This window comes from Labeo rohita, chromosome 14, assembly GCF_022985175.1.
Source record: "Labeo rohita strain BAU-BD-2019 chromosome 14, IGBB_LRoh.1.0, whole genome shotgun sequence".
NCBI lineage: Eukaryota > Metazoa > Chordata > Actinopteri > Cypriniformes > Cyprinidae > Labeo > Labeo rohita.
The window spans coordinates 24,141,780-24,202,727 of NC_066882.1; the positions used below are offsets into that span (position 1 = coordinate 24,141,780).

A 60,948-nucleotide genomic window follows, 5' to 3' on the forward strand; every position below is an offset into this window, starting at 1 on the left:
TTTAACATAAATTCACAATTTTTCATAAAAGTGCTGCCTTATGATAATGTGTGTGTGTCTCTGTGTGGGTAAAAAGGAAAAAAGGAAAAAAGAACTAATTATCACAGCAGATTTCACAGTAATATCTTCTGAATATATCTGTATTTACATATATGTGACATTGGACCACAAAACCAGTCTTAAGTAGCATTCGTAGAAATAGCCAAAAATACACTGTATGGGTCAAAATTATCGATTTTTCTTTTATGCCAAAAATCCTTAGGATATTAAGTAAAAATCATGTTCCATTTTTGATTAGTAATATGCATTGCTAAGAACTTCATTTGGACAACTTTAAAGGTGATTTTCTCAATATTTAGATTTTTTTTGTTGCACCCTCAGATTTTCATATAGTTATATCTCAGCCAAATATTGTCCTATCCTAACAAACCATACATCAGTATTCAGATTTCAGGTGATATATAAATCTCAGTTTCAAAAAATTGACCCTTGTGACTGGTTTTGTGGTCCAGGGTCACATATATGTATATATATAGTACTGCCTATCATAGTAACTTTCACAATCATGTCTTTTCACAGTCATGTCTTCAATAAAAGATCCAATGAGTTATTTGACCAAACTTTTTTGTTCATGTAACATTTTTTTCCATTCGTTTTCCCCACAGGGATTTAATTTTTTTTTCCCGTGTAGAAAATAAACTGGATTTTTACTTCTACAGCTTCACTTGCTCTCAATTTTGCTGGTTAATGCAGACAAATTCTTCACCTCCAGTCCAGCTGGAGCCATTTCCACTGGCAAGATTTGCAGAGCTTGAGACGGACACACGTTACAGAAATACGGAAACACTTTCTCGCTGAAAGTGTGCTTGAAGGTGTGGAGATGCGTGTCGGTGAGAGGATTGAAGAATGACACTTGCCCTTCGTCCCAGTCCAACTGGACTCTGACACGCTGGACCTTCTGTTTCACAGGAAGTGATGTGAGAAGCTCCCCTGAACAGCTTTGTCCGTATGTGCCGTTGTGAAAGCCGAGGCGCCACAGACCAGAACTGGGCAGATTGTCTCGAGTCTGGATGGCAGACTCTGAAATCACTCCTAAGGCCCAGGTGGTGTTGTCACCGACCTCGACGTCCCAATAGTGAATCCCAGAGCTGAAGCCCTCAGAGCCCAGGACGCTTGTATATCCCTCATGTTTGTCTGTGTAACCCAAGGCCTGTCGACTCCACTGACCAAACCTCACATTGCTCAGATTGTCAGAGAGATGCAGGCATGGGTGAGCGGTGTTAGGGTCGAGGACAACAGGAACTAGAGATGAAAGAGAATGAAAGTTTATGATACATTTTAGACTACACTTTTAAAAATGTAGGTTCCACAAGGGGGTTTTCGTAGTGATGCAATAGAAGAACTATTTTTGGTTTCCCAAGAAACTTTTAGTGAACATTTCATGAAGGGAACTCCAGGTATTAAGACTTTTATAGCTTAATGGAGAAGTCCACTTCCAAAACAAAGATTTACATATAATGTACTCACCCCCTTGTCATCCAAGATGTTCATGTCTTTCTTTCTTCAGTCGTACAGAAATTATGTTATTTCAGGAAAACATTTCTGCATTTTTTCTCCATATAATAGACTGCCATGGTGCCCCGATTTTGAACTTCCAAAATGTTTAAATGCAGCTTCAAACGATCCCAGCAGAGGAAAAAGGTCTTATCAATTATCGGTTATTTTCATTTAAAAAAAAAACAAAAAAAACAATTTAAATACTTTTTATTCTCAAACACCCGTCTTGCCTTGCTTTCATTGAACTCTGTGTATTCTGGTTCAAGACAGTTAGGGTATGTCGAAAAACTCTAATCATATTTTCTCCCTCAACTTTGCAAAGTAAACAGGCAAAGAAGATCAAACACCCTTAACAAAAAAGGTAAAACAGCGATATAGGACGATTTTGAAGTTGAGGGAGAACATGAGATGGGAGTTTTTCGACATACCCTAACTCTCATGAACCGGAACAAAAACAGTTTAAGACGAGCGTTTGATATTAAAAAGTAGATAAGATAAGATAGATAAGACCCTTCTTCCTCGGCTGGGATCATTTAGAGCCCTTTGAAGCCGCGTTTAAACTACATTTTGGAATTTCAAACTTAGGGGGCATCATATCAGTCCATTATATGAAGAAAAATGCAGAAATATTTTCCTCAGAAAACATAATTTATTTACAACTGAAGAAAGAAAGACATGAACATCTTGGATGACAATGGGGTGAGTACATTGTATGTGAATCTTTGTTTTGGAAGTGGACTTCTCCTTTAATATAACATAAATGAAGTCTAGTACTGAAATATGTAGTAGAAAACCCATGAAAGATTTATGTTATTTAAAAAATCCACATCATTTTATACATATTTTGGAGTATGGGAGGTGCCATAAAATAGCAACAGGTAGCAGCAGTAGCTCACCAAATGCAACCATTTTACGTAATCGTAATAATACATAAAATTATTATTCATAAAACGATGTGTTTTTTTAGTGGATTTTATCTCAGAATCGTGAGATATAAACCCAGAAATGCAAGAAAAAAGTCCTAATTACCTTTTTATTGTTATTAGTTTTTATCCTATTCCTCAGTGTACATGACATTTTTAATCTAAAGAACCTTTTTCGACAGTAAAGAAACTATTGTTGAATAGAAAGATTACATGGATGTTAAATGTTCTTCCTGGAACTGTTCAATACATGAGACTCACTGTATTGAGCAGCAGCCTTCATTTTCTGCCATACTTTGAACTTTAGATTTCCCAGGTGCTTTGCCACATTAATTAGCACTTCGGGGAGCTTCTCTGGACAGGGACTGGTGCACTGAGAGCTGGAAGAACATCCTCAGTCAGTACTCAATGCGATTTTGGGTCACAATCAGTATAGATAGAGTTCATACAACAGAAATCGCACTTACCTTTCAGGAGGGCCTTTGTACGTCTTTAGATGGATTTACATGGAAATGACAAAGATACGTTTTATAATTAAAAACAATTCTCATAATCAAAATCATAATAAAAGTTTATAATTAAAAACGAGCAGAATGATTTCCGAAGGATCATGTGACACTGAAAACTGGAGTAATGATGCTGAAAATTCAGCTTTGCACACAAGAATAAATTCAGTTTTAAAATATATATAACAGTAGAAAACAGTTTATTTAAATTATAATAGTATTTCATAATGTTAATTTTTATTGTACTTTTAATCTAATAACTGAATGATGAAGTGAAATATATAATTAAATACATATTAAAAATTATTTTATCCTGGTTAGTAAGAATGATAAATAATTGACAATACCAGTAGGAACGAGATGTTGTCAGTCTCTATCTCTTCCTCAGTGATCCTCATTCTTTCTTCCAGAGATAAGAGTTCACTGTTAATTCTCATCATCTGCTCCTCTAACAGTTTCCGTTTCTGCTCCTCTTCCTCCTTCAGAGCAGTTATCCTGGCCGCCTCTTCATCATGCAAAAACTGTCGAAGCTGCTCAAACTCCTTCTTAATATGTGCCTCTGTTTGTTCAGCTTGATTCTGTAACACAGCGCAAAAAAGATAAAAGTTATGTAACTGTTACTCTTTTCATAGCATATGAAGGTTTTTCAACTGTTGATTTTACCTTGATGTGTTTCACTCGTTGATTACAGATGAACTTCTCTAATTTTAAAATTTTGTGGTTTTCCTGCAAAGGCTTCAGGCTTGTTTTGAGCACCTCCTGAAACATGGAAATATAATTCATTTACAGTATTCAGGGCTTATTTAAAATTCAAAACTTTTTCAAATAATTTGTACTTAAAGACTTAAAGGATTAGTTAACTTCCAAAAAAAAAAAAAAAAAAAAAAAAAAAAATCGAATAATTTACTCATTTGTTTTTCTTCAGTTGAAAAGAAATTAAGGTTTCTGAGAAAAACATTCCAGGATTTTTCTCCATATAGAGAACTTCAATGGGGATCAGCGGGTTGAAGGTCCAAACTGCAGTTTCAATCGATCGTTTCTCTAGATAAGACACTTATTCCATGGCTGGGATTGTGTAGAGCCCCTTGAAGCTGCATTGAAACTGAATTTAGAGCTTCAACTCACTGATCTCCATTGACTTCCACTATAAAAACAAATATCCTGGAATGTTTTTCTCAAAAACCTTCATTTCTTTTCAACTGAAAAAAGAAAGACACAAACATCTCGGATTATCAGACTAATTCTTTAATGACTAATTCTTTAAGTTTTGAACAAAATGCAGTAAAGTGGAATTATGTGCTCTTAAATGAAACCTATTAGAACTAAAAAGGAAATGTAACATTTCAAAATGTACCTTGAAAGCCACTGCAGCTTCATCCACTGGTCTGCATGTGTGTTCAACATGCATATCATCATTCGCACACACGCTGCACACTAGATGCTCATCTTCCACGCAAAAGAGCTGAAGTTTCTCTCCATGCACGCTGCAAAATAACTCAGCCTCGGCTGATGCCGTCTTGCTTCTCTCCTGCAGGAAGATCTCACACAGGTTCTTCAGAGCACGGTTGCATGGAGGACGGTCCATGCAGAAGTCTGTCCGGCATACAGGGCATATTTGTGAGCCACTGAGCTCCCAGTACTGATCCAGACAGGCCCAGCAAAAGCTATGAGAACACAGCAGGAGAACGGGATCTCTGTAGATGTCACGGCAAACCGGGCACAGAAGGTTCTCCTCAAACTGAGACGGCCGAGTTGCCATTTCGTAGTGTTTTAGCGGCTGAAAACGTGCTTTTCTGTTCGCTGAGGTGTGGAGGAAAGATTCAAATATAGCTGAGCTGTGATGTCACGTTGTAGAAAACGAGTTATGCCAGTGCTTGAGGTTTCCAAAGAATGGCTGAATGAATCGGTGTGATCACACGTTTGCAATGTTATTGCTCTTCCTTGGAAAGATTGACTTACATGATTCCAAAGAATTTTTTTTCTGTTTCTTTTTCGATCTTCTATTTGGGATTCACAGGAACAGCAGTATTTGACAGTAGGCCATACAGACGAATCAGAACCTTTTCTTTGTTACTTAATTGGTTTCATTCTGAATTACAAAATATATTTATAGGCTAAAAATTGCCAAACGATGGAAAGAATTTCCTAGTTCCTTGTTAGACTCCATCCGTGACTCATGAGTTGCCATGCTGTTAAATAGTGTAATTTGATGCCTGAGGGAAAACTGTTTTCAGGTAACAAAAAATGCAATACATCTTCAATAATATGAGCGTATATGACAGTAACGTGTAAGTGCGCGTGTTTATGTTGAGGGGGTGAAGTGACGGTACAGGAGCTTATATGCAAATTACTTTTAACATTAGGAAATTATTATTCACCGTGAAAGTTGTTCACCGTAGGTTGTATGCAGCATTAAATTTAATTGTGTTTGTATGTGTCTAGCCTCAGGTTGTTGTAAATCACTTTGGATAAACATCTGACAAATGGTTACTTGTCTGTTCTGTCTTACTGAATATAAATCAGAACATGCATATATTATGTATACTATTTATATATGACAATATATACATAGTATACTCTGACTCTGATCCAAGTGCTTTAAATATGAAAAAAAAGCAAACTAAGTATGAACTATACAAAGTGAAAACTTCAAGATTCTTCTTATTTTTAAGAAAATATTTCAAATATTATTTTAAATAATAATAATAATAATAAATTATAACTAATAATTATAATATATTTTTTTAAAGAATTGCAAAGTTTTGGCAAAGTCAAAAACTCTTGAAATTCATCTTAAGAAATTTCTTAATTTCTTTCTTAAGACTATTTTTGTGAATCTTGTCACAGCATTATTAAGAATAAAATTCATTTATAACTGCTATTTCTTCTTTTATTCTAACTTCCGAAAAGATTTTAAGAATACTTAATAGGAGCTTAATTTTTACTTTGATTCATTTTATGTTATTTTATCTGTGTGGCATTACTTTTAAAATGTAAACAAATACCTCAAGATTTTACTTAAGCTTTAAGGAAAATAATTGAGAACTTCTTAAGACATTTTCCAGAATTGCACAATTTTACAAACTCCTTGGAATTTATCTTAAGCAATGCTTAACTTCCTTCTCAAGACTTTTGTGAATCCAGCCCCAACATTCCTAAGAATAGAATAACCGCTATTTCTTTTTTATTTTCTAACTCAAAAAAAAAAAAAAAAGAACTAGTTGAGAACCTCTTAAGACATTTTCTAAAACTGCATAATTTTACAGACTCCTTGGATTTAATCTGAAGCAATACTTAACTTCATAAGATTTTTGGGAATCCAGACCCAGTATCATAAGGATAAAGTCCATTTATAACTGCTATTTAACTCCATTGTTCACTAGAGGGAGCCATTGCGTTGGATTTAGACTGACTTTGGTTTTAAAGCGTGTTCTCGTTTCGGCATTTGCCATCTGGATGGATGTCACTATCTCTATATGACAGTTGTGTATTGCAGTACCAAACGTCCAGAACGTCTTCATCAAATATAAAATATCAAGCATGCACCATGTTGCATACTTCAGGACCCTGTGAACCGCCCTTGTGAAATGGGTGTATTATCTACTGATGTGATGTAAAGGGAACCAATTATCAGTGACATTTAACCTCCGGGGGCGTGATGGCACTGGCAGAGGAAACAGATGTAATTAGTGGCGCTCCAGAGAGCCCTGTGACTGTGTTATTGCGGCCCGTTGTAAGAATGACAACAGTGATGCTTCCCTGAACTTGAAAGCTGTTTCCTATCGATTAACACGCCTGTCACTCTTGTGTTCAGGCTGATGAAAAGAAGTGTTGCTTTATTTGTGTCTGGGTGCTAGAAACACTTACAGATCATTGCTCTCCTGTAGCCAGAATGTTGAGTAACCTACGTAAAGTCTTGTTTTCACAACAAGCTTTTTCTGGTTAAGAGCTGCCTACTCAGAGTCCGTCTGAACGTCATGTAAAGTTACCAGTCACAGCTTTTGTTCTGCTGTTTTTAACTTAATTTTTAATTAGATTAATATTTTATTGTAGTTTAATCCATGTGGCAAAACTCCAAATAAAACCTAAAGATTGTTCTAAAAGCAATATTTACCTTATTGTGCAGCTCGGATGTAAGCTATTTTCTGTGAATGTGCAAGACTTCCGGTTTATTAACCACTGTAAGCAAATAACTCGAAGAATAACAAAGTGTAAACGCTAAAAATATATGTAATATGATAATTCCAAATATAACTAAAATGTAATTAGCATTTTTATTTAAAGTTACTACATAATTATTTGTGCTAAAATTATTTGGTCAGATGACTCAATTTGGAAAGTTGGGGCAACAAGTTTTGAACATGTACTTGAAGTACAAGTAAGTAATGTTAGAAACATATATATATATATATATATAGCATTGTATTGTTTTACATTATACTGTACTAAAGTAAAACAAGACTAAAACATTTCTGTTACATGTTAAACCGTACTTTTATTTTATTTTAGGTTGCTGGTTAGTTTAGTGTATACACACAATATTTTGTGTGTATACACTATGATATGATGCTAATTTGCTCAAATGAAACGGTAAAATTCACATTAAGTGACTCTTACAGCAGTTCTGGAGATTGTTCATGTGTTTGTCATCATATAATGACATAAACAAAGGCCGAAAACCACCACAAGCCTCAGGTGTGCTTCACTATTTGTGAAGTAAACAAAACGGCGTCTCCGCCATTCATTCATACAGAGCCAAGCGGAACATGAAGGATTCATATTTAAACCGTCTTTTTGCGTTGTAATACTTGATGAGTTTCTTTTACTGCACACATGTAACGCTCGTGGTGATTTCAGCGTCTGCCATAAAAAAAATGCATGAACAACATCTCCATAACTGCTCTGACAGTACTTCATGAGCATTTCACTTTTATTTGAGTAAAACCAAGGTCATATACTAACAGAAATTTAAAGGTATTTATGGCAACCCGTCAAAATAAACTTTAGCTTGTAAACATTGTGCCAGCAATATATTACTTTATACTTTATTATTACTTTTTTATATATTGCTTTTATCATTCAGTAGAATGTATGTACTATAATACTACTACTACTGCAACTGTTTAAAATGTAATAAAACTTTGTTACACAATATTTCTTCCATCTTTTAAATTTTAATAGTACATCCCCTTTATTTGCCAAAAATAAAATTTAATTTTCATTATTTGAAAATTTAAATACACAACACATCATTTCATAAGGATGTTGTAGAAATAATAAAAAAAAAAATATATATATATAGTTGTTTTATGCATTCAATAAATAGACATGCCAAAACTAATTTGGTAACAATTTCAAAGGGTCCTAAACATAACTTTTGATAAATTGATGTTAAAGTTTCATTGTTTTAATTAATTACATGTTTTTGTTGTTGTTCTTGATTAACATTGCATTTAACCATTAAAACAGAAAAAAAAAAAAAATGAATTTGGAAAAAATAAAATGGGGCCCTATTTTTGCATGCAAATATATATTTGTTACAGTTGTAAATACATTTTCAAATGTATTATTGTATTTGTGTAATGTATTTTTGTAAAGTTATAATTTTGTTATAATACTTTTGTTAGCTATTTGCAGTGATTTATTATTTACTATACTATTTTTCATAGTGTAACAACACTGTTTTGTGCCACTGCTTTGGCAAAGTATCTGTCAAATTAACTAAAATCGAAAACACAATATGACTTTGCTCACATGATCAGTTCATGATCCAGTGTTTTCAGAGTATCAGATAAGGGGTGAGTCAGGTCATTGACCTTTTTTCTTTGTTTAATTTGCACACTGAACATGGGTTAACTTGGAGCTCTTATTTTTGAACTCTTAAAGTACACCAGATGAATGAATTTAAAATTTAAAATATCTCAAATTTTGCATTGCCCTAGAAGGATCCACGTTTACCCACCTGTGTCTGACAAAATTTTACGCAAGTATGATGTTAGCTCCCATCCACCACCACTAGCCCCTGATGTTTTGGCACCAGCCCCGAATGTTTTCAAATCCTAGAAACGCCCCTGGGTTTAGGGGCAGGGGTTGGGCTAAATGTGTAAATAACATAATATAAATTAAACTGTTGTGACTATTTGCATTGAAAAAATTACACCCCAACATATATGCAATAATAGCAATATTATTACCCAATATATAATTTAATCATGGCGATAAAATTCCCAGTGCCTTTCGCGTCAGCACATTGACGCCAAGGGTTTCTTATTTAAAGCACTGGAGGACCCCTGCATGTCGAAAAATGATGTTAAAGGGGTACCCTAAACGTCAAGAAGTGATGCTAAAGGGTCCTGACCAAGCGTCAATATGTGACGAGTTGGGAGTGAGAACGTGTTGCTGCGCGCAGTATTGCTAGTACTTGAGTCAGTGACGTCAGTAACTTGAACAAATCCTTAAGTATTAAGCCTGAGCATTAAACTCTGACAGGTATTTTGTACCCTTTGTACTATGAACATGAGAAAATCTCACACACAGAGACCTGAGCCATATTTAGAGACCGGTGCGTGCAGTGGTGTTTCTTAAATATTTATTAAAACAGTATATTTCTCATAAAGCATGTTTCACCAAATTAGACAAAACATATAATGCAATATAAAAAATGAGAAATTAACAAATAAATCATTCTCAAAAGCCTGATGATCATATTTGAGTCTCATATTTGAACATGATTTTAGTTGCTTTAGTCCAGCAAATGTTCATATTGAAATATTATTAACAATATACAGTTGAGGTCAATTGTTTACATGCACCTTGCAGAATCTGCAAAATGTTAATTGTTTTACCAAAATAAGAGGGATCATACAAAATGCATGTTATTATTTATTTAGTACTGACCTGAATACAATATTTCACACAGAAGACATCTACATATTGTCCACAAGAGAAAATAATAGTTGAATTTATAAAAATGACCCTGTTCAAAAGTTTACATATGCTTGATTCTTAATACTGTGTTATTACCTGAATGATCCACATCTTTTTTTGTGTTTTTGTTTAGTGATAGTTGGTCATGAGTCCCTTGTTTGTCCTAAACAGTTAAAAAAAAAAAAACCTTCAGGTGCCAAAAATTATTTGTTTTTTCAGCTTTTTTGTGTATTTGAACCCTTTCCAGCGACTGTATGATTTTGAGGTCCACCTTTTTCACACTGAGGACAACTAAGATACTTGTATGCAACTATTACAGAAGGTTTAAACGCTCACTGATGCTCCAGAAGGAAAAAAAAACGATGCATTAAGAGCCAGGGTTGTAAACTTCTGAACAGAATGAAATGTGTGCATTTTCCTTAGTTTTGCCTAAATATCATATTTTTTTCATTTCGTACTGCCTTTCAGAAGCTACAGAATATAATTACATGTTTCCCAGAAGACAAAAGTTAAATTTACCCTGATCTTCAAAAGTGCTTTGGAGCATCAGAGAGCGTTTGAACCTTCTGTAATAGTTGCATAGGAGTCCCACAGTTGTCTTCAGTGTGAAAAGATGGATCTCAAAATCATACAGTCATTGCTGGAAAGGGTTCAAATACACAAAAATGCTGAAAAAACAAAGAATTAGTGGGACCTGAAGGATTTTTCTGAAGAACAACGGGCAGTTCAACTGTTCAGGTCAAACAAGGGACTCATGAACAACTATCACTAAAACACACACACAAACACACACACACACACGTTTGTTTTTGTGAATTGTGGGGACTTTCCATAGACTTCTATAGTTTTTATACTGAGATATTGTCTATCCCCTAACCCTAAACCTACCCCTTACAAGAAAAATGTTTGCATCGTTACATTTTCAAATAAACACCATTTACTATTTTTAATATTTTTTTTACATTGTGTGGACCGTAGGCCTGTCTCCACAATGTCAAAAATTTCAGGTTTTACTATCCTTGTGGGGACATTTGGTCAAGTCAGTCAGTACTAAATTAAAAAAAATAACGCATTTTGTATGATCCCTCTTATTTTGGTCAAATAATTAACATTTTGCAGATTCTGCAGGGTGTATGTAAACCTTTGACCTCAACTGTAAATGTTATTATGTTTTCTTTATAAAAATCAGTAAAGACTTCACAACAAAATTAACAGTATAAGTAACAAAGTATATTTTTTTATCAAACAAGTTTTAACAAATTGACTGCTCACTAAAAAAACCCACAGATCGTGATTTATTGGTGATTTATGCACTTTTTAATGTCATATTTTCCATTTGTCCCTTATTTTTTGTTCTCTTTCTTCTGGAGATGTCAAGCAACTGGAGCAACAGAACTTTTTTCAGTTTTTTTTAATGTGACTTTGAATCCATTTAAAATCACACAAAGTCTCAAATGAATCTTAAAGCCCATTCTGCAGTCACACTGTCCCATACATGGACAAAATATTCAGCCTGCGCCACACTAATCAGACTAAATGTAATTTATCATGGTCAAATACAAAATAATTTTTCTTGGCAATCACACTATTGAATATAAAAAGCATAACCTGTTCAATTGTGCATACTATTTTTTCAGGAGCCTGTGAGAGTTCATGTTATTTCTCTCTCTCTCTCCACTAAGGTATGGACTGTTTCCAAAGCCTTTCCAAGCGTTTGTTTCAGCTCACTCATCATGAGCACTGAACGTGACTCTGCTCACCAAGCACACATCATGATGCCATGCAAACAGTCATGAATCAAAGTGCTTTGATGTTTATAAAGACCAGTAGGGCTGATTTCACTTAGTTTTTTCACTGATCAGTCCAGATTCTGTGGTATTGAATGCACTCATTTTTAGGTGCATTGTGGGAATGGATTTTATGTATATGTGCATATATGTGAGTATGTTATGGTGAGAATATGGAGGAAAAACAGCTTAATCTTATTCAGAGTATAATTCTGATACTTGTAATGTAAGGGTTAGTTCACCCAAAAATGAAGTTCTGTCATTAATTACTCACCTTCACATCGTTCCAAACCCATAAGACCTTCGTTCATCTTCAGAACACAAGTTAAGGTATTTTTGATGAAATCCGAGAGCTTTCTGACCCTGCATAGACAGCAATGCAACTGATACGTTCAAGGCCCAGAAAGTTATTAAAGTAATCATTAAAATAGTTAATGTGACATCAGTAGTACAACTGTAATTTTATAAAGCTATGAAAAAACTGTATGCACACAAAAAACACAAAAATAGCGATTTTATTTAACAGTTTCTTCTCTTCCGTGTAAGTCTTCAGTGCATGTACATAAGAGTACCACCTTGTACAATTACACCAAAAGGCCTTTTACCTGCTAAAGTAGCAATCAGATGACAGAATGCATGTGGTAGATTGTGTGACAGGTTTATCAGCACAATTTTGATTATGTTGATCATTTAGAGACCATAGAAATTTGTTTATCAAATATAATACAGTACGGTCAGAGGGGTCATTATTACATTTCCCTGATGTTTTGAAACAAAAGAGTATTTTTAAATTTAGCCCAGAAATAATCACATCTGTGTGACCTCAACAGTTCGAGCGTCACAGTGTAATTTCAGGCTTTGCAAAGAGCTTGTTATTGAAGGATGGAGCAGTTAAACACTATATTGGATCCGACAGCAGAGCGCATGTGAAAAGGGCATCTGCATTGAAGCCTAAAAGGCACAAAAAATAAGCTAATTTAAGTGTGAGGGTCAAAGAAAGAGTGCAAAATGTTGATGGAAAACGAACTGCTGATCAACATGATAAGAGGCCTTCATTTTTAGAATTTTAAATGATTCCTAAAATTGCATTTTTTTTGTTGCGCTTCATATAATTCATACAAACATGTAATGTTCTGACTTTTTGAGGCCTGATTTTAAACATATAGTTCACCCAAAAATGAAAATTCTGTTGTTAATTACTCACCCTAATGTTGTTTCAGACATGTAAGACCTTCAGTCATCTTTGGAACACAAATTAAGATATTTTTGATGAAATACGAAAGCTGGTCTGCATAGAAAGCAACATTGTTAAAATAGTCCATGTGACATCAGCAGTTCAACCGTAATTAAACCATAAGAAATTGTTAAATATAGTTGTTATTTTTATTTTCTTTGCACACAAAAGGTATTCTCATAGCTTCATAACATTACGGTTGAACCACTGATGTCACATGGACTATTTTACCTTACTATTTGTCCTTTTCTGGGCCTTGAACGTGTCAGATGCATCACTGTCTATGCAGGTCAGAAAGCAGATTTCATCAAAAATATCTTAATTTGTATTCTGAAGATGAACAAAGGTCGCACCGGTTTGGAACGAAATAAGGGTGAGTAATTAACGACAGAATTTTCATTTTTGGGTGAACTATCCCTTTAATATTCAGAATCTGAATCAGAAAGTGACAAGAGAATTTTGATCAGATGAGTAAACAGACATGAGAAAGTGTATTCATCTGGCTGGAGAATCTGCGTAACACCTGCTGCCTCTCTGACAGTGACCCACAGCGAGAGTCAGAGCGCCTGTCATCCTCAATACAACACACACGCACAGGGAGCAGCACTTCACACACACTCCTCCAGATGGTTCAAGAGTGGGCCGTGGACACACATCAGTGCGGAGAGAAAGAGAGAAGGATGAAGGCGCGAGGCACTGGAAAAAAGAAAAATAGAAGATCACGAAAGATATGGAAGATTCAGTTGCAAAGACAACTATTTTTATATTTCCTGAAAAAAAAAAAAGTAGTGAGTGGTTCTTGTCTGTCACTATGTGTTGTGGGTGGTCAGGGTTGCCATGCACTTGCTACATTGTTGGTAGGGTGTTACTAAGGGCAACAGGCCATGTGACATCTTTCATAACCATAATACAAACAGTGCAAATTAGGAATCAAAGTTTAACATTTAGAGTTAAAGACCTCCTGTGTTGACTGTTTACATGTCTATCTCGTATTTTTAAGTCACTTAAAGGCAAACCATGTGCAAATTATCAGAACGCACCACTGCTGAGCATTTTCTCCTTAAAACTGCAGTGTACTGAAGTCTCAAAAATGCAGTTGGAAAAAACCCACTGTTTCCACTGTTCAAATCACTGAAAGCACCAGAAACAAATTAGTAAAAAATATGAAGAGAAAACCTCAGGAAGGCCAAGAAAATACACACACTGAGACGTGTTTAAAACACACACACACAACAACAAACTGGTAATGAGTAATTGACTGGATATTTTAAGAAAGTTGACCTGTATTGTGGTGTGACAGCCCCATCTAGAACAATTTCAAACCGCATTTTTCATTTTACAATTACAGTATTAATCATGCAGTTTCATGAGAATATTAACCATGAGAAACTACATGGAATTCTCTTTTATTCTAATTTATTTTTAGAACATTTTAAATGTTTTTTAACCCTTTAACTGTCACCCCCATTTTGGAACATAGACGTGAAAGTGCACTATCCAAACTTAAATTATTATAATTCGTGAACAAATACTTTTCGTAATATGATATTAAAGTACCATTTCCATGGTAATGCAATGTCTGATTTTAAAATGGCTTTCACAGGATGAATTTCGAGGTTTTAAGCTTTCAGTTGATATCATTTATTATGATCTCTAAAACATGATAGGTAAAAAGACTTTTTGTGACAAAGGTCAGAATTCCTGTTATGTTATAGATTTTTGAGGTGCACTCTTGTCATAAATTAATCTGTTACTTTTCCTACATAATTTATAGCAAATAACAGTGGTAAAATATTTATTCAGGACCTTTTTAAGGTCTATTTCTTAGACCTTCCCAATGATATATACTGCCCTCCAAAAGTTTGGAAACACCCTAGAAAAGTGGGGTTCCCTTTCGAGGAACTTGAACTGCGTCTAAGGGTCGCTATGGGGGAACGCCATCTCCGTGACCCGTCCCTGAGGGAACCTATGCAGAGCCCGCGGTAGCCCCCTGGGTGACAGGCCAAACCTAAGCAAACCCTAGGCACTTGGCCATATCCCCTTAAAGGAATACCTTCTGTTTCCAAGCTTCGAGCTCTACCCTGGGTCCAGTGTTTTGGCCGTAGGGGATAATGTCACTGACAGCCGTCACTACATTCCAGGGGCAACTCCGTTAAGCTTAAGGGAGTTGGTACTTAGTGCTTGCCTCTATGATGACAGGCACTCCCCTCAGCATTGCAGCGTGGGTACAACCGTTCCCCATAGCGACCCCTAGAGGATGCAGTTCGAGTTCCTACGTATGTAACCCTGTGAGACAACCCGTATGAGACACTGCGTCCTCTAGTCTCATCGCCATGCTTTGGATTTAAGCTTCAGACGAAGAAGCGAATGTTATGTTCTACCGGCGTCCTTTTATACTGTGGTCGCACCGGTAGTGACGCACCAGCAGTGACGAGTCGGAAGTGACGTCATAGGCTGTCGCCGGCCAACACTGTTGCAATTTTTGTATATAGGCTTATTTTTTGATTATTTTATTTCTTATGCGGATGTTTAAATATTTTTAAAATTATTTTAAAATCCTTTTTATGCAAAGCTTTTTGAATTACATTGTATATGAAATGTGTTATATAAATAAATGTGACTTGCCCATTTAAGATTCATTTGTTGCACTATAGGATTTACAATGAACTAGTAAAGACTGAAAAAATATATATTTTAAAAATAAAATAAAATAAAATATAAAATTAATGAATGAATGGCCAACTATAAATACATTTTAAAACATTTTAAATACATTATATATACATTTTTATGTTTCACTTGTTAGATGATAACTTCTAATGTCTTGTGCATTTGCAGGTTATTTTAAAATTATTTTAAAATCATTAAACAAACTTGATGCTAAAAAAAAAAAAAAAAGCCTATTGACATGTTATGTGTCTTCCCACATAGATGCACAGGTTTTGAAAGATTGTGTCATGATTAGCTCACTTTTGGGTACAATTTGTCCCTAAAATATGGTTAGTAGCTCCAAACTATCACACATACACATTTACATCTCATAATTTTCTTTAACTCCGAATCAGCATTCAAAATTCAAAATTAATTTTCCCTCATTTTCCCCATTAATCCTTTTGTACCTTCCCTCCATTTTCAGCATCAGTCTGGCTGGTCATGCTCCATACATCTCGTAATTGCAGTATGAGCGTATATCTCCAGTCTCTGGTCCCAGCAAGCGTGCCAGGAATCATTTCTCATGGGTGACTGGGACTCAGATGGTGGCAGGATTTCCTCCAGTGAAGCTCTCATTCCCTCGCAGGCCCTGCATGCACATCAATCAGCATTCAGAGGAGAAATATCATATGCAAGACGCAACAGAGGGAAAAACTCATCGAAATGGGTGGTTAAGGTGATAGCTCAACCAAAAATGACAATTCTGTCATCATTTGCTCACCCATTTACCCATGAAACTCACTGCACAATTAATCAAAATAAGATTGTGATTATGGCTGCTGTGATTAACATATCATAAAAAGTGACAACAATTATTACAGAATTGTTTTGCATTGGTTGAAGTTTGTAAACAGTGCAGCAGGGGCAAATCAGAGGAAGTTATTTTAGTCTACAATCAGACTGCTGATTTAGTTTGAGCATTTTTTATTTCATAAAAGCTTAGATAGTGTCTCAGAATTTTATTGGATGTCTGATGAGCTAAATAGGAGACGATTCTTGGCTAGTGCTTTTATTATGCAATATCTTCATGGGGTGCAACTAAATATTTATAAAATCTCCAAACTAAAACAGAACAATTTTATATAAGCTTTTGGCTTTGGGCTTAACACTGTAGTTGATTTATTTATTAGAAAGAACACGATTATGCTTTTCAATCGTTATTCAATCTGTTCTGAATTTACAGTTCCAGAAGGATGAGCATGAATCATACTTTAAACAAACAGAAATTAAACAAAGCTAATAAATGAATCCAAACAGCTAAGTGATTTCTTTCTTCTTTAAAAGATGCACTTCTATAAAAAGACTTTGAATGAAAGCCCAGCTAAATATACATACAGAGTAATTGTTCAGCGGTAACCAAAGCCAATATTAGATGCATTACTTAAGCTGGAAGAACAGGGAGTTCAGCCAATTTCCCAGCCTGGATGAAAGTCTTAAATTCATTGGGAGCCGGAGAGGAGGTTAGTAAACTCACACTGGCCTGGGTCTGAATCTGTAGGAAGCGTGGCCGGGCGTCCCACTGACCTGCTAACTGAAATGACCACAGGCTGCGGGATTTCAAACCCACATGAGAAACAATCACACAGTGAATTTACAGCTGCATGCAAGACTGGAGGTGATTTATTGCGTGAGACCACTTGGATCTCATGGGGTTTAAGTTGTGGGCGAAGAAATAACAGCAGGTCTTAAAGGAGAACTCCGCTTCCAGAGCAATAATTCACAAATAATTTACTCACCCCCTTGTCGTCCAAGATGTTCATGTCTTTCTGTCTTCAGTCGTAAAGAAATTATGGTTTTTGAGGAAAGCATTTCAGGATTTTTCTCAATATAATGGACTTGATTGGTGCCCCGATTTTGAACTTCCAAAATGTAGTTTAAATGCGGCTTTAAGGGGCTCTAAACGATCCCAGCAGAGGAAGAAGGGTCTTATTTAACGAAAAGATCGGTCATTTGTTTTCGGAAAATAAAAAATTTGTATACATTTTAAGGACAAAAACTCATGTAGCACAGGCTGTGGGATGCACATTCACGTACTATTGAATCACGTCGGAAGTTCGGATCATTTTACCGACTTGGACCTTTGAGTCTCGTTCAGCAAAATGAACAAATCTTTTTTTCAAGTCATTTCATTCATTTTAGCAAAATCACCATCATGTGAAAGCCCCATAAAATGAACAAACGACTTAAAAAACCCAAAGACTCGAAACAGGTGAACTAATTCCAGTACAGAACCAAATAGGATGTTGCGCATGCGCAACTGAACAAATCACTCCCCAAGACGACGCGTTCTTCCCGAGTCACTTGAAAGATTTGTTCAAAATAAACGAATCGTTCAAGAATGACCCGTGTGCTACACAAGCTTTTGTGCTTAAAAGTATACAAAGTATTCCAATTTTTTTTTTTTCGAAAACAATGACCAATCGTTTCGCTAGATAAGACCCTTCTTCCTCAGCTGGGATCATTTAGAGTCCTTTGAAGCCGCATTTAAACTACATTTTGGAAGTTCAAAATCGGGGCACCAATGAAGTCCATTATATGCAGAAAAATCCTGAAATGCTTTCCTCAAAAACTGTAATTTCTTTACCACTGAAGACAGAAAGACATGAACATCTTGGATGACAAGGGCGTCAGTAAATTATTTCTAAATTGTTGTTCTGGAAGTGGACTTCTCCTTTAAAGAAATAGCTCACCCAGAAATACAGATTTGCCGATACTCACCCACAGGTTATCCAAGATGTAGATGAGTTTGTTTCTTCATGGGAACGGATTTGAAGAAACATAGCTCACCAATGGATCCTCTGCAGTGAATGGGTGCTGTCAGAATGAGAGTCCGAACAGCTGATAAAAACTTCACAATAATCCACACAGTCCATCAATTAACGTCCTGTGAAGTGAACAGCTGTGTGTTTGTAATACGGTCGCTTTTGTCAGTAAAAGGAAAGTTGTTTCAGAGGTGGAGCAAGTTACTGCAGACTGTTGTTGAGTTGAGTGACTCGTCTTACCCTCAAATCTAGCAGACCGGTCTATGTGTTTAGTAAGCTAATGATCCCTGAGATTGTTTCCTTCTGAGATGCAATTTACTCCTTGGAGATCATGAAGGTTACAGCCTCATTAAGAGACCTGAAACATCACGTCCTGCTTTGATGCAGCAGCTGAAGGTCTTTGAAATAAATAATGAATTAAATGCAATCAAATATGTGCTTTTCCGTTTAGAAGTTTTAGGTATCTTATTCTCAACAGGGCTGCATTTATTTAATTAAAAGTACAGTAATTTTGCGAAATATTATTGCAATCTGAAATAACTGTTTTCTGTTTTAATATATTTTAAAATGTAATTTACTCCTGTGATGCAAAGCTGAATTTCATCATCACTTCAGTCTTCGGTGTCACATGATCCTTCAAAAATCATTCTAAAATGCTGATTTGATGCTTAAGAGTCGTTTATTATTAACAATGCTGAAAACAGTTAATTCAGTTGAGGTCAAAAGTTTACATCCCCGTTGCAGAATCATTAAAATTGTTAATTATTTGACCTAAATAAGAGGGATCATACAAAATGCACGTTATTGTTTATTTAGTACTGACCTGAATAAGATATTTCACATAAAAGATGTTTACATATAATCCACAAGAGAAAATAATAGTTGGATTTATAAAAATGCCCTATTCTAAAGTTTATGTCCTCTTAATTCTTCCGCTGTTCTTCAGAAAAATCCACAAATTCTTTGGTTGTCCAGCATTTTTGAGTATTTGAACCCTTTCCAACAATGACTGTACGATTTTGAGATCCATCTTTTCATACTGAGGACAACTGAGGGACTCATATGCAACTATTACAGAAGGTCCAGACGCTCACTGATGCTCCAGAAGGAAACACGATGCATTAGAGCCCGGGGGTGAAAACTTTTTGAATTTGAAGATCAGGGTAAATTTAACTTATTTTGTCTTTTGAGAAACATGTAAGTATCTTCTGTAGCCTCTGAAGGGGAGTAATAAATATATATATTTAGGCAAAAGAAAAATGTACACATCTCCATTCTGTTCAAAAGTTTTCACCCCCTGGCATTGTTTTTTCTTTCTGGAGCATCAGTGAGCATCTGAACCTTCTGTAATAGTTGCATATGAGTCCCTCAGTTGTCCTCAGTGTGAAAAGATGGATCTCAAAATCATACAGTCATTGTTGGAAAGGGTTCAAATACACAAAAATGCTGGAAAACCAAATAATTTGTGGGACCTGAAGGATTTTTCTGAAGAATAGCGGGTAGTTTAACTATTCAGGACAAACAAGCGGCTCATGAACAACTATCACTAAACAAAACAACAACAAAAAACACAGCTGTGGATCATTCAGGTAACAACACAGTATTAAGAATCAAGGGGATGTAAACTTTTGAACAGGAACATTTTTATACATTCAACTATTATTTTTTCTTGTGGACTATATGTAAACATCTTTTATGTGAAATATCTTATTCAGGTCAGTACTAAACATGCATTTTGTGTGATCCCTCTTATTTTGTTCAAATAATTGACATTTTTAATAATTCTGAAAGAGGGATGTAAACTTTTGACCTCAGCCGTATTTTTTGTGGAAATTTAATATAAATTCTGCCATGCTTTTTCAGTAAACATTAAACAATCCTCTCAGAAATCCCAAGTCCATCCTAAAACTCTAAGTTTTTCTGGGAGTTATTTGTTGTAAGCATAAAAAGTCAGTGAAATCTGGAAATTAATGATTAATTATTTGCTCAAGGATATGAGCCATGAAAAGAGAGATAATCACCATTACTCAGTAGAGAGACGGCTCACATAGAGTAACACACATTTTATTATTTGAAATGCCTAAATGAGATGACAGTGGTTAGTCATCATGGCCCCAAGCAAGACATTTAACCCCAATTTATGCTAATGACTGTCCCTGTTCCTCATGTCAGCAGGTCAGATTAAGAAAACAAGAAATTACAAACCTGCATAACTGTCAAAAATTGTTAACACAAAAAGCTTAATTTATCTAACTTAGCTTCATTTATCCTGGCACATGGAAAAGACATCAAAGAACTTAGCAAGAATATAGTCTGCCTGAAATGTGTGAGATATACTTTTTATTTTTTATATTTTCATTTCAGTTTTAGTTAAAGGTTTAGCACTTTTGTTACTTGTTTTTGTCACTTCTGGTACTGTTTTTAATAACTACTTTTTTATGTTTATTTTTTAAAATATATTTTATTTCACTCAACGTTTATTTTAATTAAAATAATGATTTGTCTATATTAGAATACTGTAGTGATTACAGTATATGACTAATAATGAGCTCATTTTTGGAGAAACTGTGGGTAGCCTACGGTACTTCTCTGTCTCTGACTTTCTGTGTCATATATTTCTTCATAAGAGTCTCTGTGCTCGTCTATGAATTCATTAAAGATTGATAGCCGCGAGTCAGATGAATTGGGAAATACCCGAGAGTATGGATGAATGTGGATAGAACCTTTCACTGCAAAGAGAGGAAGAACACGAAGGGGCCGTGACACAGTGACATGACACACACACACTGAAACACACTAATGAACAAAGCAACACTAAGGAACAAATGATGGTATTTCTCATTCTCACTTGCTCCCTCTCTCTCTCCATCACTCCCACACTGACGTACACCAGCACTGTTGAGGAAGAACAAACTAAAATCAGTGACGCCACCAACTTACTGTAACTAAATGTTCAGTATAACAGTAGGAACAAGCTTGAATACCAACGTGTACTACTGAATTTGCCATAACACAGAAACATCCCTGCTGAAAAAAACAATAGAAAACCATCACAGAACTTGTTTTTACTGGTTTTAATGGAAACTGTGATGATCCCTGTTGGTCTCTAATTGGTTGTTTTCTATTGGTGTCTACCACTAAGGTTGGCTGCACACTAGAAGATTTTCAAATCTTAACCGATTTTAAATCCATGGGAGACCACAGACATTAAGACAGTTTCAGCCAGTTTTTAGCCTTATAATCCTCTGATCGCACACACTAGATGATTCAACCAGACTGCAAGACCACACACTTGTTGACTGTAGGAATGATTTCACAGTGACATGAGAGCTCACGGAGACTTTGTGAGAATAAATGTGACTAGAGAAGAAAAACAAATGGAAGACAATCACCGTTGTCAGCTGGCTCTCCTGGTGCGCGTTCTGTTTCATAGCAAAAAAAAGTATTTTTGCGGCTGCCAACATTATTTTTGTTACACTGTACAACAATAATGCTGTTTTTTTTATTATAGTAAGGGCTAAGTTTCAGGTTGGGAATGGTGTAGACATTAATAAAACACAGTCTAATAGGTAGAGCAGTTCATTTCATTGTTAGTTTCCGGTCAGAGCTGTATCTCTTCCAGCCACAACCCGCAGCATCCGGTAAGTGACGCTTACTCACTCTCATTGGCTATCGCGGGTATCACGTCAGAGGCAGCCCAATCAAGAATCCTAAATATCAAACATGTTTTATATTTATAATTTGAGTTCGGGATGCTTTGTCTCGATCAGGAGCAGTTAAATAACTGCAGTTATTGTAGTGACACCACACAATAGAGGATTTTTTGGACAAAAAATCATTTGCAACAAGCCTTGAATCAGGCTCGTTTGGGGGTGCAAATCAGGCTTAAAATCAACCTTAAAATTGTCTAGTGTGTGGCCAACTTAAGACCACTGAATCCTATTGGAATACGTCTTAAAACAAACTACAGAAAACCAATTTTAATGGTTTTAAAAAATTAGAATTTAGGTTTCTATTGTTGTTGTTTTTTCAGCAGGGAGCACAGAAACTTGTTGTCAGCGCTACCCTGTGAGTTTTATTAACAAAATAGATTTGATACTGAATCACTACAATATATTTGTCCTTAATAAGGAGGTAAAATTGCTGTTTTTGAAGTAACTCCAAAACCAAAAGCTTCATTGTTTGCAGAAAGAGACGCACAGATGCAGGTAATTCACACACACAACTTTCATTTCTCTCTCTCTCAGAATGGCCATATTTGAGAAAAAAAGTTGAGCAGTTTGAATCACTGAATATACAGTGCCTTGCAAAAGTATTCAAACCACTTCGTTTTATGTTGCTGCCTTATGTTAAACTGCTTTGAATTACTTTTTTTTCACATCAATCTACACTCCTTACACCATAATGGCAAAGAAAAAAAAACAAGTTTTTAACATCTTTGCAATGTTCAGGAGCATTAATATTGCTTGTAGATGTTCCTACACTTTGTGTGAAGTTAACCTTTGGCAAATTCAAATGAATAGGAATGATAAAAAAAAGCACATCTTAATAAATGGTCTAGCAGCTGAAAATGCATATCAGAGCAAAAACCAAGCTCTGAAGTTAAAAAAAAAAAAAAAAAAAAAAACACTGTAGAGCTCAGAAACAGGATCGCGTTAAGCCACAAATCTGTGGAAGAGTTCAGAAATAAATCTGCTGCATTAAAGGTTCATAGAAGCATGTAGCTTCCATTATTCATAATGGAAGAAGTTTGAAACAATCAGGACTCCTCCTAAAGCTGGCCTCCTGGCCAAACTGAGCAACTGATGGAGAAGGGCCTTGGTTAGAGTGATGACCAATAAGCTGATGGTCACACCAGTTAAGCTCCATGATCATATGTGGAGATAGGAGAAACCTACAGAAGAACAAACATCACTGCAACACTCTATTAATTTATGATGATGTGGCCAAAGTCAATCCTCTCCTCAGTGAGGAGTCATGAAAACACATTTGGAAATTGCAAAAATAGCATCTAAAAGACTCTCAGACTGTGAGAAACAAGATTCTCTGGTCTGATGAACCTCAATTCCAAGCATCAAGTATGGAGGAAACCAGGCACTGTGCATCACCTGCAGAGTACCATCCCAAAAGTAAAGTGTGCTGGTAGCAGCCTCATGCTGTGGGGTTGTTTTTCAGCAGCAGGGACTGAGGGACCCATCAGAGCAGAAGAAAAGCTCAATGCACCAAAAATTGGAAGGTTCACCTTCCAGCAGGACAATGACCCTAAACACACAGCAAGAGTGGCTTATCGACAACTCTGTAAATGTCCCTATAAGTGGCCCAGCAAGATCCTGGGCTTGAACTCAATCAGATATTTCTGGAGAAACCTGACAATGTGTGTCTGTGTCAAAATGTGCTCATCCAACCTAGCAGAGCTTGAGAGGTAAAGAGATGAGGAGAAGAATGGTAGATAATTGCCAGATGATGATGTGCAAAGCTTGTCGCACCATACCAAAAAGATCTGAGGCTGTAAAGGTGTTTCAGGTAAGTACTAAGTCAAGGGTATGAAAAAAGCCATTTAAAGCAGTTCAACATAAGGCAGAAACATAAAACGAAGAATACTGAATACATTCGCAAGGCACTGTAGTTGTTGGTCGTTTAACATTTCTATTGTAAAACAGTTCACTAATATTAAAGGGGTCCTATTATGCTCTTTTACAAAGTCTTGTTTTTGTTTTAGGGGTGTACTAGAACATGCTTTCATGCTTGGTGGATCGAAAAACACATTATTTTTAATATAATTTACATTATTACAATACGTTTCTCCCAGCCTGGCACATAAGGCTCAATTAGTTCCGGGTTTAATGAAGGCCCACCTTCCGAAAAACAAAATGTGTTGTGATTGGTTCGCTCTCCCACTGTGTTGCGATTGGCGAACAGCTTAGACGGTATTTCAGTACTGCCACGCCCCTTGTCAAAGAAGCAAGTTCCGTGTACAACTGTTAGCTCAAACTAGATTAAAGTGATTCTTACGTTTTAAATGAGGCCTTGAGACGAAGAACCATACAAGTCCATATTTTCAAATTTTGAGTAATAAGATTTTTTTCATTTGGATTGTGAACATTATATTATATATTTTTATTTTACTTGAAAATAGACAACAAAAGCTTCTCAATTCTAAGGAGATAACATTTTTCAGTGTCAGTATTAAAAATCAAAAGTTATTGTGATTTATATTTCTGAAATGTGGAAGAACGGTATATGTCCAGTTAGTGCGGAATAACAGTATAACTCCAGTTCATCATATCACTTTAAACCAATAAAGATCTGATTCCTTTATTTTAGTTTTAATACAGTAACAGAAACTTCATGTTAATATTAAGCATTTCTTTCAAGTTTTTATTATTATTATTATTATTATTATTTAAAAACAGAAAATACAGTATGAACAATGTATAATACATAGACATTCTTACAGTACAGGCAATAACAATGAATTATTAACAAAAAACAATATATAAATAAATAAATAAATAAAGAGGACAGTTTTCTGTTGTTTATCATGATGGGCATATTCTCTGAACTTTGATCACTTCTTAGATAGCTCCAATAGTGCACCTTGTCGTTTATTTAGAAATGCAGGCGCAGCGCACCTGTGTATATACTACTTCAAACTGTTCTCGCGCTCCGCCATCTCACGATATAAATAAATATATAAACAAATAAACTGTGCTTGCCGTACTTTACACAGGACTGGCGGGAAATATGAATGAATACAGCTTTATTATATATGGTATGTGGTTTATTTTGATAGGTTAACTGTTTATGCGGTGTTTAGCGCTCCTCGGCGCGTTCAAAAGAGAGAGAGAGATCACATCACATATACGGTTCTTCCACTCACATCTTTCGGTGGATTTTTCCCTGGTTTTTGTTCTCCTCTTCGAGTCAAATATGGTTTTACAGCATCCCTCAAAGCCTTCCTTACTCTGTCCTTCCATTTGGTCATGTCGGCTCTCTTTTTTTTGCCGAGGTTTTGCCTTTTAATGTCCGAAGCGGACATGACAGCAAGCGGCATCTCCATTCTTCTTTGTGGACATAAACGGTTTTTCCGCGTGAGGCTATTTTAACGTTTAAAATGCGGACTCTTGGTCGCGCGAAAATATCCCCAAACTGTTTCTGTATACAAAGTTCACACATACAATTAATGTCACATGGTTATCTCATTTTTTGTTTTTTTTGGACTTATACGGTTGTTCGTCGCACACACTCAAATATGGATTTTTTTTTTTTTTACAAAAACACATCGATTCGCTACAGTGTTTCGACCCCCTGTACTGCACTCGTCTGCGGCGCATCACAGCTTTGCCACTCTAGTCAATGCTTCAGTTTATACCCGCCGCGCTGTGGCTCATTGAAGCGGTTCTCCGTGCTGCATCGCTAAAGTTAGGGTAATCCCCCACGTCGTCCCTACCCTCCTTCCAACAATTCGAATTTCCGTGGGCGGGATTTGTTTTAATGATATTCTAATGGACCGCGTTGTGACATCATTGTATACAGAAAACAAACGTTGTAGTCCAAAGGAGCCGTTCGTTGTAGTTCTTGAAAAGAGATTTTTTAAAAACAAAATATCTCCTTTTGGAGTGGACTTTGAGATTTGTAACTTTTGTAGATCTTTTTTATGCCTAAAGATACCCACCACACACTGACTAAAAGTAAAAAAACAAGCATAATAGCACCCCTTTAAATTATCTGCAACTTCTATTTTACCTCTCTCTTTCAACATTAAATTGACTCTTTGCGTTGAAATTCGTGCTCTGCTTCTGTGAACACTAAACCCTGCCTTATTTGATTTGACTGGTCATCTCAATTATTTTGGCTAGGATGAAAATGTAACTTTTAAAGCTTGTTGTCAGTCTAACAAGAGCACTGCATAATGGAGTGCAGCAAATCAGTGCAAGAACTTCATATATTGGGTTGGACAGTTTGACCATTTCTAATTATTACCTTCTGTTTTCCACTAAGATAAATGAACCAAAAGTAATATAAGCCACAATTTTATCTTTGTCATCACTGATCAGACTGACAAATGTTTACACATTTTAACACAAAGTGAAATCAAATTAAACTGGAAAAAATAAATATGCAAATGGTTGGTCATGATAGATAGATAGATAGACAGATAGACAGACAGACAGACAGACAGACAGACAGATAGATAGATAGATAGATAGATAGATAGACAGATAGATAGATAGACCTATCTTCCATATTTCTGAAACACACATATTTTGAGATAAACTGAAAGCATTCCTGGAAAATGATTCCTGGAAAATCGGATGATAATGGAACATTAAGCTCAAACTGTGTTGCAGGAACCTCATTCCAGTGTCTACGCAGTACATATCTCTCTGTATCGCTCTTACAACACTTAGTGCTAGTTTCTCCTGGAATCCAAAAATAACCATCAGGGAGAGCTGTCAAAGCCCTGCTACATTTTTCTACCCGAGGCTTGGCCAGACAGAAAGAACGAGCGAGCGAGTGAGCAGAGATAGACGGGGAGAGAGAGAGAAAGAGAGAGAGAGAGAGAGATTCAGACTGCATCAGAGAGGAATTTTGAAGCTGTGCTCAAACTTTTCCCTCTACATTTGTGAGCTGGATGTTCCCTCTGAGAATGAAGTCATAACAAAGACTGTTTCATCTCAGGACTGACTTTTAACATCCTCTCACACAAGACAAATCACTACAGCTGTAATGAATGGTTTCTCGTCATTTCTAATTTAAAACTGGCTGAAGTTCAATAAAAGCAATTAGCCCAGCTAAAAAATACGACACAATTTCAACAAACAGACACGCACACCTGCACAAATACAATATAAAAGGTCCACGCACTGAAATCAGAAAATGAGATATTCAAAATATCATTAAAACACTAAACAGAAGGGATTTGGTATTATGAGTATTAAAAAAGTTCTGATGTAAAATCATTAAGAGGTATATTCTGAAATAAAACATTAAAATAAAATCACAAAACAGATGCAAACAAATGTCTCCCCACTCCTGATCCATCTATGTACAGTTGCAATTTAACTTTTTTAAAATACAAATATTCCAGTGACTTAGAGAGAACCCAGAACAAACCAAACAAAAGCATTAGCACTACGCCAATGATTCTTGATTAATGTTTAATTGCTGATGCACACATTTACTCACTGACCTACAAAATCCCAAGCCTGACGGCGGCAGATGAAGTGACCTGTCAAGATCATCTGAGCACTTGATTGCTTCCTTAAATCACTGCGTAATGAGAACGAGGTACATTGAGTTCATATTTTATTTATTTATCTGTCACTGTGATTAATATGGACTACATCAAATGCTTTCATAGTTTTACTAAAAGTAAAACACCATCTGAACAGGGTGGCTAACACTGAATTGACAGACTGTGGTGTCGATTAGGCATTACAAGGAAGTAATGTGGTGTCAGTCAGGAAGTCGTGCATTGTTTAGTGGTTTTGGAGTTGGGAAGCTGTTCCAGAAAGATTTCTGTCTGAGCGCTGATGAGGAAAGGTGTGGATGTACGAGGGATGCAGAAAGTCTTTACACCCACCTCCTGTCAGAGGTGCATGTGTATCCGCCAGTGGGCTGGATACATAAAAAAAATAATAATAATTTAAAAAAGCAAAAACAACAGGAACAGAATGTCCATGGGCCACCACAGAGATCTGCAGAGAGGCTTATCATAATTCTAAAAAGTCTGGAAATGCATTGAAGCTTCATGTCCTCAAAAACTATGCATATTTTAATACTCAGTACTCATAATACAGCAGTTTTTTTAGAAGCTTGTTTCCACCACGCTATAAAAAAAATACAGACTTGTGACTATTGTGACTATTCAGACATTTTTTTCCTCAGAATTTTGAGTTTATATGCAGTTTTGAGTTTATATTTCTCTGGCTTATATCTCACAATTCTCACTTTTTCTCAGAATTTTAAGGTTATATCCCACAATTCTGAGTTTAAATCTCAAAATTCTGAGTATATCACAATTCTACGTTTATATATTGCAATTCTGGGTTTTTATCTCAACATTCTGAGTTTATATCACAGTTCTGACTTCATATCTCACAATTATAAGTTTATATCTTGCAATTATATGAATTTATATCTTGCAATTCGGATTTTATATCTCAAAATTCTGAGTTTATATCTCACAATTCTGAGTTAAATCTTAAAATTCTAAGTTTATATCTTGCATTTCTGAGTTTATATCTCGCAATTCTGAGTTTATACCTCAAAATTCTAAGTTGATACCTCACAATTCTAAGTTTATATCTCAAAATTCAGTTTATATCACAATTCTGAGTTAATATCTCAAAATTTTTAATTTATATCCACAATTATGAGTTGATATCACAATTCTGACTTTATATCTTAAAATTCTAAGTTTACATCTTGCAAATCTGTGTATATCTAAAATTCAGAGTTTATAGCTCAGTTTATTTCTAAGTTTATATATCACAATTCTAATTTTACACTTCTGCAATTCTGAGTTTATATCTCAAAATTCTGAATTTATATCTAAAACTTCTGAGTTTATATCTAAAAATTCTGAGTTTGTATCGCAAAATTCTGAGTTTATATCTTACAAATAAGAGTTTATACCTCAAAAGTCTAAGTTTATATCTCACAAATTCTGAGTTAAATCTCAAAATTTTTAATTTATATCCCACAATTATGAGTTGATAGCACAATTCTGACTTTATATCTCAAAATTCTAAGTTTATACATCACAATTCTAATTTTTACAATTCTGTAATTCTGAGTTTGTATCACAATTCTAAATTTATATCTCAAAATTCTGTTTATATCTCAAAATTCTAAGTTTAAATCTCACAATCCTAAGTTTACATCTCGCAATTCTGACTTTTTCTCCAAATTGTAAGGTATATCCCACAATTTTGAGTTTATATCTTGCAATTTTAAGTTTTCTTACTTTTTTTCGGAATTACAAAAAAAAAAAAAAAAAAAAAAAGACAGATAGAAAAGAAAAATACATAAAGAAAAAAAGTCTGAAATGTGAGATATAGACTCACTTCAGTGGGCTTTCACATTTTTTTCAAAAGTTGTAATTGCTGCAATTAACAGCATAGTATAAAAACTGAACATTCACATGCATCTGCAGACACCCCAATCATTTCTCATTGAAGGTTTATTAAGGTTTCAAGACTGTATGTCTATTGCAGATGATTTACCACTTTTTTTCTTTTTTTATCTCACCAAGAATCATAGCAACTCTCTAAAACTTTTAAATGTTTTTGTTTAACTTGCACAACACAAAGCTTAAAAACTAATAAAATCTTTACTGAATTTGGCTGTTGTTTGTGTGCAACTTCTACTGGCCATAACAGTGTTATTGTATGAGCTTTGGTTCTTTCCAAAGAAATGGGAATTGCATGTTTGCATTAGTTATGTAAAGCACATTATAGGTTTGTATTGTAAAGATACATACAGAAAAAATTGTGTAGGTTAATGCCAGTTAACATCAACCCATACCACAGAGTTTGAAGACGCACAGCATTTGATGTGAACCATAAAAGACATGGGTGATCCTCCTAAAAGCCCTTTGTTTTATCCTAACAATGCATGATTATATGTTTAGTCTAATTTTATTATCCGATCAGAACAAACCTGTGGCTTGAGATCAACACATTGTTGATGTCTGAATAAAGACATACATAATTAATTACTAATAACAGGAAAATCAAAACAAAAACCCATTCGTGCAAACCTAAGAGCACAGATGGTGGTGATAAAATATGAAACAAGGTAAACTCCTTTGTCTCTCATTGAAGTTCTCCCTCTCTCATCATCAGGCTCAAATCTCTTTATGGCGTTTTACCAAATTACCACCATGAAGCAGGAAACCAATCCTGCTGTTTTCCTGGCTGAATGAAAGAAAGACGCCAGTTTTCTCTCTCTCACCCTGAAATTGGTCGGACACACACGCGCCCAGCAGTCAGTCCTGCTCCTCAGATGAACCCTGCCAAATAATGACAGCGTTGGCAGTTGTTCCCTGTCATAAACAGATCCACCTCTGTGGTGCGGTCTGCCTCACAACACCCACATCTGAAAGCTCTCCAAAGCACATTTGTTCCAGGAGGATGTGCAGCAGGTTTTTTTTTTTTTTTTTTTTTTTTTAGTAGTGGCTTTAAGTCTGTGTCTAGACGCAGCTGGGAAATCAGAGGAATGCTTAAAAATCTAGAAGACTCTTCGGCAGCTATGAAAGCTTTGAGCAGATTTGAAGAGAACGGCGCCACTTGATTTCAGTCGTGACACTCAACCGCTGGTTCATTTGATTTTTCAGACCACACACACTAATTGGCTTGCCTGGTGCACAGCGTAATTACATTTCTTCATAATTAGGTTTTTTCACTGGAAAGTGGGCAGAAATATCAAAATGAAAGACAAGGAGCAGAAATATCTGGTCTGATGACAGGTAAGTCTAATATGATGATTTACCATGGATAAGTTCACCAGTTCACTTTTGAATCAATCAATTAATCAATTAATATTTGTGTAGCATATGGGTCATTGGCGTATAAGGATTTTCGACAGGCAATTTTAAAACAGAAAAAAATAATAATATCTGTTGTAATTGTTCAAGCATTAAGAATGTTTTTTCATCTCAATGAATTGGCCTTTAGAATATCATGTGGTGCGACCATGATTTATATTAAAATCAATTAATTTCTTTAGCATGCTTAACATTTTTTAGATGTTCTCATTAATTCAGTGTTAAGAAACAAAGTATTTGCATTTATTTGGAGTTTTTTTATAAATAATGATCTCATATTTTTGTTTCATAATTTCAAAGTTGCCTTCTTAAATGTAGTTAGCAGACTTACTTTTCCTGTAAATTGTATAAAACTGATAAAAATGTTTTAAAAATAACATTCACTTAAGCATGCTGTAGCAGTGATTCATATTTCAACCACAGAAATTAGATCTTTTATTTCTAATTTAATACAGTTATTCCTATTATTGGTCAGACCACATGATAAGTGGTTACTCCAAATGACGCAAAGGCCTTATATCATTAAAAATCTATTTAAAGAGACGTGTGAAAAGTGCAGAAAATGGGATTACACGCATTTATGTTGCTGGGAGTTTGATTAACAGGCGATGACCAATCATAACGCCAAATACGTGGTTTTGTTCGACAAACAAACCAGACAGGAGAGTAGATTAAAGTCAGTGGACTTGAACTCGGAATTATGCACTGACATCTTTTCACGGTTGAAACATGATACCTTCTGATGTTCATTCATGTTTGTTTTGTGCTATAACTAGTAAAGATGAAGAGATGATCGGTTCATGTACCGCTTGAACTGAGGCGCTACAGAGATCTGTCAGAACACATTAATGATCCACAAAACAGTATTTTTTGTTTGAATTTCTTTTTAAAAAATGACAAAATTTTAACACATACACCTTGTTTCATACCAAAAGTAACCAAATCTGTCTTGAATGTCAGCGTGTTGTCAGTGTCCTCTTTGCTCCATGATGTATTTTTCACTGCATGAGAACATAAAGTGTGGCATAAAAGTGCCATGGTTTGTCGGACGTAGCAACAGTAAACAGTAATTAAGGGGGGGTGGGTCTTTGCGAAGGGTCAATTTAGAGTAGTGGGAGGTTGCTGGCTCAGTCAAGTTTATGCTTGACTGCAGGGTCAGAATTAACATGTTGCCCATGAGGAGCATTTGTTTTACTTTTGCTTGGCAGTGAAATCTGGTAAAATAGATTAAAATAGTAATTAATAAATAAATAATAAATTACTAATAAATACATAATTACCAAACTAAAATTATATGCTGTAATTTACTTATTTTTTTACTTACTTACTTGCTTGCTTATTCATTTATTTTTTGCATTTTTTCTAATATTGTACAAAGATTAAACATCAGCCATCTGCGATGGCCCGAATTGCTCTATCTATTTCAAATGATACTAAAATAAAGTATTTTATGTATATAATCCATGAATTGAATATAAAAAAACAAAAACTGCCAATCTTGGACATATATCTACAATGTAAAACACTCTGCGGTGGTCGCACCACCTGATATTTTCAAATTCAGTCAAAATTTAAACAAACCTAAACAAAACAAGATAGCTTCCCTCTATGAAATTTATAATCAAAATAAATACTTGTAAAAATAACTTATATATAAGTTACAAATTATAAAAACGTAACTAATCCAAATGTGGTAACTACATACCAGCTGTTAAAAAATTATTTTTTACACAGGATTACAAAACACTTTGGAAATCATGCCAAATAGTGCTGAAAATTAATCAATTTGTGGTAATTTTAAAGATGTTTCCAAAAAACAGTTACCAGACAGTCACACCACCTGATATTCTGACACTTTGAATAACAGAAAAATTACAAATCACAAAAAAAAAGCTTTTTGAAAATGGGTTCCATGCATGGAAGAGGTACTTCATATATACAGCATCTCTTTTTTTGCATTTAAACAAATTTTCAGACAGGAAATTTAGGCGTCACATCATTGACCCATATATATATATAGCCTATAATTTGTCATGTATATAGCAAACAAACAGTAGCCTCACATTACGACATTACTTTCCCAAATTAATAATAATAATAAACACATTAATATTATAAATTTAATCATTATAATAATAATAATGATAATATGTCTGGACGTTTTGATTCTGAAGTTATTAAGTATGCTGTTACTGTACTGCATATTAAAAATGTGCTTAACTATAAAAAAACATATCAGTGCAAACCATCTTTATAGTCAATAAATAGTCATTATCTTTAAGCAAAATATCACTTTTTATTTGTTTCGATTATGTATTGAAATGTGACCTGGACAAGTCTGCACAATTCTGTTTCTGTCTGATTATGCCATGGATTTTGTTATTGCCGAGTGCATCTGAAAAGACTGATTTATACATAATGTCAAGAACAGCATTAACATTCTAATGAATAACATAACACATTTACGTAAGCACTCTAAAATTAAAAAGAAACGCAAATGAACACCATTATCTGATAGAATAACAAGAGGTACACTGAAAACACTCATGTATTGTTTGAATACTCAGTTTTAATCAAAGGCTCTCAGTTGTATTCATAACCAGGGGAAATTTATTTTCTTTTCAGGTCATAAAATGTCTAAGCTCAGCAAAACTGTGGCCTGATTTTAAAGGCCAGTCAGTGTTTAGATTTAGAATAGAGGTCATTCGCCTTTTCCAGTTTGAAAAGGTGAGTTTTAAAGTACATTCATGTATTTTAAACATTCAGTCAGATAAATATTGGCTGTATGTGTTAGTATATCGCATTGTGCCACCTTAAGCTAAACGAATACATTGTAATGAATGATAAACCTGCCTTCGGAATGGTACCAGAGCAGACCATTTCACAGGTCTTCAAGATCATGAAATTCTGTGCATTTTAGAAAGCAAATGTAAAGATTTTTCTACAAATGAACTTAGAATAGCTCATTGCTTTAATAAAATAAACATTTATGCAACTGGGTTGAGTCACAACCTAATGTATTTTTAAAAATACATTACATAAACTAAATCTAAAAATACAGATATACTTTGCTTTTATCAGAATTTGCTAAATTTGAAAACCGAGGGAGAGAGACAGGGCAAAGGCTTCTTCATGATGAAAGCAAAAGAAAAACCAAGAAAATAAAATAGTCTCTATATTTTTGTTGTGTTGTCTATACTGACACATTAAAAGCAGCAACAGCGAGTCATTGTTCAAGTTATTTTTACACAAATAGCACCAATTTCATAGAATGATCCAGAAATCAAAACAAACATAAAATCACATGGGACGTTCTAAGACAGCAGCCCCGGAGATGAGGTTACGAGTGTGCTGAGAAACTACAAGAGGTCCAAACTCAGAAAGCTTTGACAAATATGAACTTTATCCTTCTCCCTCTTCCTCTGTACATTAAATGTCATTTTCTGATTAGAGAGAACAGAAGGGGAGATGAGGGGAAAAAATTGCTTTCTTTTTCCAAAAGCAAATTCAAGATCCAAAATAATTAGGCAGCAATGCGGTGTTATTTTCAGGGTTTCTGTGGGTCTTAAAAAGGACTTCAAATATCTTAATTTCCCCTTCCATGAATAAATGCCTTAAATCAGAGCAGAAAGTCTTAAATTCATTAAGTCACAGCATTCAACATTTCATGCACTCCAAAAATTAATACAGTATTTTTGTCTTGTTTTCTAATACAAATATCTAAACATCCTTTTATAGACATACATACAAGATACATAAGATGCAAAATGGAGAAATTAAGTTTTGTTTTCTGAGAAAATGAACAAAATTGAGTGAGTTTTTTCTTAAAACAAGACCAAATATCTGTCAACTGTCAATAAAAACTTGTTTTCAGTTACCTATTTAATTTTTCTGAGCCAACTGGCAGATAAGTGTTTTTGTTTTAATCAACTAATCTTAATTTAAGCATCTTTAGACATTTGTGACCCTGGACCTCAAAACCAGTAAGAAATCTTAGTAATCTAAGGGTGCAAAAAATCTAAATATTAAGAAAATCGCCTTTAAAGTTTTCCAAATGAAGTTAGCAATGCATATTACTATTCAAAAATTACGTTTTGATATATTTACAGTTGGAAATTTACAAAATATTTTCATGGAATATGATATTTACTTAATATCCAATGTTTTCTGGCATAAAAGAAAAATGAATTTTGAGCCATACAGTGTTGGATATTGCTACAAATATACCTGTGCTACTTATGATTGGTTTTGTTTTCCAGGGTCACATTTGTCCTGGAAAACAAGACAAAAAAATACTGAAGACAAACTTTACTTTGTTTCAGTGAGATCAGAAGTTACACTAAAATTTATTTCTATATTCTAGTGATTGGAAAGGAGAGCTTATTCAAGTCTTATGCCACTTTTTGTAAAATGAACCAAGTGATAGAGATTGTACTTTAAAACTCTGAAGCGTTACTAAAATAACTCATTTTGATATTTAGTCTTAAAAGGTCTTAACTCTACCTTCATAAAACCTGTAGAAACCCTGCATGAGGTAAAATGTCCTCTATTTTGTTAATAACGAGTATTAAGGATTTCTAAATGAATGTTACATTTATGCTTTGTAATTTCCTTGTTTGTGATTAGCTGTAATGCAAAATATATAAATTCACAAAATATGTGTGTGTGTTTAGCGATGGGTTGGACTACAGCATGACGTCATGTGATTATCTCCAGCTCGAGCTTACACTTCTCCATATTCAGTCTGGTGTGAAGAGCGCGTGTGTGGAGAGCTGCGTGCGCCTCTCCGGAGCGCGCCTGACAGAACGCGCGCAGCGCAACTATTCTGGGATTCTTTTCGCGTCAATTTGTTTAAACCATTTATGAGTATTTCCGTGCACGATGAACAGCTCTTACCTTTCAAGCACGAGAAGATCGCGTCACCAGAGCGCACTGACAGCTCAAGTGTTTCAGTGCGTCGGTGACACAACCTAACGCGTGAAGTCTGGACTCTCAGAAAGATGGACTCAGAATGGATGTAACTCAGTCCAATGCAACGAAGGAGGATGCCAACATCACCATCACCTCGTGGCCGTACACGGAGACGGCCGCCGCGTTTATCATCCTCGTGGTTTCCGTCATCATTCTGGTCACCATTGTTGGGAACGTTCTGGTTATCGTGGCGGTTCTGACCAGCCGCGCTCTCCGCGCGCCACAGAACCTCTTCCTCGTGTCGCTCGCGTGCGCGGACATCCTCGTGGCCACGCTAGTGATCCCGTTCTCCCTCGCCAACGAGATCATGGGATACTGGTACTTCGGCAGCACCTGGTGCGCGTTTTACCTGGCTTTGGATGTTCTGTTCTGCACGTCGTCCATTGTGCATCTGTGCGCCATCAGTTTGGATAGGTACTGGTCCGTCACCAAAGCGGTGAGCTACAACTTGAAACGAACCCCGAAGCGCATTAAGAGCATGATCGCCGTGGTGTGGGTCATTTCAGCCGTCATCTCGTTTCCACCTCTCATCATGACCAAGCACAACGAGAAGGAGTGTTTAATAAACGACGAGACCTGGTACATTCTCTCCTCGTGCCTGGTGTCGTTTTTCGCACCCGGGTTCATCATGATCACGGTGTACTGTAAAATCTACCGCGTCGCCAAACAGCGCTCGTCCACGGTGTTCGTGGCCAAGAACGGCTTGGAGAGGCAGCCTTCCCAGTCCGAGACGTGCTTTGTGAGGAAGGATAAGTTTGAGAAGGAGTCTCCGAGCAGCAACAGCTCGGAAAGCAACCAGAGACAGGAGGAGCTGGATGATATCGACCTGGAGGAGAGCGCGACGTCCGACAACAAACCCAAGAGCTCACGCTTCTCCAAGCGCAGGCGAGTGGACGGTGCGCGCTGCTGCCCGCAGCGAACCTGCCGGATCTCCTGGGTTTCCAATCAGGAGCAGAGCAGCAAACAGCTCGCGGTGTCATCGAAAACCAAAGTGGCTCAGATGCGGGAGAAACGCTTCACCTTCGTCCTTGCTGTGGTCATGGGGGTGTTTGTCCTCTGCTGGTTCCCTTTTTTCTTCACCTACAGTCTCCATGCCATCTGCGGGCATAGCTGCGAGCCGCCCGAGGCGCTTTTCAAGCTCTTCTTTTGGATTGGTTACTGCAACAGCTCAGTGAATCCCATCATTTACACCATTTTCAACAGGGACTTCAGAAAGGCTTTTAAGAAAATCGTTTGCTTGACCGCGCAGCGCACCTGAGAGACTCGGATTTGGACACTTTAGGCACGATTAAACTGCATGAATGTCATCAGAAATCAAACCAAGTGGAATCTGCGAACTGATTACGGCTTTCAACCATTAGGACTCGCATTATAACATTTATCATGTCCAAATTTATTTTTGCTACTTTTCAAATGCCTTTTAATGTATTTAAAATATACATATGTAATATGTTTACATGAGTATGTAAAATACTACATTTTAATGACATAAAACAAAAAACTTGCATTTTTAAAAATATAATGACCTAACAAATAGTAAAATAACCAGGAACCATTTCCAGGTATATTTATTATTTACATTTATCAATTTTCACACAGTATCAGTGAGACAAATTTACTCAAAAATGTTTCAAATCTCATTTCCAACACAAAATGCTGTGATGCATATGTGATGCAAGTGTGTTTGAAGGGAGTTTGTTATCTAAGAGAACCACAAACAAGCTTAGCTGAAGATATATTCAAAAGAAATGGTGTAGGATTTACTTTGAAGCTTTTTTTTTTTGCTCAGAAAATTCCTACAACAAAATGGCACGTAACACATTGGCATTAATATGAAATGATGAAGTGAATGACTGGCCAGTGTTTTCTTGTAAAACATATTTCAATAATCTTTGTTTTACTAACTTAAAAATAATTTTTGCAGTGTGTCAACTTAAGTTTTTCCATTGTTTTATCAGTTAAAACCCAACAATATGTGCCATCTGATATGATTTTTTTTTTCCCTAATCCAGGGACATTCAGACATTTTAAAATGTAAAATCTGACTCAATAGTGTTCAAATAATTCTTGGTGCCTCTGATGTACATATGGTTTGTATATATTAAGTGAGGAATATTTGGCTTACATGTCACCACAGTATCTACACTTCCTGTAAATACATGTAATGTATAAATGTAAACAAAAATGACATTAAATATTGTATATTGTACTGTATATTTTCCATACAACTTCTGTATCCTGTACATACGCTGAGTATAAACACCAAATGGCTAAATTTATGAATCCTCGTTCTGGGAATAATGCTGGTCCAGTGTTTTTTAAACAGTACTATCTGATAATTAACTCGTCATCAGTAAAAGGTGGAAAGAATGTTACTTGTGGAACTGATTTTGTTCTACATATGTAGTGATTGTATTCAAACCCCTTATTTAGAAAACACAGTTGTTAAAGAGACCAGGGCTAGTTGTCACAAGGGCTATCTGTGATGCTTTGTGCCAAAAGGCCAATCATATTTTGTATATTGATTCTAAAAATTGATTCTGCCTTAAATTATACATTTAAATTGAACAATAAAACTAGGTGTGAAGTGTGTTCTCAAGTCAAGGGGTGGAGGTCGGGGCAAGTTGTCACAGTCTCTTGTATCTTATCTTGCACATTTGTTGCTTTTACATGAATTGTTTAATGTTTACATTAGACTGAAAAGCCTTAATAAGCTGTTTAATGGTTGATGACTTACCCCGCATAGTGTGACACCTTAGCATATTGTTGTAAAAGGTCATCTTTTTTCCTTGGAAATAATGGTGCAAATGTTCAACAGCTTTAGTACTCCACACTTTAATGTTTGTGCCTGTATAGATGAAATTCTACCCTAAAAACCATATTACAATATATAGAAATATAACTAACTCTTCTATCTGTGGGAATAAGCAGCTTTTCAAGGGCTCGAGGGTCTCTGCGTCTGATCCTCTGAAAAAAAGATAAATCACCTTTGCCATAATTCTATTAAAAGTTCTTACTGACTATAAGAAACCTAAATGACTTGCTGGTAACACACACACACACACACAAACAGAAGGCTGGTTTCTAATTCAAGAATGATAAAGTTAAATTAAAACATATTATCTGATTCATGCACACTGCAATCCATCATATTTTATATCTTAATCTAAAGTCGGACAGAATACTCCTGCATTCAGGCAGGAGCGGCTGCATAAGAGGTTTTATCTTAAAAACGCTGTCGGAAAAGAGACGCAATATACCGCTTTCCCGAATTCACCGTTATCACGATCTAGAGCTTTTCACAAACAAAACAGTATGGTACATGCTGTCTAGAAAAGGTTAAAGAAAAGTCAAAACTTCCTTTTGAAAATAACAACAACACTCTGCTATAAATGCAGATATATGTCATACTTATACCGTATTAATGCAATGCACAGTCATATCAGCTCCATCAAGCAGAATGCAATGCATGGATTATGAACCAGGCCAGCAGGGTCTCGAACTGAGAGGTGTACAGCTGTCTGACACCCAAATATAAGAAACTGAAAGAGAAAAATTGATATTGATCAACAAACAGTGCTTGAATGACTGCTGGCAGAGTGTAAACTCAATATCATTCGTTCCACACATAGTTTTACTGTTGTATCGTCACTGTCACACTTCAATGTATTAAACAAACGCTGTGTTTATTTTTGTAATTGTGAATTTATTTCTCAGTTGTTAAATTTCTCTTGTCATTTGGACATTACAGTTGCATTTGCAAAATATATAATATGGAATTAAAAGTCACTGAAATTACAATTTGCTTGGTAAAAATACAAGCCAGACAAGAATTTGGAATAATTAAGATTTTATGAGTTTATTTGATTAAAAAAAAGAAGAGTTTCCTAATTTGATATATTTTAAAATTTAATTTATTCCTGTGATGCAAAGCTGCATTTTCAGTAGCCATTACTAGAGTTTTCAGTGTCACATGATCTTTTTGATATGCTGATTTGGTGCTTAATTATAATTTATTATCGGTGCTCAGTTATTCATAATGGTATTTATTATTATCAATGTTGAAACTTTTGTTGCCTAATATTTTAGTGTAAACTGTGATTTTGAATTGCGATACTTCCTTACAGGGTTCTTAGATGAACAGAAAGTTCAACAGAACAGTATTTATTTAAAACAGAAATCTTTTGTTAAAAAATCTTTATGTTTTCCATAAAAATATGAAGCGGCAGAACTTTTTTTAACCTTGATAATTATAAGAAATGTTTCTTGAGCAACAAATTATAATATTATATTATAATGATTTCTAAAGGATCATGTGACACTGAAGACTGGAGTAATGATGCTGAAAATTCAGCTTTACAGGAATAAATTGTATTTTACAGTATATATTCAAATAAAAAACAGTCATTTTAAACTGTAGTAATATTTCAGTACTGCTGTTTTACTGCATGTTTGATCAAATAATTGTTGCCTTGGTAAGCATAAGAAACTTATTTCAAAAACATAAAATGAAACTGTTAATTATTCCAAACTTTTGATCGGTAGTGTAGAAAATAAAATACATCAGAATGTAGAGTCACAATTACAAGATATTATATAATCCAATAAAAGGTGGTGCCTAATTTCTAGATATTCATAAAACAGATCAAGCTTTCTGGTTGATCGAGCTATAACTATCGAGCCTGTTTACTTACAGTTGTCTTCACAAGCTGGGACAAGAGGATTGAATTTCTGTACAAACTTCCCTTCAGCTCCCTGGAAAAACCAGTGTGGGAGTGACAAGAAGGGCCTCATAAGACAAGCTGGGGCCCCAGGGTCTCATAAGATCATAATCCATTCTCACTAGAATACATTGTACATGGAAATGTCAAGAAAATGCTCCAGTGATGCCCAAAACAGCTTGGCTATGATTACATAGAGTTAAAACAGGATTTCTCAATGCATTACAAGTTACAAGTAAGTTGAACACCTCAGACACGCTTCATTTCAACACTTAATTCTCTGTAACGAAAAAAAAAAAAAAAAATGAAAACCTCATAGTTTTTGCCAACAGCTTAGACTTAAAATATTCTGATTTGTATTTATTTTATAATCATTTTGTTCCATTTTTTTTATTTTAACTGAATTTCTGTGAGACATTCTGCAGAGGCGTGTCATGTGTGACAGATATCCGGCTACATAATGGCAGTGTGAAGCAAACGGGAGCAGTTCTCTGCAGGTGAGGTGAGACAGCCAGGCTTCATCCACATCACGTCTGTGCTCTCAAACACGTATTCTGCCCACTCAAGCCTCAGAAACGGGGAAAGCCAGAATCTATTTTGTCACACCACTCTCACAAACAAGTCAACTGCAGCTTTTCCGAAGGGATTTTGTCTAAATGGGTGAATCTCGTGAAAAGTGTGAAAAATCATTTTTACCCTCAAATAAATAAAAGCCTATTATTTTGCATTGTGATACTAATATATATATATATATATATATATATATATATATACATATATATAAACTGAAAATAAACGCAATCAATAAAAATCAATCAAAATAGCTTCACTTTATTGGTTTGATAGATAAAAGAATGAATGAAAGAATGAATGGATGGATGGATGGATGGATGATGGATGGATAAATAAATGGATGAATGAATGATTGGGTAAATGGTTAGAGAATGAATGAATGAATGATGGATGGATGGATGGATGGATGGATGGATGGATGGATGGATGGATGGATGGATGGATGGATAGATGGATAATGGATGGATGGGTACATGGTTGGATAATGAATTAAAGAATGGATAATGTATGGATGAATGAATTGATGGATGGATGATAGATGGATGGATGAATGAATGAGTGGGTGGATAAATGAATAGGTAGATGGTTGGATAATGATTGAATGAATGAATGAATGATGGATGGATGGATGGATGGATGGATGAATGAATTGATGGATAGATGAATTAATGAATGAATGATGGCTGAATTGATGGATGGATGATGGATGGATGGTGGATGAATGGATGGATGGATGATAGACGAATGAATGAATGAATGAATTAGTGAATGAATGAAAATTAATATAATAAAACTGAAAATAAACACTATAATCAATAAAAATCAATAAAATAAAATAGCTTCACTTTATTTTTAGTGTGAACCCATTTTCATAAGATTCATTTTGCCATTAATAGTTTGATAGATAAAAGAATGAATGAAAGAATGAATGCATGCATGATGGATGGATGGATCGATAGATGAATGGATAAATGAATGAATGGGTAAACGGTTGAATAATGAATGAATGAATGAATGAATGAATTAATTAATTAATTAATTAATTAATGATGGATGGATGCATAATGGATGGATGAATTAATGGATGGATTGATGAAAGGATGGATAATGAATGAATGAATGAATGAATGAATGAATGAATGAATGAATGAATGAATGAATGAATGAATTGATGGATAATGATGGATGAATGAAAAATTATAGATGAATGAACGGATGGATGCATAATGTATGGATGAATGCATGGATCCATGGATGGATGGATGAATGGATAATGGATGGATGGGTAGATGTTGGAGAATGAATGAATGAATGCATAATATAAGGATGAATGAATGGATGGATGCATAATGTATGAATGGATGGATAAATGGATACATGAATGAATGGATAGATGGTTGGATAATGAATGAATGAATGATGGATGAATTGATGGATGGATTATAGATGGATGGATGAATTAATGAATGGATGAATGGATGAATTAATTAATTGATGATGGATGAATGGATGAATAAATGAATGGATGGATGGATGGATAAATGAATGGGTAGATGGTTGGATAATGAATGAATTGATGGATGGATAATAGATGGATGATGAATTAATGAATAAATTGATGGATGAATTAATCAGTTAATTGATGGATGGATGATAGATGAATGGATGGATGACAGATGAATCAAAGAATGAATGGATGGATGGATGAATGGATAAATGAATGGACTGATGAATAATGAATGAATAATGAATGATGGATGAATTGATAGATGGATGATAGATGGATGAATTAATGAATGAATTGATGGATGATAGATGGATGAATGAAAGAATGAATAAATTGATGAACGGATAGATGGATGGAGGAATGAATAGATGGATGATAGATGAATGAATGAATGAATGAATGAATGAATGAATGAACTGATGGATAGACATGTTTTCATGAGATTCACCCAAAAACGAATGAATTAATCAGTAAGTAAATAACCAAACAAACAAACAAGCAAGCAAAAAACACACAGAATATTATGATTTTCCCATTTCCCATGATCAGCGAATCACAAATAGAAACCACAGCATGGTGTCTGAAAATCCTCTGGTGAAGTACAAGACTGGAAACAGAGTTCAGAAGTCAAGGCTGAGACTCTGATGAGGACTATTGTCTGAGACCTGGCAGTGGACTTACAATCAATGCTCTATTTATATCTGTTGTGGAATTTGTCTAATGTCCTTCTTCTGTGGATGTGTTTGGCCCAGATCCAACCGTGCTGGGCTAGAAATCCCACACCACACACACTTCAATGCATGAGAAAAACAAGACCTCCAAATGCCTCTGGTTTCCTTGTGCACCCTAATAATTTTGATCTGATTGTCTCTGAAACGTAGCCAGAATCTGACATCATTTCCTGCTACAGGACTTCGGCATCTATGTAACACTGTGGAGGAGTTTGTGTACTGATCATTATCACAGCTCCATGTAATGTGGTTAATATCTACAGACTGCAATAGGTTTGATTTCACTGACATAAAACACCATTTGTTCTCAACCAGAGAGATATCTGTTATTTGTTCTAGTGTGAAAAATAATAACTACTAATATAGCTGCAAGCAGCAATTGCGGGGCCAAGCACAAAAGAGGCAGAATGAGGATTTAAGCACGGCAAGGAGCAGCAGACCGACTACAGCAGTGAGTAACTTAAGCCATTTTAGGATAATATCAGTTGAAATGGCTGAAAAATCATAAATACAACAAATCGTAATAAAATTTAATGGCTTATCACTTTTGACCAACAGGTGGTGCTGTTTTCAAATTGATGTGACGTGTTCTGTGTGAAATGACAATGACACACACAAAGTTTGCCGTCATTATGTCAAAGCTTTGCAGAGATACAGCCTCAGATGTAGTTTGGCATCTTTCCAGCACATTTGTTGATGCGCTAAACGAAAACGGTTTCGTATATCGACACGAAATTCATAACTTTTTGCCAGCATAGTCTGAAGATGATCTGAGTCAAATTTGGTGAAGATCGGACTAACAGTCTGGGAGGAGTTCGAAAAAGTAGGTTTTGTACATTAATCAAAATGGCGGACAGGAAGTTTGGCCAATTTCGGCATAATGGATATCAATGTTCTCGACTTGACCCAAGGAATCTATTGGCATCAGTTTCATTCCAATAGGCTAATGTAAACAGAAGTTATTAGCATTTTTGTACATTTCATTATTAATGTTTAGTGAATGGCGTATTACTTCTGACCCATAGGTGGCACTGTTACCAAATTGATGTGGCTTGGTCAGAGTGTGGTGACAATAGCACATATAAAATTTGGTGTCAATATGTCAAAGCTTTGCAGAGATACAGACTCGGATGCAATTTGGCATCTTTCCAGTAAATTCGTTGATGCGCTAAACGAAAACGGTTTTGTATATATCGACACGAAATCCATAACTTTTTGTCAGCATGGTCTGAAGATAATCTGAGTCAAATTTGGTGAAAATTGGACTAACGGTCTAGGAGGAGTTCGAAAAAGTAGGTTTTCAACATGAATCAAAATGGCGGACAGGAAGTTCACCAAAATTGGCAAAATTGGTATCGGTGTTCTCAGCATGACCGAAGGAATCTATCAAAATCAGTTTCATTTCAATAGGCTAATGTACGCAAAAGTTATTAGCATTTTTTGAAATTTCGTTATAACTTTTGACCACAAGGTGGCGCTGGCCCCAAAATTTTTATGTACATTCAGGGCATGGTGTCGAACATTTTTGTAATTAATGTCGAAACGATACGCTAATCCGTTCTCAAGATACAGCATTTTAAAGCTAAATTCAAAATGGCCGACACTCAAAATGGCTGACATGGGAAAATTGGATATGGTTCGACTCGGTATGACACACCGAATCTAAAGAGACCAGTTTTGTGATTTTTGGACAAATCATTCAGACGTTATAAAGAAAAATAGCCATTTTTCGTATCTCCTGACCACTAGGGGGCACTGCACCGAAACACTGCAGGTAGGCTCAGGTCATGCTTGTTATAACACACACCAAGTTTGGTGTCAATATGACAAACTATTACGGAGATATAGCCTCACATTGATTTTTGCTAGCTTTTCGTACAATTCTTTCGCGTGTTATTCGTGAACGGCTGGACGAATCGACTTGAATTCCATAACTTTTTGCCAGCATGGTCTGAAGATGATCTGGATCAATTTTTGTGACAATCGGTGCAACGGCCTAGGACGAGTTCGAAAAAGTAGGTTTTGCGAACAATTGAGAATAGCGAAAAAAACTAAACCTTACGTTTTTTGAATTTTGGTGTCCATTCCACTCGGCATAAGCCAAGGAATCAGAGGAAAAAAAAAAATTTGTTGTGTGGCTTACGGTTCAAACGTTATTAGCATAAATCTTTTGAAAGTTTGGACAAGTGGTGGCGCTAGAGAGTTTGAGTTAGAGACTCCAAACTTGCTATGGTTAATGTTGGGACTGTCCTCTATCAGTGTGCAAAATTATACAACTTTCCCGCAAGCGGTTCTATGGGCTGCCATAGACTTGCGGCGGAAGAGGAAGAAGAAGAAGAAGAAGAAGCGGAATAATAATAACGCCAACGGATACAACAGGTGCCACCGCACCTCTGGTGCTTGGCCCCTAAATATAAGGCAACTGATCTCTCGTGAGTTTATTTCTTACAACTTAGACTTTTCTCACAAATATGAGAAATATAAAAAATTTATAAACTATATAAATCTCACAAATCTCGCAAGTTATAAACTATATAAATCTCACAATTCTGACTTTTTTCTTGGAATTCTGCTTTTTTATGAAATTCTCAGTTTACATCTTGCAATTCTGTTTTGTTTTTGTTTTGACTATGTAAAAAAAAAAAAAAAAAAATTAAATAAAGGTAAATCCATCTTAAACTCATAATTCTGACTTTGTCTCACAGTTGCAAGTTTATATCTTGCAATTGCAAGTTATAAACTTGTAAATTAGTAATTAAAATTTTACTGTCTTAGACAAGTTTATATCTCACAACTGCAAGTTGTAAAATTGTAAGCTCATAATTAAAATATCACAATTCTGAATCTTTTTTCTAGAAATTTCGACTTTTTTCACAAAATTAAAAAGGTCGTTTTTTTTTTCCCCCTTCACAATTGCGAGTTTATATCTCACAATTGTAAGTAATAAACTTGCAAGCTCATAATTAAAACATCGCAATTCTGACTTTTTTTTCTACGAATTCTGACTTTTTTCACAAAATTAAAAAAAGTTCCCCCTCACAATTTAAACTTTATTTACAACTGTGAGATTCTATCTTGAAATTGAAAATTATAAACGTAAATAAAATCTCACAATTCAAGTTTTAACAAAATTACAAAAGTCTGTTTACATCTCGCAATTCTTTTTTTTTTAACTACAGAATAAAAAAATTAAAAGTTAATTGGATCTTTCTCATAATTCAAAATTTTTCCCACAATTGCCAGTTTATATCTTGCAACTAAAAGTTATAAACGTAATTAAAATCTCAAAATTTGTTTTCCTCACAAAATGACAAATTCTGTTTACAGTACAACTCACAATTCTGTGTTTGTTTGTTTTTTTCAATATGAAATAAAAAAAAATGAAAAAGTTAATTCCATCTTTTTATCATATAATTCAGACTTTTTCTTCAAATTGGAAGTTAAGTAAAATCTCACGATTCTGACTTTTTCTAGGAATTCCAACTTTTCACAAAATTCTGTTCAGTTCTGATAAGTCTGTTTTCCCCTATGGAATAAAAAATTAAAAAGGTCATTGGGTCTTTTTATCTCACAATTCTGACTTTTTCACGCAATTGCCAGTTTAAATCTTACAATTTAACATGTCTTCTCAGAACTGTGCAATAACATCTCAAAATGAATTGTGAGATATAAACTAAGAATTGTGAGAAAAAACATCAGAATTGTCAGATAAATTACAAAAAAAATTACATTCTTTATAGTCGATAAGCTTTCATAACTAATTAAGCTGCAAAGAAACCATATTATGGAGATGGAATGATGCATGAAACACCTCATTAACCAACACTTGACTTCCAAAATTCTCAAAGGATGCTAGAAAATAATTAAAGACTACGTAGGTCTTAGAAGATGGTTTATGGAGCCCAATTCTTTGACACAAAGGGTCGCGTGTCAGATCGCCGAAATAACACACAAGACAGCAGAACGTGCTTCCAGCTTGGGAAGAATATGCAAATACACACGGACAGCTCAGAGTCTTACGCTGAAGTCCCTAATGAAGTCCTCTCATGCAATCTGTTTTTGCGTCATGCCAGCGCTACGGTTTCCGATGCTGCCAAATGCACGACTAGCGCCAAAGTCCCCCGCCAGATCTCGTCTCCCAGCTCAATTATCTTTCTAATCAGCTGCTTCATTGCCTTGAAAAGAGATACAACACTTTCAATTAGGTTTTGTGATTTAGCTTTGTTCTCTTATATGGGGAGCAATCATCCAGTGCATGTTCACATTGTTCGCGTCTCGTGGGCTTTTTCTCAATCTCTCCCGAAACCCATTGAGCCTTTGGCCTCCGCCGGCGTGATTCATTTCGCTTTCTCAAGAGCCTCGGTCTTAAAAGTCATTCTCATATCGGGTGTAAACAATGAGAGAGGGAATTAGGACCAGTTGCGTTCACCCTTAACCCGTCTGTCCTTCTCTAGCGCTCTCACACAACTAATGAGAGATCCAGACACAAGAGGAAAAGGACTAAAACAATTCCAGACGCCAATAATAAAGGGCTACCATAAACAAAGGAAAGACGCACACTCGCTTGTACACAGAAAAACACTATCAAGATAGACATGCAGAAAAGGGATTACTGGGAAATTCAGATGACACAGGAAGATCAACTTTAACAACAGGACGTTCTTGAAGTAGAAGTAGGTGTGGGTGGCATGACAAAAATATACCGTATGAGTCATGACAGATCATGGTCCCTCTAAAAATGATTTAAAGTGACAACCCACCTAAAAAATTACAATTCTGTCATCGTTTACTCGCTCTACTCACTCTTATGTTTAAAGTCTGTATGTCTTTGATTGCTCTGCTGAACAAAAGAAGATATTTTGAATAACAAAAGGAGACAAACACTATTTCCAATGTGTTGACAACGTATTATATCTATTAAGTGTCACAGAATGATGAAAGTCATACACTTTGGAATGACACCAAGTGAATAAATAATGATATAAATATAATTTTGGGGTTAGCTATACCTTTAATTTCTGTAATAGCAGATACAATAGCAAAAGTGAGTACACTGTAAAAAATAAAAAACACAATTTGTTGAGTCAGCTTAAAATAATTTGTTACCCTGCTGTCTTAACATTTCGAGTTGAATAAACTTATTTTAGTTGACTGAACTTAAAATGTTAAGTTGTACTAAGTAACAGCTTAGATATTTGTGTTTGCTAAACTTAACAGATGGGTAAGTAACCCAGCTGTCTTAAAATTTTAAGTTGATTCAACTCAAATATCTAACTTAGTATAATTTAACATTTCAAGTTGCATAAACTTTTTTTGAGTTTTTTAAGGTTACAAATTATTTTAAGTTGACTTAACAAATTGTTTTTTACAGTGTACACCCCTCACATATCTTCTCAAGGGACAATACTATAGAAATGAAACTTGGATATATTTTAGAGTAGTCAATGTGCAGCTTGTATAGCAGTGTATATTTAACTCAATATACAGTCATTATTGTCAAAATAGCTGGCAACAAAAGTGAGTACGCCCTATATGATTGTGATGTCATTTAACCATGCAAAGCCACATGTATGTTTCATCATGTTCATGTTTTTGTCTCTTTGACAGGACTATACAAAGTTGTGTATCTTGTATTAGAGCAGTTAAAATTTGGTGCTTTGAGTACAATTCTCTCATACTGACCACTGGATGTTCAACAAGACACCTCATAGCAAAAAACTCTCTGAAGATTTGAGAATTAGAATTGTTGCTCTCCACAAAGATGGCCTAGGCTATAAGAGGTTCAGTAACAAACTGAAACTGAATTACAGTACTGTGGCCAGGGTCATACAGAGGTTTTCTTCTGGTTATGTATATTTTTTTAATGTGCTGTAATCACCTAGTTGAATAAACACCTGTTAAAATGAGCATCTGCAGGATGATTTCAAAACCCAGACATTTTCAGAGACAAGAGAAGATATTTTTTTGATGAGTAATGTGTAGTTACAGAATTTTCTCAACTCAACGGAAGTTTTTTTTAACCTGACGTAAGCCGATCTGAGAAAGCCGTGGCTTGTAAACAGTGCTCGTTTAAATAGTGACTGTGATGCTGTGTGTGAAAACCTGATGAACAAGATCAGAAATGTCAATATTCTTTATAAATATTAAAAGTCAAAGACAATTTTCCACGCATTCATTCTTCTATGTTAAAAACTGCTCTCATGAAAATTAGCCATGGTTTTGCAAACCACAGTTTAACCATGGTATGTATAGTAAAACGGTGGTAAAACAAACATCGTTACTACATTTTTACTAAAATAAAACCATGGTTAATTTTTGTAAGGGTGTTTATCAGTCAAATTCTTTTAAAAAATGTAAACAGGTATGAAATATGATCAGTAAGAGAAAAACATTGTTAATGAGAAGACAATTCGCACAACATTGGGAGGATTAGACATCAAACTTAAAAAAAATAAAATAAAGGCTGATATAGTATTTTCTTGGAAAACACTAGTAGCCAAAATATGAAACAAGTACAAATAAAAAGTAAGTAGCATTTAAAAAAGAAAATCACATTTTCAAAGCCACATAAATTCACAAAAGTGTTTTAAAGCAGTTGATTAAAAAAACACTAAGAAACGTCTCAGGTTACATATGTAACCCTGGTTCCCTGAGAAGGGAATGAGACACTGCGTCCTCTAGAGGTCGCTTTGGGGAACGCCATCTCCGTGACCCGTGTCTGAAGCTTATATACAAAAACTACAACAGTGTTGGCCGGCGACAGCCTATGACGTCACTTCCAGCGCGACTCGTCGCTGCTGGTGCGTCACTACCAGTGCGACCACAGTATAAAAGGCCACCGGTAGAACACAACATTCGCTTCTTCGTCTGAAGCTTACGTCCGAAGCATGGCGAGAAGACTAGAGGACGCAGTGTCTCGTTCCCTTCTCAGGGAACCAGGGTTACATACGTAACCTGAGACGTTCCCTTTCAAGGAACTCGAACTGCGTCCTCTAGAGGTCGCTTTGAGGAACGGTTATACCCACGCTGCCATGCTGAGGGGAGTGCATGTCATATAGAGGCAAGCACTAAGTACCAACTGCCCTTTAAGGGAGTTGCCCCTGGGACGTAGTGGCGGCTGTCAGTGACATTACCCCCTTCGGCCAGAACGCCTGGGCTGCATACCCCAACTTACCTGCAAGGGTCAGAGCAGTGGACCCGGGGTAGAGCCACAAGCCTGGAAACCGAAGTATTCCTTTAAGGGGATATGGCCAAGCGCCTAGGATTACCTAGGTTGGCATGTCACCCAGGAGTTACCGCAGCTCTGCAAGGATCCCTCAGGAGCCGTATTACAGAATGTAAGTGGAAAACTCCTTGCTCAACTAGGTTGAGCGCGCTGGAACTAGAGCGCGTGATACCGTTCCTTTAGCCTGGCAGATGCTCTGGAGAGGGACCCAAGGTGACCGGGGTTTTAACCATCTCGAGAAAGGGTACGGGCAGTAGCCCGACCCACCCAGGGATGACGTGCACTAAGAACAACCCTCCCGTAGTGAGGGGAGCACCATCACGTCCTGGCAGCAGAGAAAGCACTGTATGGCTGCATAGAAGCAGCAGTGTCCCCAGCCCTCGGGCTGTGCTGTGGGTATATTCTTGCGGGGCCAAGAGCCACTACCAATCCAGGCAGTCCTGTGCTAACCATCTCGACAGAAATCACAGGCCTCGTTCTAGCAAGGCCCGCAGAACCTCGCGAACGAGGGCCTAGACCATATCCAGTGTTCCTCAGAGCACTGAGAGGGGTTCCCGCAGAAACGCCGTCTACTCATACAATGGTGAAAACCAACGTGGTCAAGCCCACTCCTCAGAGGGGCGACTCACTACATCACCAAGATGGCATGAGGATAGGTCTGTATGATGATTGGGTGGATACCCTGGAACAGGAAGCCCCTCAGGGGGGTGGGGTGCTCGAAGAGGACCTACCAAACAGACAGAAAAAACACAAGCGTCAGGTCCGAAAAGATACAGCAAAGGAGACTAGACACATAATAGGATCGACTCACCCATCCGTGGTTCCCGTGCATGACTCAAAAGACGTGAGAAGGAAAGATCCAGGTCCAGACCATCAGTAAAGGTAGCTTTATAACCTATAAAGCTATCCTAAAACATCATAGGTCCGGTAGGAAGCGCGCAGGAAGATGCCACCTAACCTTGGTCAGGTGGTAACTGCGGGGGAATTAAGAAGGGGAAGAAGAGGTGGATGGAAACACCCCTGAGGAAAGTGAGTAGATGTTTATTTACTCTGGTCCAGGCGAGAACGTTGTCTTGTCTGGATCACTTCCCTCAGGTCTTGCCTGCGTTCTCTCGGCCCACGCTTCCTCCTAGCACCACCCGCAGGTGGGGGAGGGGCGCGAGTGGCGACACTAGTCTTCTGAACTCGCCTGTGTTCCTCAGAACACGACGAGTCAGGACCCCCGTGTTGTTCGGGAGGAATGAAGGTAGGAATGAAGGTTTTGAAGGCGGCTGAGCGCGTCCGCGCCTCTCTGAACTTCTCGACCGTCTCAACGGAGGCACCGAAAAGCTCAGAGGGCCAGACCGGTGCATCGAGAAGAAAGCCCCTCTCTTTCTTCCCGAGGTCAGCCAGGTTCACCCACAGATGTCTCTCCATAACCACCATGGCCCCCATGGACCTGCCCATGGCAGTGGCGGCCTGCTTGGTGGCACGGAGAGCAAGATCCGTGGTGCGACGCAGCTCAGACACCTTGTCAGGGGAAAGACCCTGACCCTTATCCAGATCCTTCAGCAGATCAGTGTGGTAGGCTTGAAGCACCGCCATTGTGTGCAACGCACCCACAGCCTGACCTGCTGCTGCGTACGCCTTGCCATTCAGACGAGATGTTACTTGGAGGGGTATGGATGGCAAGGAGGGAGTCTTAAGTGAAGATACTTCACCCATAGAGAGATAGCTAGCCAGCGTCTCCTCTACAGGGGGCATTTTCTCATAGCCGTATTCACGCATCCCCTCGATATTAGCGTAATTAGAATGAGGGAAGTTATGGATGCGTAAGGAATACAGCCTTTTCCATACCTTCTCGATCTCCGCATGGAGATCAGGAAGGAATGGAAGACTCACCTGAGCTGGAGGGTTATGGTCGGAAAGATAGCGCTCGTCGAGACGACCCCGCGGCACCACCTTTCTAGTCCATAACCTCTAACAACTCATCGCACGCAGGGCAAGAGATTTGAGAAGGCTCAGCCTCAGCTTCTTCACCCTCTGACATCTCTTGCTCTTCTTGGGTAGGACCCAACAGAGCACTAGCTGCCGGATCAGACAATGTTAAAGAAATAACATCATCCTCATCCAACAGCTCATCCTCGCCCCCGGCAGACGAGCATGAAAGGGAAAGTCCCTTTTTTAACTCCTCCACCAGGTCCGCTTGTGATCCCCACGAGCTCATTTTCCTCCGTGCCTTGGCAGCAGAGGGTCCTGAATCACGGGGAGCAGACGCAACAATAGACGCAAAGATCGTGCATGTCATCAGGTGTCAAATAATGAGGACACGGATCCGCGCACTTCTTAAACGCCTTACTAGTGCTTGCCATAATATGCAGGAAAAAGAAAGAATTTTCTTACCGAATGCACGCTCCAGACAAAATAGTCAGTGAAGACGAAGAAGAGAATGTTGTTTTCTACCGGTGGCTTTTTATACTGTGGTCGCACCGGTAGTGACGCACCAGCAGCTACGAGTCGCGCTGGAAGTGACATCATAGGCTGTCACCGGCCAACACTGTTGTAGTTTTTGTATATAAGCTTCAGACATGGGTCACGGAGATGGCGTTCCCCAAAGCGACCTCTAGAGGACGCAGTTCGAGTTCCTCGAAAGGGAACAGTGATTTACGATTATTCATTTAGCAGACTCTTTTATCCAAAGCAGCACAAGTGATTAATCTCAAGGAGACAATAACAAGAAATGCTAGCAATACAAAGTTTCAAACACTGTTCAGAAAAAAAGTGAAGTGAGGGAAGTGGAAAGTTTTGTTTTGAAGATGCAGCTTGCTTTGAAATTTGGTTTTCCAATACATTGACATTCAAAACATTAATTCCTCTCACTACTAACGCATTACTTTTCATAAAAAGCCATAAGTGTAACATAATCAGCTAATGCAGCTCAGTGTAACTTGTAAAAGTCATAGACTGCTGCACACCACCAGACTCCACAATACTGTGATGAATTAACAACTGGCTTTGGCAATCAATTTATTGGACTTCTTTGGTTCACAAAACACGATTTCTGACCAACTCAAGGCCAGCTTTTCAAATTCTTCCACAGATCAGACACACACAAATGCAAAAAATACTAAAAAGAAAAACAAAAAAACAAACATACGTTTTGTTTTGAAGATGAAATCACACAAGAAAAAATAAAGAACTGAACTTTGTGTTTCATAACACTTTTCATCCTTCACATGCACATCTGACATTCATGTTTAAAAACATAATAAAGTGGAAGGTTCTGATATTGTTAACTCTCTTTTTTATTATGTGTAGTCATTTATAAAAGAAATAAGCATGATGCCATGACTTAACAGCATTTTTTACCATGATCATACTCACAGTCTCTCACCTTACTGTTTGATTAGACGACTAGCCGCCAAGCTCTTCTTCTGACTGGGTCAGCTGGTTTTGTTTGGTGATCTGATGGTTAACAGATAAAGCTAACCCTGTCCAGACCTACAGCGATTTCTCAAGAACATCTCCATCACAGTTCTCCAGTCAAGAGAACCTGTGACTGCAGCAGTGTCCTGCAGAAATAAAGCATCTGTTTAGACACAAACAGCTCTTTTATATTTATTCTTTAATATCAATAAAAAAAGTAACTACTTACTTTGGCTGAGTGGTTTAGATATGTATTTCAGTAAAGATTCCTAAGCCATGAACTAAAAATCAGAGACACAGAAGATACAAGACAACTTTCTGAGGACTTAAACTATTTATTTCATAAAGCATTTTGAACAATAATTAGAAAAAGGCCTATATAATATTAGGTTTGGGTGAAAAAAAAAAATTCTCGATTTGAATCAATTTTCATTTTAATAAAAAGATATAGATTCATAAATCCCAAGAATCAATTAGACTGTTTTCAGTTAATGAACAGAACATTTTAGCGCACCTCTCATCCAATAAATCGTAATAAGCTTTGTGCTTTATTGCTTTTGATGTAAAACAAAGTCTCAGATTTCAAATTCTGTGCATTTTATTACAATATTTAAACAATAAATACCCTTCTGGCACTGTATAATGTGTGTCACGAATCTGGCCGGTGACCTTTGGCCCGTTCACCACCAGATGTCGACCTCTCACATTCACATTACATTGACTGTTGCACCACACCCCGGACTATGTTCCCCATCAGCCATTGTGCTGATCACCTGCATCCAGTCAGAGACTCTATTTAAGCCCTGAACGTCCTCTCACTATTCGCCGAGTATTGTATTGTGTTTGGCATCTTTACGGAGCGCGCTCACGTAATGGCGGCGACAGCGGAGCCCATTCACAAAACGGCAAATGTAATCCAAGGGGCTAGGCAAAAAGGAGTAATCCAAAAAGACAGTCTAGAGTTCCAAAAGGCAGGCAGCGAGACAGAACAAACGATATAACTAGGCTAGGAAACAAGACAAGGAATAACAGAACTAGAAACACAATAGAACTAGGCTAAAGATTGACAAGGTGGCTCCGAAAAGATGCTAAACACAATACAGTACTCGGCGAATAGTGAGAGGAAGTCCAGGGCTTAAATAGAGTCTCTGATTGGACGCAGGTGATCAGCGAAATAGCTGGTGGGGAACGTAGTCCGGGGTGTGGTGCAACAGTCAATGTAATGTGAATGTGAGAGGGCGACATCTGGTGGTGAGCAGACCGAAGGTCACCGGCCTGATTTGTGACAATGTGGAATAACAGATCGCTGTAGCGCCTCAGACCAAGAGAAGTGGAAGCATGAACTGATCATCTCCTCTGCAAATCAGCATATTAGAATGATTTCAGAAGGATCATGTGACACTGAAGTCTAGAGCAGTGATGCTGAAAATATAGCTTTAAATCACAGGAATAAATTATTCAGACTTCATTCAAAAACATTAAAAAAAAAAAAAAAAACATTAAAAGAAAAATAAATAAAAAAAAATGCACAAATACCAAACTTGAAAAATATTTTGATATTTAAAAAGAAAAACTCACACCAACTGGGGCTTCTATAGATGCTTGCATAAATCCATAACAGCATCAAAGCTTATCACATGCAGCTACAATAAAAGCTTTGTACATAATGATTATATTTTCTCCTGCATAGAAAATGGATAAGATCTTTACATCTGGAACGCAGTTCTCTTTTCGTGTGAAAGGATGCAGAATAGCTGATTCAGTGTTTTTGTACATGGAAAAGCATGTTTCCAAACTAAACACAGCGGCCCCTGTAATTGTTTCTGTGTGCCTGTGTAATTCCTGTGTGTATTTGTTTATGCATGAACATGTAAATCTGTGTGAGGGGGCTGTGATTCATCAGTCTGGCAGCACTGTGAGTTTTGTGAGTGGGCATCATAGCGGTGCCCACAGAGAACAGAGGGACGTCAGTATTTCAGGTTTGAACACTGGAAAAACAAACATACGCACAAACACGCACACTCACAACATGAACATGCAGATAGTGTGTGTGAAAAAGAGACTTTCTGCATGATCACGATCAATAATCTCAGCCCTAATCAATATTTCATGCTATTTATTTGGTAAGTAGCACGGCAATAAGTGGAATAATGCATATTGATTTCACAAAATAAGCCTCCTTACACTTAAAGAGATGAAAAATGAATATTCTGTCATTAATTACTCACCTTCATGACATTCCAAACCCATAAGACCTTCATTCATCTTTAGCATCTCACAGATTTTGACAGTCAAGTCACCTTTATTTATATAGCGCTTTTAACTTTAGTTTTCCAAATTGGTATGTTTCACTGGGCTGCAAAGAAATATAGAGCTGAGTATCATCAGCATTACAGTGAAAGCTAACACCATGTTTCCTGACGATATTTCCCAAGAGTAACATGTAAAGCGTGAAAAGTAACGGCCCTAGTACTGAGCTTTGAGGTACTCCATACTGCACTTGTGATCGATATTATACCTCTTCATTCACTGCTACGAATTGATGGCGATCAGATAAGTATGATTTGAACCATGCTAATGCACTTCCACTAATGCCAACAAAGTTTTCTAATCTATTAAGTTTGTTGTGGTCGACAGTGTCGAACAAGTATCGCTAAGATCCAATAGCTTTAATAGAGAGATACAGCCACGATCAGATGATAACAGCAGGTAATTTGTAACTCTAATGAGAGCAGTCTCAGTACTATAATGTGGTCTAAATCCTGACTGAAAATCCTCATAGATACTATTTGTCTCTAAGAAGGAACATAATTGTGAGGACTCTAGGAGATTTGAGATCGGTCTGTAATTCTTTGGGGTCATGTTGTGTTTTTATTTTTAAAGAGAGGCTTAATAATAGCCAATTTGCAGGGTTTGGGGACATATCTTGATGACAGTGATGACAATAATAGTTAGCAGAGGATCTATGACTTTTGGAAGCACCCCTTCTATCTCTAACATTCATGTTGTTGGTTTGGATGATTTAACAAGTTTAAACAGTATCTGATGCGATACTGTAACTGATGGCTGCATGGTTACAATTTTATATCTAATAGTATTGATCTTGGAAGTAAAGTACACTGTAAAAAATAAAAAAACAATTTGTTGAGTCAGCTTAAAATAATTTGTTACCCTGCTGCCTTAAAATTTTAAGTTCAGTCAACTAAAATAAGTTTATTCAACTTGAAATGTTAAGTAACAACTTAGATATTGTAACCCATATTATGTAACCCAGCTGCCTTAAAATTTTAAGTTGATTCAAGTTAACTTTAGTTCACTTAGTATAATTTAACATTTCAAATTGAATAAACTTTTTAGTTGACTGAACTTCAAATTTGAAGGCAGCCAGGTTACAAATTATTTTAAGTTGTTTCAACAAATTGTTTTTTGCAGTGTAGTTCATAAAGTCATTACTGCTATGCTGTTGGGAAATATCAACGCCTGTTGATGCTTTATTTTTCGTTAATTTAGCCACTGCATTGAATAAATACCTGGGGTTATGCTTGTTTTTTTCTAAAAGAGATGAAAAGTAATCAGATCTAGCAGTTTTTAATGCTTTTCTGTAAGATATGGTACTTTCCCGCCATGCAATACGAAATACCTCTAGTATGTTTTCCTCCAGGTGCACTCCATTTTCCGGGCTGCTCTCTTTGGGGAGCGAGTGTGCTCATTATACCATGGTGTCAGACTGTTTTCCTTAATCTTCCTCAAGGATAAAGAAGCAACCATATCTAAAGTTCTAGAAAATGAGAGTCCATAGTTTCTTACATCATCGAGTTTTTCTAAGCTATTGGATATGCTGATAAATTGGGAAGATTACTTACAAAGCAGTCTTTTATGGTAGAAGTGATGGTTCTACCATACTTGTTACAAAGAGTTGAATTTACAGTTTTAGATATATGGAGTTTACACAAGACTAAATAATGATCAGAGACATCATTGCTTTGCTGAGGGTAAGTAATTAATGACAGAATTTTCAATTTTGTGTGAGCTATCCCTTTAAAAAATGATTTTCATATTCAGTATTTTGACTCATTTTACATACACTTAGAAAAAAGCTGGGATGGTATCCTTAAATTAAGACTTTTAGCATTTCAACAAGCATCTTCACAAATATGTGCTTATTTTCTTTTAACAGAAAATAAAAACAAAATTAGGCATCTGGAGAGATGATTAGGGATTTGTACATTAACATTTTCTATAGATATTACACTGTCTAAGTGCTGGGGCAGAGGTCAAAGAAGAATGTAATTACTACATTTCCTAGGAAATCATAATGGAACAATTTTGCAAATCATCAGAATATAGGCTATACTAAATGAGGCAGCTGTGGATTATATGAATAATTCAGCAGCAGATTCAAAGAACCATTATGAAGGCAATCTTCACCCAGGATAAGAGACAGGAAGATTTTCTTTAACCCTGACTAGACGTTAACCTGCAAAAGTTAATCTCTCGCTCATATTGCAAAGCCATTTTCATAAGATTCAGCCACTTACTCTCAAATGTATGTAGAAAAGACTTTGGCATTCATTTTTTCTCATTATTTTTCTGCCCCATTATTGATGTATATAAATATTTTCTTGTAAGTAACGTTATAACATAACTTCTGTATGTTGTGTATTCTCTATAGGCATTTACGGCAATACAATTTACCAGATCATCATGGGACATGTGAATTATTCAGCATCAAAGGTTAGGAAGACCATTATAAGAGAGGCAGTCAGAGGACATCTTCAACCTAACATAGACTTGAAAGAGGAAATTACATGTTATGTTATCGCTTTTCAAAGTACCTGACCCTGACTGAAGTTAACCACCTTCTTAGGAAAGTTGGACTGTTTGAGGAATTTGCAGTGTTTTATCTGCTGGATGAGAGTGAGAGCACATTAGTTCAGGCATGCTGAGTCAGTCATTCATCTGTGAGCAGCAGATGTAATTAGGTAAGGTAATGTAACACTTACGGTAAACAAGGATAAACAAAGCAACAAATAATGGAAGCAGAGTTTTCCGTGGCAACGCTTGCTGTTTATACGTCATGCCACAAATACTGGCCAGAATGTGTTTATGCATCAGTAGGTCAGACATCTGTAACGACTCTGGACAGTAAAAGTGCAATTTGTCTTCTCCATGTGCAAGATTATTACTTTTAAGACCTGATATATGTTTAAAGGTCATGTCATTTATGTGCCTACAGCAGCAGAATTGCAAAAATCATTTTATAATCCGTTATAAAAACTCTACTTGGTAAAAAATAAAATAAAATAATCCATACCAGCGATTTTTTTATTATTATTATTTTTTTTTTAATTAGAAAGAAAAAGAAAACAAAAAATCATTATTGGTATTAAAGGACAGAAATAAAGGCATTAAGCCTTTTGCTGTAGTTAATCTTGCAAAAAAAAAAAAAAAAAACCACTCTATTTTGTATCTAAAAAATTAATTTATTTTAGTAAAAAAAAAAAAAAAAAATATATATATATATATATATATATATATATATATTATGTATATATATATTAAATTCGTAAAATCATCTGATTTATCTGTGCATCAGAATTAAAAAAATGAATACATATTTAAACATATATGAAATTCCTTAAACCATCAGATTCGTCTGTGCAGTAGAGTTATTTAAAAAATGAATACATTTTAGTTAAAAATATATGAAATTGCTTAAATCATCAAATTTGTCTGTGCAGAAGGGTTATGTATATATATATATATATATATATATATATATATATAATTATTATTTAAAATATATTACATTTATGTAATCACCATTTGTCTTTGAAATTCCTTAAATCATCAGATTTGTTTGTGCAGAATGTTAATATATATATATTTACATTAATATATAGCCATTTTATTCATTTATTTATTTATTTTTTATAAATAGTCACTTTTTATTCCAAAAACAATTTTTTTCTTTTTCACTTCTTTTAAATTTATGTTAGTACATCAATATAAATTGATCGAAAATGAGAAATGCTGACTTGGAAACTAGCTGAAATAAAGTTTAAGGTTTTTTATATATATATATATATATATATATATATATATATATATATATATACATATATACATATATATATATATATATATATATGCTTTGTACAAGGCATGTAATTTTAAGTTTCAACCACAGATCCTGATGGAAAGACAAAAGTTTTGTCTTAGGTGTAATTTGCTTTTTGTCTATCAAAAATATTATCACCAATACAAATCATTTTAGAAAGAAAAAAAAAAGTCTTGCCATTGACAGCATTTTATATATATATATATATATATATATATATATGTGATAAACCTTAGCTTTCAAATTCATTCTGCGTCTGAGATCACACATCTGTTCAGGAACAAGCCTGTTGTTGTTCAGCCCAGGGTTACATTGATGAAGAGAACAGGCTGATGTGTTTTTCTGTCACACTCGAGGGATCAGTACTTTGTCATGGTTTATTGCTGTTAGTCGGCCTGTGGCGCTATACAGCTGTTCAGGGACAAGAGCTCAAGTGAAGTGCTAACATCGCTATTTAAAAAATACAATGTGATTTCTCATTGGGGTTTAGTGTGAATTTCATGCAGACAGATGTGAATAGAAGCGTCATGTCAGTTTTGTTTCAAATTCACTAATTAGTGCTTACTTTAAAGACAAAGACTTGTTAATGCAAACACGACACTCCCAACTGAGAAACAACAATTGCTAATGTACAAATAATTGCCTAGTGTGAGATGGCAGACACTTATGCGGCATGTCTGGTTTGTATGGATTGTTGCCCAAACCAGCACACCTGCAGAGGATCATCTGTACA

The 60,948-nt window shown here is 36.0% G+C and overlaps 2 protein-coding genes across 2 annotated transcripts; one reads left to right on the plus strand and one right to left on the minus strand.

The window, feature by feature from the left end:
* Positions 1 to 721: 721 nt before the first annotated feature.
* trim35-27 (tripartite motif containing 35-27) lies at positions 722 to 4,745 on the minus strand. The gene is made up of 6 exons (XM_051126998.1): positions 4,341 to 4,745; positions 3,650 to 3,745; positions 3,334 to 3,564; positions 2,948 to 2,970; positions 2,742 to 2,860; positions 722 to 1,302 (listed from the first exon to the last, which is right to left on the minus strand). The coding sequence occupies exons 1-6, from the start codon at positions 4,743 to 4,745 to the stop codon at positions 722 to 724; spliced, it is 1,455 nt and encodes a 484-aa protein (XP_050982955.1).
* Positions 4,746 to 30,777: 26,032 nt separating this feature from the next.
* adra2da (adrenergic, alpha-2D-, receptor a) lies at positions 30,778 to 39,609 on the plus strand. The gene is made up of 2 exons (XM_051127044.1): positions 30,778 to 30,883; positions 35,635 to 39,609. Exon 2 carries the CDS (start codon positions 35,973 to 35,975, stop codon positions 37,188 to 37,190), a length of 1,218 nt encoding a protein of 405 aa, XP_050983001.1. The 5' UTR covers positions 30,778 to 30,883; positions 35,635 to 35,972; the 3' UTR covers positions 37,191 to 39,609.
* The last annotated feature ends 21,339 nt before the right edge of the window (positions 39,610 to 60,948 follow it).

Excerpts from the sequence above, each read along its gene's own strand:
- trim35-27 (XM_051126998.1), bottom strand. The coding sequence starts at position 4,745 with ATGGCAACTCGGCCGTCTCAGTTTGAGGAGAACCTTCTGTGCCCGGTT. Across the intron at positions 3,746-4,340 it reads AAGCTGCAGTGGCTTTCAAG|GAGGTGCTCAAAACAAGCCT; the intron begins GTACATTTTGAA and ends TCCATGTTTCAG. Across the intron at positions 3,565-3,649 it reads AACGAGTGAAACACATCAAG|AATCAAGCTGAACAAACAGA; the intron begins GTAAAATCAACA and ends GCTGTGTTACAG.
- adra2da (XM_051127044.1), top strand. The coding sequence starts at position 35,973 with ATGGATGTAACTCAGTCCAATGCAACGAAGGAGGATGCCAACATCACC.